General features: G+C 35.5%; 1 protein-coding gene across 1 annotated transcript; it reads right to left on the minus strand.

Moving 5' to 3' along the window:
- Positions 1 to 45,307: 45,307 nt before the first annotated feature.
- LOC139900704 (F-box protein At5g62510-like) lies at positions 45,308 to 46,435 on the minus strand. Its single transcript, XM_071883463.1, has one exon. The coding sequence runs from the start codon at positions 46,433 to 46,435 to the stop codon at positions 45,308 to 45,310; it is 1,128 nt and encodes a 375-aa protein (XP_071739564.1).
- Between the last annotated feature and the right edge of the window lie 25,654 nt (positions 46,436 to 72,089).

A 72,089-nucleotide genomic window follows, 5' to 3' on the forward strand; every position in this document is an offset into this window, starting at 1 on the left:
AGCTACTGGTCCAACACGATCAATAATCTTGAATGGTCCAATATACCTTGGATTTAATTTCCCTCGTTTACCAAATCGAACAACGCCTTTCCAAGGTGCAACCTTAAGCATGACCATCTCTCCAATTTCAAATTCTATATCTTTTCTTTTAATGTCGGCGTAGCTCTTTTGTCGACTTTGGGCGGTTTTCAACCGTTGTTGAATTTGGATGATCTTCTCGGTAGTTTCTTGTATTATCTTCGGACCCGTAATCTGTCTATCCCCCACTTCACTCCAACAAATTGGAGACCTGCACTTTCTACCATAAAGTGCTTCAAATGGCGCCATCTCAATGCTTGAACGGTAGCTGTTGTTGTAGGAAAATTCTGCTAACGGTAGATGTCGATCCCAACTGTTTCCAAAATCAATAACACATGCTTGTAGCATGTCTTCAAGCATTTGTATCGTCCTTTCGCTCTGCCCATTAGTTTGTGGATGATAGGCAGTACTCATGTCTAGACGAGTTCCTAATGCTTGCTGTAATGTCTGCCAGAATCTTGAAATAAATCTGCCATCCCTATCAGAGATAATAGAGATTGGTATTCCATGTCTGGAGATGACTTCCTTTAAATACAGTCGTGCTAACTTCTCCATCTTGTCATCTTCTCTTATTGGCAGGAAGTGTGCTGATTTGGTGAGATGATCAACTATTACCCAAATAGTATCAAAACCACTTGTTGTCCTTAGCAATTTAGTGATGAAATTCATGGTAATGTTTTTCCATTTCCATTCCGGGATTTCGGGCTGTTGAAGTAGACCTGATGGTTTCTGATGCTCCGCTTTGACCTTAGAACACGTCAAACATTCCCCTACGTATTTAGCAACATCGGCTTTCATACCTGGCCACCAAAAATGTTTCTTGAGATCCTTGTACATCTTCCCCATTCCAGGATGTATTGAGTATCTGGTTTTATGAGCTTCTCTAAGTACCATTTCTCTCATATCTCCAAATTTTGGTACCCAAATTCTTTCAGCCCTATACCGGGTTCCGTCTTCCCGAATATTAAGATGCTTCTCCGATCCTTTGGGTATTTCATCCTTTAAATTTCCCTCCTTTAAAACTCCTTGTTGCGCCTCCTTTATTTGAGTAGTAAGGTTAGTGTGAATCATTATATTCATAGATCAAATGGGTTCTCTATCTTTTCTGCTCAAGGCGTCGGCTACCACATTTGCCTTCCCCGGGTGGTAACGAATCTCAAAGTCGTAATCATTCAACAATTTAATCCACCTACGCTGCCTCATGTTTAGTTGTTTCTGATTAAATATGTGTTGAAGACTTTTGTGGTCGGTATATATAATACTTTTGACCCCATATAAATAGTGCCTCCAAGTCTTTAATGCAAAAACAACCACGCCTAATTCCAAATCATGCGTCGTATAATTCTGTTCATGAATCTTCAATTGTCTAGACGCATAAGCAATTACTTTCGTTCGTTGCATTAATACACAACCGAGATCTTGCTTTGAGGTGTCACAATATATCACAAAATTATCATTCCCTTCAGGTAATGACAATATAGGTGCCGTAGTTAACTTTTTCTTTAACAATTGAAACGCTTTCTCTTGTTCATCTTTCCATTCAAATTTCTTCCCTTTATGCGTTAATGCAGTCAAGGATTTTGCTATTCTGGAAAAGTCTTGGATGAACCTTCTGTAGTAACCAGCTAGTCCTAAAAACTGGCGTATGTATTTCGGAGTTTTCGGGGTTTCCCACTTTTCAACGGTTTCAATCTTTGCTGGATCCACCTGAATACCTTCTTTGTTCACTATGTGACCGAGGAATTGAACTTCTTCCAACCAAAATGCACACTTTGAAAACTTAGCGTATATTTTTCGTTTCTCAGCAACTCTAGCACTTTTCTCAGATGTTCTTCGTGCTCTTGATCATTCTTCGAGTAAATAAGTATGTCATCGATGAAAACAATGACAAACTTGTCAAGATATGGCCCACACACTCGGTTCATGAGGTCCATGAACACAGCTGGTGCGTTAGTCAATCCAAACGGTATAACCATAAACTCGTAATGACCGTAACGCGTCCTAAAAGCAGTCTTCGAAATGTCATCCTCTTTCACCCGCATTTGATGATATCTCGAATGTAAATTGATCTTTGAATAAACAGATGAGCCTTGTAGTTGATCAAATAAGTCGTCGATTCTTGGTAGTGGGTAGCGGTTCTTGATGGTAAGTTTGTTCAACTCTCGGTAGTCGATACACAACCTGAATGTACCATCTTTCTTCTTGACAAACAAAACAGGAGCTCCCACGGTGATGTGCTTGGTCGAATGAAACCACGCTCTAAAAGTTCTTGTAATTGGCTTTGAAGTTCCTTCATTTCGCTAGGTGCGAGTCTGTATGGAGCACGAGTTATTGGTGCAACTCCCGGTACAAGGTCTATTTGAAATTCAACGGATCGGTGTGGAGGTAGTCCCGGTAATTCTTTCGGAAATACATCGGGAAATTCTTTTGCGATGGGAATATCATTGATGTTCTTTTCTTCGGAATTGACTTTCTCGACGTGTGCTAGCACAGTATAGCAACCTTTTCTTATTAGTTTTTGTGCCTTCAGGTTACTAATAAGATTTAACTTCGCGTTGCTCTTTTCTCCGTACACCATTAAGGGTTTTCCTTTTTCTCGTATAATGCGAATTGCATTTTTGTAACAAACGATCTCAGCTTTCACTTCTTTCAACCAGTCCATACCGATTATCACATCAAAACTCCCTAACTCTACTGGTATCAAGTCAATCTTAAATGTTTCGCTAACCAGTTTAATTTCTCTATCCCGACATATATTATCTGCTGAAATTAATTTACCATTTGCTAATTCGAGTAAAAATTTACTATCCAAAGGTGCCAATGGGCAACTTAATTTAGCACAAAATTCTCTACTCATATAGCTTCTATCCGCACCAGAATCAAATAAAACATAAGCAGATTTATCGTCAATAAGAAACGTACCCGTAACAAGCTCCGGGTCTTCCTGTGCTTCTGCCGTATTAATATTGAAAACTCTTCCACGGCCCTGCCCATTAGTATTCCCCTGATTCGGGCAATTTCTAATAATGTGGCCCGGTTTTCCACATTTATAACAAACAGCGTTGGTATTACTTGCTCCGACACTATTCGTTTCGGCATTACTTGTTTCGGCATTATTTGTTCCTTTAGTTCTGTTAAACTTTGGTCCGTAGACCTCACACTTTGTCGTGCTATGACCATTTCTTTTGCACCTGTTGCAAAATGTCGTGCAAAACCCCTGATGATTTTCTTCACACCTATGACATGGCTATTTTTGGTTTTTGTTACCGTTGTTATTGAGGTTGTTGTTGGGATTATTATTGTTGTTGAAACGGTTGTTGTAGTTGTTGTTGTTGTTGTTGGGATGTTTGTTGTAGTTATTGTTAAGATTGCGGTTATTGTTGAGATTGTTATTGCGGTTGTTGGGATAGTTGTTGCGATTGTGGTTGTAATTGTTGCTGTTGTTGTACTGGTGACTCTTGTCACCGTTTTCCTCCCACTTCCTCTTGAGTTATTTCGTGTTGGCTTCTTCGGCTACCTGCTATTTAATTCTTCCCTCAATCTGATTTATGAGTTTATGAGCCATTCGACTTACCTTCTGTATAGAAGCGGGCTCGTGTGAACTCACATCTTCTTGAATCCTTACTGGTAACCCTTTTACAAACGCGTCGATCTTCTCTTCTTCATCTTCGAATGCTCCCGGACATAATATGCACAACTCTGTGAATCGTCGTTCATATGTGGTAACGTCGAACCCTTGTGTTCGTAACTCTCTAAGTTCTGCCTTGAGTTTAATGACTTCGTTTCTAGGACGGTACTGCTCGTTCATCAATTGCTTGAATGCCGACCATGGTAGTGCGTAAGCAGCATTTTGTCCTACCTGTTCAAGATAGGTGTTCCACCACGTTAACGCAGTACCTATGAATGCATGCATAGCATACTTAACTTTGTCCTCTTCAGTACACTTACTTATGGCAAACACCGATTCGACTTTCTCGGTCCACCGTTTCATTCCAATTGGTCCTTCGGTTCCATCAAATTCCAAAGGTTTGCAGGCAGTGAATTCTTTGTAGGTGCATCCTACACGATTTCTTGCGCCGTTAGCTGCATTGCTAGATTCAGCGTTATTGTTGGTATGTAGCGCAGCCTGTACTGCGGCTATGTTTGCAGCAAGAAAGGTACGAAATTCCTTTTCGTTCATATTCATGGTGTGTCAAGTAGTCGGTGCCATTTCCTTCAAAATAGACAATTGAGTCGAGTTAATCATACAGAATATTAAGAGTAGTCAATAGTATTTCGTAGCATAATATGAACTCATTTATAAAAGCTTTTTCTTCATATTAGCATTTTATAAGTTTAAATTCGGGTACAACCTACCCGTTAAGTTCATACTTAGTAGCTAATATACAATTCAACTACTACAATTCCATATGAAAAACTGATTATAATAATATATCACATATAAATATTCTTCAAACTTACAACTTCGCTATATTACATATAATATGAAATATAGTACACTTTGATACAGGACAGTTTTGAAGATAAACCTAGTTAATAAACAAGTTGTTCAACAAAGGAAATAAAGACACGTAGTTCATAAGTCCAGAAACAAGTCATGCATTCTGGTTTTACTAAGATGACTTCCCATCCTTGGTCTTGTAGAAAATAACCGTTATGACCATTGGCTAGGCAGCATGTTGTAATGTCGTCGAAAGGACGAGGGTTTCATAATGTCCAACAGCCCCGTAATAATCTAAAAACCTTGTTTCTCACCCCAACTACTGAATCCATCACTTGTGGGAAAGTTTTATTTAAAAGCTGCAATCCGATGTTCTTTTTCTCAGTTTGGTAAGAAGCGAACATCACTAACCCGTAAGCATAACATGCTTCTTTATGTTGCATGTTAGAAGCTCTTTCTAATTCACGAAATCCTATGTTGGGATATGTTGAGTCAAAATAGGTTCTTAACCCGTAGCGTAAAATTGCATTTGGGTTCCCCGCATTTAATGCTTTAAAGAAAACACGGCGTAACTTACGGTCTCCCTAATGTGATATACCCCACCTATCAAAGGAAAGCCTTTTATAAACTAAGGCATTTCTGAAAAGTCTTTCAAATGTTTGATAAGTTAATTTCGCCATAACTAAATGTGCTGATGAATTCTGACCTACTCTAGACAAGATTTCCTCAATCATATCCTCTGGTAGGTCTTCTAAAATATTCGGTCGTCTACCCTTAACGTCCATTTTGTTTTTATACTGTAAAATAGACAAGGATTAGATTCGTAAAAGATAATTAACAAACAATACAAGCAATTTTTACATAGAACATAAAAGTACAAGCACACTACAATACATATAATACACAACATGATTACAACCTTCTAATCTGAATCACTGGTTTCTTCTTCTTCGGACTTGGTTCGTTTTCCTAATTTTCTAGGAATATATGGTGTTCCTCTAATACGAGCCGTCGTTTTCCATAATGTTTTAGAAAAACCTGGTGGTTTAGAGGTTCCAGGGTCATTGTTACATTTTAGGAAATACGGATGTTGTCGATACATATAAAGTTCATCGTGGTTGGAATCGGGTTTCTCTATTTTTATACCTTTTCCCTTATTATTTTCTTTCGCTTTATTAAATTGGGTCGAGGTAATTTCTATAACATCATCGGAATCCTCATCGAGATCCGATTCATCGAAAAATTGGTAATCCTCCCAATATTTTGCTTCCTCGACGGAAACACCATTGACCATTATTAACTTTGGTCCGTTGGTTGAAGATTTTCTTTTATTTAATCGATTTACTATAGGTATCAATATTTCTTCCTTCAGAACCTCTTCTTCTTCTGGTTCCTCCTCTTCCGATTCCTCCTCTTCTAGTTCCTCTTCTTCCGGTTCCTCCTCTTCCGGTTCCTCTTCTTCCGGTTCCTCTTCGGGAATTTTTGAATCTTCCCAAAATATATTTGATTCTTCATTATTATTAGGTGAATCAATGGGATTTGTACTAGAGGTAGACATCTATCACACAATATCAAACACGTTAAGAGATTAATATATCACATAATATTTACATGTTAATAATATATAGTTTCCAACAACAAAAATGTTAAGTAATCGTTTTTGAAGAAAAATACGGTCGAAGTCCAGACTTACTAATGCATCCTAACAAACTCGGTAAGACACACTAATGCAATTTTCCGGTTCTCTAAGACCAACGCTCGGATACCAAATGAAATGTCCCGTTCATATTGATTATAAACGTTCCATATTAATTGATTTCGTCTCGAGGTTTTGACCTCTATATGAGACGTTTTTCAAAGACTGCATTCATTTTTAAAACAACCATAACCTTTATTTTATCTATAAAGGTTTAAAAAGCATTACGTAGATTATCAAATAATGATAATCTAAAATATACCGTTTACACACGACCATTACATAATGGTTTACAATAAGAATATATTACATCAAAAATAAGTTTCTTGAATGCAGTTTTTACATAATATCATACAAGCATGGACTCCAAATCTTGTCCTTATTTTAGTATGCAACATCGGAAGCTCTTAATAATCACCTGAGAATAAACATGCTTAAAACGTCAACAAAAATGTTGGTGAGTTATAGGTTTAACCTATATATTATCAAATCATAATAATAGACCACAAGATTTCATATTTCAATATACATCCCATACATAGAGATAAAAATCATTCATATGGTGAACACCTGGTAACCGACATTAACAAGATGCATATAAGAATATCCCCTATCATTCCGGAAAATCCTTCGGACATGATAAAAACGAATTCGAAGTACTAAAGCATCCGGTACTTTGGATGGGGTTCGTTAGGCCCAATAGATCTATCTTTAGGATTCGCGTCAATTAGTAGATCGGTTTACTAATTCTTAGGCTACCAAGCAAAAGGGGCATATTCGGCTTCGATCATTCACCCATATAATGTAGTTTCAATTACTTGTGTCTATTTCGTAAAACATTTATAAAACTGCATGTATTCTTATCCCAAAATATTAGATTTTAAAGTGGGACTATAACTCACTTTCACAGATTTTTACTTCGTCGGGAACTACGACTTGGCCACTGGTCGATTCACGAACCTATAACAAATATGTACATATATATCAAAGTATGTTCAAAATATATTTACAACACTTTTAATACATTTTGATGTTTTAAGTTTATTAAGTCAGCTGTCCTCGTTAGTAACCTACAACTAGTTGTCCAAATTTAGATGTACAGAAAAAAATTTATATATATTATCTTGAATCAATTCACGACCCAGTGTATACACGTCTCAGGCTAGATCACAACTCAAAGTATATATATTTTTGGAATCAACCTCAACCCTGTATAGCTAACTCCCACATTACTGCATATAGAGTGTCTATGGTTGTTCTAAATAATATATACACATGGGTCGATATGATATGTCAAAACATTTGCATACGTGTCTATGGTTTCCTAAGATTACATAATATATTAGAATACATGTATAATACAATATAAGTTAGCTAGGATATGATTAATATAGATTTGTTACCAATTTTCACGTAGCTACAACAAGAAAAAATATCCAATCTTGTTTTATCCATAACTTATTCGTTTTAAATCCGTTTTGAGTGAATCAAATTGCTATGATTTCATATTGAACTCTATTTTATGAATCTAGACAGAAAAAGTATAGGTTTATAGTCGAAAATATAAGTTACAAGTCGTTTTTGTAAAGGTAGTCATTTCAGTCGAAAGAACGACGTCTAGATGACCATTTTGGAAAACATACTTCCACTTTGAGTTTAACCATAATTTTTGGATATAGTTTCATGTTCATAAGAAAAATCATTTTCCCAGAATAACAACTTTTAAATCAAAGTTTATCATAGTATTTAATTAACTAACCCAAAACAGCCCGTTGTGTTACTACGACGGTGTATATCCGGTTTTACGGTGTTTTTCGTGTTTTCAGTGTTTAAATCATTAAGTTAGCATATCATATATATATATATATATATATATATATATATATATATATATATATATATATATATATATATATATATATATATATATATATATATATATATATATAACATGTGTTAAGTTGATTTTAAAAGTCAAGTTAGAAGGATTAACTTTTGTTTACGAACAAGTTTAGAATTAACTAAACTATGTTCTAGTGATTACATGTTCAAATCTTTGAATAAGATAGTTTTATATATATGAATCAAATGATGTTATGAACATCATTACTACCTCAAGTTTAGTAGGTAAACCTACTGGAAGTGACAAGAAATGATCTAGCTTCAAAGGATCTTGGATGGCTTGAAAGTTCTTGAAGTAGAATCATGACACGAAAACAAGTTCAAGTAAGATTTTCACTCGAAATAAGATTGTTATAGTTATAGAAATTGAATCAAAGTTTGAATATGAGTATTACCTTGTATTAGAAAGATATCTTACTGTAAATAAGAATGATTTCTTGAGGTTGGATGATCACTCTACAAGATTGGAAGTAAGCTAGCAAACTTGGAAGTATTCTTGATTTTATGAAACTAGAACTTGTAGAATTTATGAAGAACACTTAGAACTTGAAGATAGAACTTGAGAGAGATCAATTAGATGAAGAAAATTGAAGAATTAAAGTGTTTTTAGGTGTTTTTGGTCGTTGGTATATGGATTAGATATAAAGGATGTGTAATTTTGTTTATATGTAAATAAGTCATGAATGATTACTCATATTTTTGTAATTTTATGAGATATTTCATGCTAGTTGCCAAATGATGGTTCCCACATGTGTTAGGTGACTCACATGGGCTGCTAAGAGCTGATCATTGGAGTGTATATACCAATTGTACATACATCTAAAAGCTGTGTATTGTATGAGTACGAATACGGGTGTATACGAGTAGAATTGTTGATGAAACTGAATGAGGATGTAATTGTAAGCATTTTTGTTAAGTAGAAGTATTTTGATAAGTGTTTTGAAGTCTTTCAAAAGTGTATGAATACATATTAAAACACTACATGTATATACATTTTAACTGAGTCGTTAAGTCATCGTTAGTCGTTACATGTAAATGTTGATTTGAAACCTTTAAGTTAACGATCTTGTTAAATGTTGTTAACCCAATGTTTATTATATCTAATGAGATGTTAAATTTTTATATTATCATGATATTATGATATATTAATATATCTTAATATGATATATATACATTTAAATGTCGTTACAACGATAATCGTTACATATATGTCTCGTTTCGAAATCCTTAAGTTAGTGGTCTTGTTTTTACATATGTAGTTCATTGTTAATATACTTAATGATATATTTACTTATCATTTAACATAATTAACCAAGTGTATCAATATATTAATATGATTCATATGTAATTAGTAAGACGTTGATATAACGATAATCGTTATATATATCGTTTTCGAGTTTCTTAATTTAATAGTCTCATTTTTATGTATATAACTCATTGTTAAAATACCTAATGAGATACTTACTTATCATAAAATCATGTTAACTATATATATAACCATATATATGTCATCATATAGTTTTTACAAGTTTTAACGTTCGTGAATCACCGGTCAACTTGGGTGGTCAATTGTCTATATGAAACCTATTTCAATTAATCAAGTCTTAACAAGTTTGATTGCTTAACATGTTGGGAACACTTAATCATGTAAATATCAATTTCATTTAATATATATTAACATGGAAAAGTTCAGGTCAATACATTTGTAAAGAAGAAAGATGGTTCGTTAAGAATGTGTATAGATTATCGAGAATTGAATAAGAGGACGGTTAAGAACAATTATCCTTTGCCTAGAATTGATGATCTCTTTGACCAGCTTCAGGGTGCGTCGTATTTTTCGAAAATAGATCTTAGATCCGGGTATCATCAGGTTCGGGTTGCAGAATTAGATATACCGAAGACAGCGGTTAGAACGAGATATGGACATTACGAGTTCTTAGTTATGCCATTTGGGTTGACGAATGCTCCAGCAGTTTTCATGGATCTAATGAACAGGGTTTGTAAACTGTACTTGGATCAGTTTGTTATTGTGTTTATTGATGATATATTGGTATATTCAAAGACAGAGGCTGATCATGCGACACATCTTCGATTAGTGTTAGAGTTATTAAAGAAAGAGCAGTTATACGCTAAGTTCTCGAAGTGTGAGTTTTGGCTTCGAGAGGTACAGTTTCTAGGTCATGTTATCTGTGCGGCAGGTATTAAAGTGGATCCGTCGAAAATAGAAGCGGTAATGGGTTGGAATTCGCCGAAGATGCCGACAGAAGTTAAGAGTTTCTTGGGTCTTGCGGGTTATTATCGCCGATTTATAAAAGATTTTTCTAAAATAGCGAGTCCGTTAACCAAATTGACCAGAAAAGATGTAAGTTTCCGATGAGGTGATAAACAGGAATAGGCCTTTCAGACTCTGAAACAGTTATTGTGTCAGGCTCCAGAGTTAGCATTACCAGAGGGTTCAGATGATTTCGTGGTTTATTGTGATGCGTTAATTACCGGGTTGGGGTGTGTTCTAATGCAGAGAGATAAAGTTATCGCGTACGCTTCTCGTCAGCTAAAGACACACGAACGTAACTATCCGGTTCATGATTTAGAAATGGCTGCAGTGGTGTTTGCTTTGAAGTTATGGAGACACTACTTATACGGTACAAAGTGTGTAATATGTACAGATCATAAGAGTCTTCGGCATATTTTCACGCAGAAAGAACTAAATATGCAACAGAGACGGTGGAAAGAGCTTATAAAAGACTATGATTGTGAAATAAAGTATCACCCGGGCAAAGCAAATGTTGTTGCCGATGATTTAAGTCATAAAAAGACCGCGGAGGCCGTAAAATTTATGAGAACCGAAATAGTTTCTGACCTAATTGAACAAATAAAACAGGTGCAAGCCCAAGCTTTATTGGAGGAGAATTTAAAGACTGAATTGATGACCAAAATAAAGGACCAATTGATTGACGATTCTCGTGGACTTAAGACGTTTAAGAACCGAATTTGGGTGCCTATGCTTGGAGATTTAAGGAAATTAATCTTAAATGAAGCACACAAATCGAGGTTAGCTGTCCATCCGGGTAGTACTAAGATGTATAACGACTTAAAACCGATGTATTGGTGGCCAACAATGAAGAAAGATGTTGCTCAATTGGTGGAAAAGTGTCATATTTGTGCACAGGTTAAGGCAGAACATCACAAACCCTATGATTCATTACAACAGTTGAAAAATTCCAGAGTGAAAATGGGATCATATTACGATGGATTTTGTAACCAAAAAACCTAGATCTCAGAGAGGTAATGATATGATATGGGTAATTGTTGATCGACTGACGTAAAGTGCACATTTCTTAGCAACAAAAGAGACAACTTCGTTGAGTACTTTGGCATAATTGTACTTGAAAGAAATAGTTAGTCGACATGGGGTTCCGTTGTCTATCGTATTTGACAGAGATTCTAGATTTGTATCGAACTTCTGGAACAGTTTACAGAAAAGTTTGGAAAAAAGGGTAAACCAGAGTACTGCGTATTGTAGTGACCCAAACTTTTCCATGTTTATATATATTAATTGAGATTGATATTTACATGACTAAATGTTTCCAACGTGTTAAGCAATCAAACTTGTTAAGACTTGATTAAATGAAATAAGTTTCATATAGACAATTGATCACCCAAGTTGACCGGCGATTCACGAACGTTACAAAATTGTAAAAACTATATATTGTGGTATATATAGACATATATATATATGGTTGACATAAGATTATGATGAGTAAGTATCTCACTAAGTATATTAACAATGTGTGATATACATAATAAATGAGATTACTAAGTTAAGAAACTCGAAATGATATATATAACGATTATCGTTATGATAACGTCTACTAAATACATATGTATCATATTAAGATATTGATACACTATATTTAACATGATAAAATGATATTTAAATATATCATTAAGTGTGTTAAAAATGAACTACATATGTAAAAACAAGACTACTAACTCAAGAATTACGAAACGAGACTTATATGTAATGATTATCGTTGTAACGATATTTTAATGTATATATCATATTAAGAGATATTTATTCATCATAATATCATGATAATATAATAATTTAACATATCATTTTATATAATAAACATTGGGTTAACAACATTAATTGAGATCGTTAACTTAAAGGTTTCAAAACAACACTTACATGTAACGACTAACGAAGACTTAACGACTCCATTAGAATGTATATACATGTTGTGTTTTGATATGTATTCTTACACTTTTTAAAGACTTCAAGACGCATATCAAAGTACTTCTACTTAACAAAAATTCTTACAATTACATCCTCGTTCAGTTTCATCAACAATTCTACTCGTATGCACCCGTATTCGTACTCGTACAATACACAGCTTTTAGATGTATGTACTATTAGTATATACACTCCAATGATTAGCTCTTAATAGCCCATGTGAGTCACCTAACACATGTGGGAACCATCATTTGGTAACTAGCATGAAATATCTCATAAAATTACAAAAATATTAGTAATCATTCATGACTTATTTACATGAAAATAAAATTACATATCCTTTATATCTAATCCATATACCAACGACTAAAAACAGCTACAAACACTTTCATTCTTCAATTTTCTTCATCTAATTGATCTCTCTCAAGTTCCATCTTCAAGTTCTAAGTGTTCTTCATAAATTCCATAAGTATAGTTTCATAAAAATCAAGAATACTTCCAAGTTTGCAAGTCTACTTCCAAGCTTTCTAATCCATTCCAAGTAATCATCTAAGATACGGGAACCTTTGTTATTTATAGTATGTTATCTTTCTAATTCAAGGTAATATTCATATTCAAACTTTGATTCAATTTCTACAACTATAACAATCTTATTTCGAGTGAAAATCTTACTTGAACTGTTTTCGTGTCATGATTCTGTTTCAAGAACTTTCAAGCCATCCAAGGATCCTTTGAAGCTAGATTCATTTTTCTCATTTCCAGTAGTTTTATCCAGAAAACTTGAGGTAGTAATGATGTTCATAACATCATTCGATTCATACATATAAAGCTATCTTATTCGAAGGTTTAAACTTGTAATCACTAGAACATAGTTTAGTTAATTCTAAACTTGTTCGCAAACAAAAGTTAATCCTTCTAAATTGAATTTTAAAATCAACTAAACACATGTTCTATATCTATATGATATGCTAACTTAATGATTTAAAACCTGGAAACACGATGAACACCATAAAATCGGATATATGCCGTCGTAGTGAAACCGGGGGCTGTTTTGGTTTGGATAATTAAAAACTATGATAAACTTTGATTTAAAAGTTGTTCTTCTGGGAAAATGATTTTTCATATGAACATGAAACTATATCCAAAAATCTTGGTTAAACTCAAAGTGAAAGTATGTTTTTCAAAATGGTCATCAAGATGTCGTTCTTTCGACGGAAATGACCACCTCTTTAGTAATTGACATGTAACTTAAATTTCTGACTATAAACCTATACTTTTTATGTTTGGATTCTTAAAATAGAGTTCAATATGAAACCATAGCAATTTGATTCACTCAAAACGGATTTAAAATGAAGAAGTTATGGGTAAAACAAGATTGGATATTTTTGATCTTTTTAGCTACGGGAAATGTTTAACAAATCTATACAAATTATATCCTAGCTAACTTATATTGTATTATACATGTATTATAATATATTATGTAATCTTGGGATACCATAGACACGTATGCAAATGTTTTGACATATCATATCGACCCATGTATATATATTATTTGGAACAACCATAGACGCTCTATATGCAGTAATGTTGGAGTTAGCTATACAGGGTTGAGGTTGATTCCAAAAATATATATACTTTGAATTGTGATCTAGCCTGAGACGTGTATACACTGGGTCGTGGATTGATTCAAGATAATATATATCGATTTATTTCTGTACATCTAAGTGTGGACAACTAGTTGTAGGTTACTAACGAGGACAGCTAACTTAATACACTCAAATCTTTAAAACATAATAAAAATGTTTGTAATTATATTTTGATCATACTTTGATATATATGTACATATTTGTATAGCTTCGTGAATCGATCCGTGGCCAAGTCTTATTTTCGAGGAAGGAAATATCTGTGAAAGTGAGTTATAGTCTCACTTTTAAAATCTAATATTTTTGGGATGAGAATACATGCAGGTTTTATAAATGATTTACAAAATAGACACAAGTACGTCAAACTACATTCTATGGTTGAATTATCGAAATCAAATATGCCCCTTTTTATTAAGTCTGGTAATCTAAGAATTAGGGAACAGACACCCTAATTGAAGCGAATCCTAAAGATAAATCTATTGGGCCTAACAAACCCCATCCAAAGTACCGGATGCTTTAGTACTTCGAAATTTATATCATATCCGAAGGGTGTCCCGAAATGATGGGGATATTCTTATATATGCATCTTGTTAATGTCGGTTACCAGGTGTTCACCATATGAATGATTTTTATCTCTATGTATGGGATGTGTATTGAAATATGAAATCTTGTGGTCTATTGTTACGATTTGATATATATAGGTTAAACCTATAACTCACCAACATTTTTGTTGACGTTTAAAGCATGTTTATTCTCAGGTGAAAACTAAGAGCTTTCGCTGTTGCATATTAAAATAAGGACAAGATTTGGAGTCCATGTTTTTATGATATTGTGTAAAAACTGCATTCAAGAAACATATGTCGATGTAATATATTTCTATTGTAAACCATTATGTAATGGTCGTGTGTAAACAGTATATTTTAGATTATCACTATTTGATAATCTACGTAATGTTTTTAAAACCTTTATTAATAAAATAAAGGTTATGGTTGTTTTAAAAATGAATGCAGTCTTTGAAAAACGTCTCATATAGAGGTCAAAACCTCGCAACGAAATCAATTAATATGGAACGTTTATAATCAATATGAACGGGACATTTCAGTTGGTATCAGAGCGTTGGTCTTAGAGAACCAGAAAATTTGCGTTAGTGTGTCTTATCGAGTTTGTTAGGATGCATTAGTGAGTCTGGACTTCGATCGTGTTTTCTTTAAAAATGATTGCTTAACATTTTTGTTGGAAACTATATATTATTAACATGTAAATATTATGTGATATATTAATCTCTTAACATGTTTGATATTGTGTGATAGATGTCTACCTCTAGCACAAATCCCATTGACTCACCTAATAATAACGAAGAGTCGAATATATATTGGCAAGATTCACAAGTTCCCGAAGAACCGGAAGAAGAGGAAATGGAACCGGAAGAAGAGGAACCAGAAGAAGAGGAACCGGAAGAAGAAGAGGTTCCGGAGGGGGGAATAGTAGGAACCACAGAAAACCGGTCAAATAAAAGAAAATCCTCAACCAATGGACCAAAGTTAATAATGGTCAATGGTGTTTCCGCTAAGGAAGCAAAATATTGGGAAAATTACCAATTTTCCGATGAATCGGATCCTGATGAGGATTCCGATGATGATATAGAAATTACCCCGACCCAATTTAATGAGGCAAAAGAAAATAATAAGGGAAAATGCATCAAAACAGAGAAATCTGATTCCGAACCCGATGAACTTTATATGTACCATCAACACCCGTATTTTCAATATCGTGACAATAACCCGAGAACCTATAAACCACCAGGTTTTTCTAAACCAATGTGGAAAACGACGACTCGTATTAGAGAAACATCATATATCCCTAAAAGATTAGGAAAAAGAACCAAGTTCGAAGAAGAAGAAACCAGTGATTCAGATTAAAGGGGTGTGAGCATGTTGTGTAATAAATGTATTGTAGTGTGCTTGTACTTTTATGTTCTATGTAAAAATTGCTTGTATTGTTTGTTATTACGAATCTAAGCCTTGTCTATTTTACAGTATAAAAACAAAATGGACGTTAAGGGTAGACAACCTAATATTTTAGAAGACCTACCAGAGGATATGATTGAGGAAATCTTGTCTAGAGTCGGTCAGAATTCATCAGCACATTTAGTTATGGCGAAATTAACTTGTCAAACATTTGAAAGACTTTCCAGAAATGCCTTAGTTTATAAAATGCTTTCCTTTGATAGGTGGGGTATATCACATTGGGGAGACTTTAAGTTACGCCGTGTTTTCTTTAAAGCATTAAATGCGGGGAACCCAAATGCAATTTTACGCTACGGGTTAAGAACCTATTTTGACTCAACATATCCCAACATAGGATTTCGTGAATTAGAAAGAGGTTTTAACATGCAACATAAAGAAGCATGTTATGCTTACGGGTTAGTGATGTTCGCTTCTTACCAAAGTGAGAAAAAGAACATCGGATTGCAGCTTTTAAATAAAACTTTCCCACAAGTGACGGATTCAGTAGTTGGGTGAGAAACAAGGTTTTTAGATTATTACGGGGCTGTTGGACATTACAAAACCCTCGTCCTTTTGACGACATTACAACATGCTGCCTAGCTAATGGTCATAACGGTTATTTTCCACAAGACCAAGGATGGGAAGTCGTCTTAGTAAAACCAGAATGCATGACTTGTTTCTGGACTTATGAATTACGTGTCTTTATTTCCTTTGCTGAACAACTTGCATATTAACTAGATTTATCTTCAAAACTGTCCTGTATCATAGTGTACTATATTTCATGTTATATGTAATATAGCGAAGTTGTAAGTTTGAAGAATATTTGTATGTGATATATTATTATAATCAGTTTTTCATATGGAATTGTAGTAGTTGAATTGTATATTAGCTACTAAGTATGAACTTAACGGGTAGGTAGTACCCGAATTTAAAATTATAAAACGCTAATATGAAGAAAAAGCTTTTATAAATGAGTCCATATTATGCTACGAGATACTGTTGACTACTCTTAATATTCTGTATGATTAAATTGTTTCATTTGACTATTTTGAAGGAAATGTCACCGACTACTCGACACACCTTGAATATGAGCGAAGAGGAATTTCGTGCCATTCTTGATTCAAACATAACCGCAGTACAGGCCGCGCTACATACCAACAATAACTCTGAATCTAGCAATACAGCTAACGGCGCAAGAAATCGTGTAGGATGCTCCTACAAGGAATTCACTGCCTGCAAACCTTCAGAATTTGATGGGACCGAAGGACCAATCGGATTGAAACGGTGGACCGAGAAAGTTGAATCGGTGTTTGCCATAAGTAAGTGTGCTGAAGGAGACAAAGTGAAGTACGCTACGCATACCTTCACAGGTATTGCGTTAACATGGTGGAATACCTATCTAGAGCAAGTGGGACAAGATGCTGCTTACGCGCTACCGTGGTCAGCATTCAAGCACTTGATGAACGAGAAGTACCGTCCCAGAACCGAGGTCAATAAGCTCAAGTCAGAACTTAGAGGGTTACGAACACAGGGATTCGATATTACTTCATACGAAAGACGATTCACAGAATTGTGCCTATTGTGTCCGAGAGCGTTCGAAGATGAGGAAGAGAAGATCGACGCGTTTGTGAAAGGGTTACCGGAGAGAATCCAAGAAGATATAAGTTCACATGAGCCTGCCTCCATACAAAAGGCATGTAGAATGGCTCACAAACTAGTGAACCAGATTGAGGGAAGAATTAAAGAACAGGCGGCCGAAGAGGCCAACGTGAAGTTAGTCAAAAGAAAGTGGGAGGAAAACGGTGATAAGAGTCACCAAAACAACAACAACTATCCCAAAAATCGCAACATCAATCGCAACAACAACAAACGGCACAACAACAACTACAACAATCATCCCAACAACAATAACAACCACAACAACAACAACAATCAGAAGCAGCTATGTCAAAGGTGTGAAAAGTATCACTCGGGGTTCTGCACCAAATTTTGCAACAAGTGTAAAAGAAATGGTCATAGCGCGGTGAAGTGTGAGGTCTACGGACTAGGGGTTAACAGAACAAAAGGAACAAATGGTGTCGGAACGAGTAATGGCGGAGCAAGTAGTGTCGGAGCAAGTTATGCCAATGTAGTTTGTTATAAATGTGGAAAACCGGGCCACATTATTAGAAATTGCCCGAACCAGGAGAACACGAATGGACAAGGCCGCGGAAGAGTTTTTAATATTAATGCGGCAGAGGCACAGGAAGACCCGGAGCTTGTTACGGGTACGTTTCTTATTGACAATAAATCTGCTTATGTTTTATTTGATTCGGGTGCGGATAGAAGCTATATGAGTAGAGATTTTTGTGCTAAATTAAGTTGTCCATTGACGCTGTTGGATAGTAAATTTTTACTCGAATTAGCAAACGGTAAATTAATTTCAGCAGATTATATATGCCGGAATCGAGAAATTAAACTGGGTAGCGAAATATTTAAGATTGATTTGATACCAGTAGAGTTAGGGAGTTTTGATGTAATAGTTGGCATGGACTGGCTGAAGGAGATGAAAGCAGAGATCGTATGTTACAAAAATGCAATTCGCATTGTACGAGAAGAAGGAGAACCCTTAATGGTGTACGGAGAAAAGGGCAACACGAAGCTACATCTTATTAGTAATTTGAAGGCACAAAAACTAATAAGAAAAGGTTGCTATGCTGTTCTAGCACACGTCGAGAAAGTACAAACTGAAGAAAAGAGCATCAATGATGTTCCCGTCGCAAAAGAATTTATCGATGTATTTTCGAAAGAATTACCGGGACTACCTCCACATCGATCTGTTGAATTTCAAATAGATCTTGTACCAGGAGCTGCACCAATAGCTCGTGCTCCTTACAGACTCGCACCCAGCGAGATGAAAGAACTGCAAAGCCAACTGCAAGAACTATTAGAATGTGGTTTCATTCGACCAAACACATCACCATGGGGAGCTCATGTTTTGTTTGTCAAGAAGAAGGATGGTACATTTAGGTTGTGTATTGACTACAGAGAGTTGAATAAACTTACCATCAAAAACCGTTATCCACTGCCGAGAATCGATGACTTATTTGATCAACTACAAGGCTCGTCGATTTATTCGAAAATCGATTTACTTTCTAGATATCATCAAATGCGAGTAAAGGAGGATGATATTCCAAAAACCGCTTTTAGGACGCGTTATGGTCATTACGAGTTTATGGTTATGCCGTTTGGATTGACTAACGCACCAGATGTGTTCATGGACCTTATGAACCGAGTGTGTGGGCCATATCTTGACAAGTTTGTCATTGTTTTCATCGAAGACATACTTATTTACTCAAAGAATGATCAAGAGCACGAAGAACATTTGAGAAAAGTGCTAGAAGTATTGAGGAAAGAAAAACTGTACGCTAAGTTTTCAAAGTGTGCATTTTGGTTGGAAGAAGTTCAATTCCTCGATCACATAGTGAACAAAGAAGGTATCCAGGTGGACCCGGCAAAGATCGAAACCGTTGAAAAGTGGGAAACCCCAAAAACTCCGAAGCATATACGTCAATTTTTAGGATTGGCTGGTTACTACAGAAGATTCATCCAAGATTTCTCCAAAATAGCAAAACCCTTGACTGCATTAACGCATAAAGGGAAGAAATTTTAATGGAAGGATGAACAAGAGAAGGCATTTCAGTTATTGAAGAAAAAGCTAACTACGGCACCTATATTGTCATTGCCTGAAGGGAATTATGATTTTGTGATTTATTGTGACGCATCAAAGCAAGGTCTCGGTTATGTATTAATGCAACGAACGAAGGTGATTGCTTATGCGTCTAGATAATTGAAGATTCACGAGCAAAATTATACAACTCACGATTTGGAATTGGGTGCTGTTGTTTTTGCATTAAAGACTTGGAGGCATTATTTATATGGGGTCAAAAGTATTATATATACCGACCACAAAAGTCACCGACATATATTTAATCAGAAGCAACTGAATATGAGACAACGCAGGTGGATTGAACTGTTGAATGATTATGATTTTGAGATTCGATACCATCCGGGGAAGGCGAATGTGGTAGCCAACGCTTTGAGTAGAAAGGACAGAGAACCTATACGGGTAAAAGCTATGAATATAATTATTCGTACTAACCTTACTACCCAAATAAAGGAGGCGCAACAGGGGGTTGAAAAAGAAGGAAAGTTGAAGAATTAGATACCCAAAGGATCAGAGAAACATCTTAATATTCGAGAAGATGGAACCCGATATAGGGCTGATAGAATTTGGGTACCAAGGTTTGGAGATGTGAGAGAAATGGTACTTAAAGTGTAGCGACCCCGACAAATCGTCAAGTGACGGCGTCGACTACGTGGGTCCCATTACCTGATTATAAGTCTTTAAGATAACGTTTGACCAAAATATGTCGCCTTCATTTCAAAATAAGGATTGTTTCAAAGTTTACAAGAATTGTTCAACCAAAAGTTAAGTTACAACGTTATAAGTACGATTGAAATCTAGGCGACACAGTTTAAGGTAAGTCAAAAGACGCTCCATGAAATGCACGTATACTCGACATCCAATGCAAGTATCATATAGTAAGCGGAAGCATGTTTCACATATCGTGTAGTGACCTGAGAAAAACATAGAAATCTGTCAACGAAAACGTTGGTGAAATCATAGGTTTAAATAAGTAAATGAGTAATAGTAAGTTGAACCACAAGATTTGCAACATCGATAAAGCCATAGTACATTCTAAAAGTTAATATTCACGAGCACCCAATTATCAAAGCTTAACGTTCCGTCCGTTGAATACCCCATCAATTAGTGCTAGAACAACACTGTTCCCGAAAATATATTTCATTCGTAAACGGTAGCGAACCGTTTGAATGAGGGTTTGTCAAACCCATATGGCCATATAACATAAGTTCTCGCTTACACCATCTGATGTAACTAATGATAATCGGATTGAGGATTTTCGTTCTAAACTCGTATGTAGAATGTTTGTTTTCCCGTTCTTGTGTTCACTTAGTTCAAAAGAATCGTTTATGTTTTCTCATCCCAAAAGTAAGTTTAAAAGAGTAAAAGTGGGACTATGATCTCACCTTGTATGCACGAACCAAAAAGTACTTCGACAAGTAACGTGTGCAAAGAACAATGCTAGTCTTGACCTAAACAAATAGGTTGTATTAATAACGGTAAACACGATAGGTCAAAGATGTTCAATTAGTCCTATGGCTCGTTACGACTCGATTATTTAGCATGTGAAATCAAATTGTCAAGTTTCATGCAAGATACAAGTATATAAACAAGTTAGGAAGGTTGCAAAAATCATTTGGTTAAGTTTGACTAAAAGTCAAACTTGGTCAAAGTCAACGAAAAAGTCAACACGTTCGGGTCGGGTCTCGGACAAATTTTCTATGCTAGTTATTCATATATAAGCATGTTAAAACAAGTTGCATGTGAATTGGAGGTCTAGAACATGGCAAACATTTTTGATAAAATGGAAAAGTTGGACAGAATCTGGACAAGGCAAATGTCGCGCCGCGGCAAGGGGTGTCGCGCCGCGACATAACACATGGTCTGGTGTCAGGTCGTTTTCAAGGTTCAAGTCTTGGTCAAAACTTCAAACAAACGCAAAACGCAAACCGCAAACAATTAGAAGACGTATCTTATACCGTTGGAAAGCTCTTTTGACAAGGAACACAACTAAACACAAATCCTCAAACAAAAACATCATTTACAACAATCGAATTCTCGTCATGTGATCAATAAACGCTCATTTCAAAGCCTCAAGTTCATCAATATGCATTTTAAGTTCCGGGAATCCAATTTACACATATGATATGCCGTTTTGAAGGTAATGAAGCATACATTACAACTAATCACTAACAATTAACATTCCATGGCATTCAAGCATCCAAAAATTCATTTCAAGAACTAGCAAACCCTAGTCAAGCAACACCAAAATCAATAATCACGTTTTTGAAGTTTCTTTGATCAATCTATATATCAACATGAAGCTAATGATGCTAGTAACACTTTTAAAACATGAACTTTAACAATCTAACAACCTTTAATCATTCAAATCAAAGATTAAGCATACAATTTTCATTTTCAAGCTAGTTACACCAAAATCAACAAATCAAGCAAACAAATCATATATTCATGTTATACACGAGCCATAGTCACTAACTAACAACATTTCAAGTAATTAAAACGAATTTAGAGAAATTTAGTGTTTTAGAAATGTTACCCAAAATCAATGAGGTTGGTATCAAATCGAAGAGGATGAAACGAGGATTCCAAAAGTACAATTTGTTTTGATGTTTGATTCCTTGCTTGAATTTGGATGATGATTGAAGATGATGAAGAATTTAAGGTTTGAGTTTTTGGTTGAGAGAAAAGAAGAAAGAAAAGAAATTAAAAATGTGGGGAATGGTGGAGAAGTAGTTGACTTAGTCAACTACTAGTGATTAGTTTGGCCATATGGCAAAAATGGTCCCTCGAGTTTGTAGTCGGGTGCGGGAATTAACCAAACGAATATTTTGAAAACGCTCGAGTAAACGGGTGACGTTATATTTAAATAACGAGGATATTATGAACGTTAGTTAATGAAGATACAAATTTAAATCGCGAAAGATATTATTTAAAAAAAAAGACGGTGTTAAAATAAATTTAACGGAAAAACGCGGGATGTTACATTATCCACACCTCAAAAGAAATTTCGTCCCGAAATTTAGTTGGAAGTAGTATTTGTTGAATCTTCCTCCAGATCTCGTGTTGCCAATTCTACGAATAAGTGAAGGTACGTCCTTGGACATTTCAGCGAACCTGACGGTCGGGATCATATGTTGTTTTAAGGTTTGGTTTCACGATCCCTGGTTTTAACTGGTTTTCCCATGAAGAGAAGTTTGTCATCAATAGTTGGTGTATCTGGCAGGATTGCACGTTCCTGTTCCGCAGGACACGTTTCCAAATTTGTTACACGAAATGTAGGGTAAACGGAAACTTAATTGAGTCGAAAGTTCTAAGCGGTAGGAAGCGGTCCCAATACGCCCCAAGGTTTCAAAAGGTTCGATATTGCGGCTAGCCTTTCTCGATTTCCCCAAAATGGATTACACCTTTCCAAGGTGCGGTTTCTCAACATTATGCGGCTACACACTGGGATTTGTGAGGTTTTCATCTAAGTTTGGTATAACTCTTCTGGCGACCATGGGTTGTCTCGAGCCCTTCTCGGACTTGAAAGATCTCAATTGTTGTTTCTTGATGGAGTTCAGATTCGGTGATTTGCTTTGATTGAATGAACAGGGGTATGACATTAGCAGTCATATGGGGTTTCGGAAAGTGCGTGCGAACACACGAGTGGTAACTACTGTTGTAAGAGTGATCTACTAAAGGTGACAATACGAGTTCGTGACATGTCTTTTCAAGACGTAAATCGTTCGTTTGCTTGGTTCATCGGTTTGTGGGTGGTACGCGGTACTCATGTCTAAGCGGGTCTCCAAGGTTTCTTGTAAAACTAGAAGTGAAACGAGTATTTCGATACGGGATAATTGACAAGGATACACCGTGTTGGAATAGAATCTCTTAAGATATGTTTGAACAAGTCAGTTAGGGTTCGAAAAATGTTCGTTAGGACTATTCACCCTCGTGGCGAATACTAATGTAATATGAGGAGTTTCTCTATCCATGGAGAAATGTTACAAGGAGTTTCCTTAAACGGAAATGTGAGCGATAAAGATAGGAGTGAAATGAGGACTTAGAATAGGATGAGCTTACATCTCGAGGTTGCCATATCGTGCCTCTAGTTGTCAAAAGTTGAAGTCTGAAAGAGAAACGAGATCGTACACGTAGTTGTTTAGTTCGGGGTTGAATAATAGTTGGCCGATTATTAGAAACACAATGACATTAAGTCAAAGAAGAGTGAAGTATCATTGGATCGTGTGTTATCTTAAGTTCCAGTAATATCAGACGGTAACGGTGAAATAACAGAGATATGTAGCGTGGTATGTGATGACGAGAAAATTGATCGGATCCACAATTTAGTATTAGAATTTTTCGCGCAAAATAACGAATTTCAGTTACACTGATTTTGAGTCGAGAGAGCATGCCTTCCGGCGTTCATGTAGAAATATTTTCATAATTGAGTTCCATCTGGTGCTATACGATTTTAACTAGAAATGTTGGTGTGAAGTATCACGCTCAAGGTTCGGACATGGGGGGGGGGTTTAAATTTTTCCCTCAGTGAGTTAACGAGGTTAAAAGTCGTGTAACACGAGAAAAGGCAGAAATGAATCTTCGGTAATAACCGGCGAGATCTAAGATTTTACGAATACAAGTCTGAGTCGGGGGAGTTTCCTGATTACATGTGGCTTGATTTCGAGATTGATTGAAATGCCTAGACCATTCACATCATGGTTTAGAAAATTGTACTTCGTTCAACAGAAATTCTCACTCGAAGAATTTGGTATAGAGTTGCTCTTTTCTCAAAAGTTCGAGCGTAAGATGGTGATGTTGTTCGTTTTCCTTCTTTACTTGAATAACTCAAGATGTCATCTATAAATACGATAACCGATTTGTCTAGATAAGTTTGCATACGTGGTTTAGGAGGTTCATGAATACGGACAGAGTCCTAAATAAATCGAATGGTACTAAGAGAGATTTACAACTAACGTTGTGAGTTCGGAAGATGGCTTAGGAGACATCGTCTCCCCTAACCGGAACGGAGGTCGATTTAGGACGCACACGGGATTCATGCAATAATCATGAGGTCATGGATACAAGGAAGAGGGTATCGGTTTTCAACCGAAAATTACTTAGTTCACAATGATCTATACAAGACGTCGGGGAAACAATTTCTTTATAATGAATAGGTTTTGAGCTCCTTAGTTCTATAGGTGTCAAGTCAAAATTCTTAACGTATATCCTCCGATAAAATATATAGGCACACAATATTTTCCGTTGGTCACTTAAATTGCCTAAGTAGTGTCTAGGGGAAAAGGTGGAGTGCAAAGAGCACGAGTCAAAGCCTTGGTTATAAAATGTCTAGCGGTAACCGAATCGAATAAGTATGAAATATATGGTTTGTTGTGAAGAAACGTACCCGTGACTAGTCCATCGTTGTCTCGGGCATCCTAGGGGTCGATGTTGATAGTTCAACGGCGTGCGTTGGGGTTGATTTCTTCTTTGGGCACACATTCCTAAAATGACCCAGTTGGCCACATTCGAAGCAAGCACCCGTCCTGTGTGCGTTGGGCACCTTTCGAGCGACGGTAGCGGTACTCTTACAGGCATGGGCCACATGTCCACTTATGTGACACTTGATGCAAAATGGTTTGCCACACTCACCAAAATGATGTTTGCGACACTTGTTACAATAAGGTAGATTTCCGGCATACCCTTTCTTGCCGCCGGGGGTGAGAGGCTTCTTGGAGCGGTTGTTATTGTTGTGGTTGCTTGGTTGCGAGGCTTCCCATTTTCTTTTGTTGTTACTCGAGTGGTTCTCGACCATTGGTGCCGGTGCTTCCATTTCATTCGCCGTTTCTAAAGTTTGGTGGGCCTTTGTTAAAGCCTCTTGTAGGTTAGTGGGTTGGGATGCCATTACCCCGTGTTGAATGCTCTTAGGGAGGCCATCCATGTAAAGTTCGACTCTTAGGGATTCGGGAGTCATGAGATTCGGACACATTGAGACTAGTTCGGTAAACCGTTGATTATAAGCTCCGAGGTCATTCCCGACCGTTTTTAAATTCCTTAGACCCTGTTCGAGCCTTCGAGTCTCGTCGCGCAGAAAATATTCGGTGATCATTCTTTCTCTTAATTCGGTCCATGAGAGTGTGTGGGCTTCATCGATACCCACCGATTGTACGTACTTGTTCCACCACGAGAGAGCAATGCCGGTGAAAGTGAGAGTGGAAAACTTGACCTTATCTTGGTCTCGACAACCGCTTGTGTTAAAAACGGTCTCCATTTGTTCAAACCATCGGGTGAGAGTAACCGGTCCTCCGGTTCCATCGAAAGTGGGAGGGTTGTATTTCATGAAGTTCTTGTAGGAGCAACCTTCGCTTGAATTACCGGATCCATGATTGTTGTTGTTAGAAAAGCGATCGGCCACGGCCGTACCCACGGCGGTGGTTATCATTCGTTGAAGAGTTTGTTCCAGAGTTTCGAGAGGAGTATTGTGTTGACCTTGGTAAGCCATTATTCCTTCATGACACAAGAATATCGTTGGTTAGTATTTTCAACAATACTAACCGGAGTATGGAATAAGGATAGAGAGAAAAATTTTCCTTGACTCGCCTTAAATTCTTTATGTCATAATGTCGGAACGTCCATGTGAATCACCGTAATATAATCCCGGAAATTATATTACCCTGATTCTCATGTGCATTTAACATTACTTCATAAAGTCAAGGTGGCGCATCAACAAAATTTATCAACGTAAGATCAAGATCGAATACAAGTCAGATATGATAGAAGAGTTCGAGTATAAATGCACAAATAGTCAAGTAATTCCTACTTCAGTCTATATGCCGGTTGTAGTCTAGATTCACCTATGTACCCTATGACTCGGGGTTGACACAAATGAACTCTAAATCCCTACAACCAAGGCTCTGATACCACTTGTAGCGACCCCGACAAATCGTCAAGTGACGGCGTCGACTACGTGGGTCCCATTACCTGATTATAAGTCTTTAAGATAACGTTTGACCAAAATATGTCGCCTTCATTTCAAAATAAGGATTGTTTCAAAGTTTACAAGAATTGTTCAACCAAAAGTTAAGTTACAACGTTATAAGTACGATTGAAATCTAGGCGACACAGTTTAAGGTAAGTCAAAAGACGCTCCATGAAATGCACGTATACTCGACATCCAATGCAAGTATCATATAGTAAGCGGAAGCATGTTTCACATATCGTGTAGTGACCTGAGAAAAACATAGAAATCTGTCAACGAAAACGTTGGTGAAATCATAGGTTTAAATAAGTAAATGAGTAATAGTAAGTTGAACCACAAGATTTGCAACATCGATAAAGCCATAGTACATTCTAAAAGTTAATATTCACGAGCACCCAATTATCAAAGCTTAACGTTCCGTCCGTTGAATACCCCATCAATTAGTGCTAGAACAACACTGTTCCCGAAAATATATTTCATTCGTAAACGGTAGCGAACCGTTTGAATGAGGGTTTGTCAAACCCATATGGCCATATAACATAAGTTCTCGCTTACACCATCTGATGTAACTAATGATAATCGGATTGAGGATTTTCGTTCTAAACTCGTATGTAGAATGTTTGTTTTCCCGTTCTTGTGTTCACTTAGTTCAAAAGAATCGTTTATGTTTTCTCATCCCAAAAGTAAGTTTAAAAGAGTAAAAGTGGGACTATGATCTCACCTTGTATGCACGAACCAAAAAGTACTTCGACAAGTAACGTGTGCAAAGAACAATGCTAGTCTTGACCTAAACAAATAGGTTGTATTAATAACGGTAAACACGATAGGTCAAAGATGTTCAATTAGTCCTATGGCTCGTTACGACTCGATTATTTAGCATGTGAAATCAAATTGTCAAGTTTCATGCAAGATACAAGTATATAAACAAGTTAGGAAGGTTGCAAAAATCATTTGGTTAAGTTTGACTAAAAGTCAAACTTGGTCAAAGTCAACGAAAAAGTCAACACGTTCGGGTCGGGTCTCGGACAAATTTTCTATGCTAGTTATTCATATATAAGCATGTTAAAATAAGTTGCATGTGAATTGGAGGTCTAGAACATGGCAAACATTTTTGATAAAATGGAAAAGTTGGACAGAATCTGGACAAGGCAAATGTCGCGCCGCGGCAAGGGGTGTCGCGCCGCGACATAACACATGGTCTGGTGTCAGGTCGTTTTCAAGGTTCAAGTCTTGGTCAAAACTTCAAACAAACGCAAAACGCAAACCGCAAACAATTAGAAGACGTATCTTATACCGTTGGAAAGCTCTTTTGACAAGGAACACAACTAAACACAAATCCTCAAACAAAAACATCATTTACAACAATCGAATTCTCGTCATGTGATCAATAAACGCTCATTTCAAAGCCTCAAGTTCATCAATATGCATTTTAAGTTCCGGGAATCCAATTTACACATATGATATGCCGTTTTGAAGGTAATGAAGCATACATTACAACTAATCACTAACAATTAACATTCCATGGCATTCAAGCATCCAAAAATTCATTTCAAGAACTAGCAAACCCTAGTCAAGCAACACCAAAATCAATAATCACGTTTTTGAAGTTTCTTTGATCAATCTATATATCAACATGAAGCTAATGATGCTAGTAACACTTTTAAAACATGAACTTTAACAATCTAACAACCTTTAATCATTCAAATCAAAGATTAAGCATACAATTTTCATTTTCAAGCTAGTTACACCAAAATCAACAAATCAAGCAAACAAATCATATATTCATGTTATACACGAGCCATAGTCACTAACTAACAACATTTCAAGTAATTAAAACGAATTTAGAGAAATTTAGTGTTTTAGAAATGTTACCCAAAATCAATGAGGTTGGTATCAAATCGAAGAGGATGAAACGAGGATTCCAAAAGTACAATTTGTTTTGATGTTTGATTCCTTGCTTGAATTTGGATGATGATTGAAGATGATGAAGAATTTAAGGTTTGAGTTTTTGGTTGAGAGAAAAGAAGAAAGAAAAGAAATTAAAAATGTGGGGAATGGTGGAGAAGTAGTTGACTTAGTCAACTACTAGTGATTAGTTTGGCCATATGGCAAAAATGGTCCCTCGAGTTTGTAGTCGGGTGCGGGAATTAACCAAACGAATATTTTGAAAACGCTCGAGTAAACGGGTGACGTTATATTTAAATAACGAGGATATTATGAACGTTAGTTAATGAAGATACAAATTTAAATCGCGAAAGATATTATTTAAAAAAAAAGACGGTGTTAAAATAAATTTAACGGAAAAACGCGGGATGTTACATAAAGAAGCACATAAAACCAGATATTCAATACATCCTGGAGCGGGGTAGATGTATAAAGATCTCAAGAAACACTTTTGGTGGCCGCGTATGAAAGCCGATATTGCTAAATATGTAGGAGAATGTTTGACGTGTTCTAAGGTCAAAGCTGAACATCAGAAATCATCAGGTCTACTACAACAACCTGAAATCCCGGAATGGAAATGGGAAAATATTACCATGGATTTCATTACTAAATTATCAAGGACTGCAAGTGGTTATGATACTATTTGGGTAATAGTTGATCGTCTCACCAAGACAGCACACTTCCTGCCAATGAGAGAAGATGACAAAATGGAGAAGTTGGCGCGATTGTATTTGAAGGAGGTTGTCTCCAGACATGGAATACCCGTCTCTATTATCTCTGATAGGGATGGTAGATTTGTTTCAAGTTTCTGCCAGACGTTGCAACAAGCATTGGGGACTCGTCTAGACATGAGTACTGCCTATCATCCATAAACAGATGGGCAGAGCGAAAGGATGATACAAACGCTTGAAGACATGCTACGAGCATGTGTTATTGATTTCGGAAACAGTTGGGATCGACACCTACCGTTAGCAGAATTTTCCTACAACAACAGTTATCATTCTAGTATTGAGTTGGTGCCGTTAGAGGCACTTTATGGTAGAAAGTGCAGGTCTCCGATTTGTTGGAATGAAGTGGGGGATAGACAGATTACGGGTCCGGAGATAATACAAGAAACTACCGAGAAAATCATCCAAATTCAACAACGATTGAAAACCGCCCAGAGTTGACAAAAGAGCTACGCGGACAGTAAAAGAAAAGATAAAGAGTTTGAAATTAGAGAAATGGTCATGCTTAAGGTTTCACCTTGGAAAGGCGTTGTTCGATTTGGTAAACGGGGGAAACTAAATCCAAGGTACATTGGACCATTCAAGATTATAGATCGTGTCGGACCAGTAGCTTACCAACTGGAGCTACCTCAACAACTCGCGGCTGTACATAACACTTTCCACGTCTCGAATTTGAAGAAATGTTTTGCTAAAGAAGATCTCACTATTCCGTTGGACGAAATCCAAATCAATGAAAAACTTCAATTCATTGAAAAACCCGTCGAAATAATGGATCATGAGGTTAAGTGACTTAAGCAAAACAAGATACTGATTGTTAAGGTTCGATGGAATGCTCGTAGAGGACCCGAGTTCACCTGGGAGAGTGAAGATCAGACGAAGAAGAAATACCAGCATCTATTTCCAGAAGATTCGTCAACACCTTCAGCAGCTTAAAATTTCGGGACGAAATTTATTTAACGGGTAGGTACTGTAGTGACCCGAACTTTTCCTTGTTTATATATATTAAATGATATTGATATTTACATGACTAAATGTTTCCAACGTGTTAAGCAATCAAACTTGTTAAGACTTGATTAAATGAAATAAGTTTCATATAGACAATTGATCACCCAAGTTGACCGGCGATTCACGAACGTTACAAAATTGTAAAAACTACATGTTGTGGTATATATAGACATATATATATGGTTGACATAAGATTATGATGAGTAAGTATCTCACTAAGTATATTAACAATGTGTGATATACATAAGAAATGAGATTACTAAGTTAAGAAACTCGAAATGATATATATAACGATTATCGTTATGATAACGTCTACTAAATACATATGTATCATATTAAGATATTGATACACTATATTTAACATGATAAAATGATATTTAAATATATCATTAAGTGTGTTAAAAATGAACTACATATGTAAAAACAAGACTACTAACTCAAGAATTACGAAACGAGACTTATATGCAATGATTATCGTTGTAACGATATTTTAATGTATATATCATATTAAGAGATATTCATACATCATAATATCATGATAATATAATAATTTAACATCTCATTTGATATAATAAACATTGGGTTAACAACATTAATTGAGATCGTTAACTTAAAGGTTTCAAAACAACACTTACATGTAACGACTAACGAAGACTTAACGACTCCATAAGAATGTATATACATGTTGTGTTTTGATATGTATTCTTACACTTTTTAAAGACTTCAAGACACATATCAAAGTACTTCTACTTAACAAAAATGCTTACAATTACATCCTCGTTCAGTTTCATCAACAATTCTACTCGTATGCACCCGTATTCGTACTCGTACAATACACAACTTTTAGATGTATGTACTATTGGTATATACACTCCAATGATCAACTCTTAACAGCCCATGTGAGTCACCTAACACATGTGGTAACCATAATTTGGTAACTACCATGAAATATCTCATAAAATTACAAAAATATTAGTAATCATTCATGACTTATTTACATGAAAACAAAATTACATATCCTTTATATCTAATCCATATACCAATGACCAAAAATAGCTACAAACACTTTCATTCTTCAATTTTCTTCATCTAATTGATCTCTCTCAAGTTTCATCTTCAAGTTCTAAGTGTTCTTCATAAATTCCATAAGTATAGTTTCATAAAAATCAAGAATACTTCCAAGTTTGCAAGTCTACTTCCAAGCTTTCTAATCCATTCCAAGTAATCATCTAAGATCAAGGAACCTTTGTTATTTACAGTATGTTATCTTTCTAATTCAAGGTAATATTCATATTCAAACTTTGATTCAATTTCTACAACTATAACAATCTTATTTCGAGTGAAAATCTTACTTGAACTGTTTTCGTGTCATGATTCTGTTTCAAGAACTTTCAAGCCATCCAAGGATCCTTTGAAGCTAGATTCATTTTTCTCATTTCCAGTAGTTTTATCCAGAAAACTTGAGGTAGTAATGATGTTCATAACGTCATTCGATTCATACATATAAAGCTATCTTATTCGAAGGTTTAAACTTGTAATCACTAGAACATAGTTTAGTTAATTCTAAACTTGTTCGCAAACAAAAGTTAATCCTTCTAAATTGACTTTTAAAATCAACTAAACACATGTTCTATATCTATATGATATGCTAACTTAATGATTTAAAACCTGGAAACACGATGAACACCATAAAATCGGATATATGCCGTCGTAGTGAAACCGGGGGCTGTTTTGGTTTGGATAATTAAAAACTATGATAAACTTTGATTTAAAAGTTGTTCTTCTGGGAAAATTATTTTTCATATGAACATGAAACTATATCCAAAAATCTTGGTTAAACTCAAAGTGAAAGTATGTTTTTCAAAATGGTCATCAAGATGTCGTTCTTTCGACAGAAATGACCACCTCTTTAGTAATTGACATGTAACTTAAATTTCTGACTATAAACCTATACTTTTTCTGTTTTGATTCTTAAAATAGAGTTCAATATGAAACCATAGCAATTTGATTCACTCAAAACGGATTTAAAATGAAGAAGTTATGGGTAAAACAAGATTGGATATTTTTGATCTTTTTAGCTACGGGAAATGTTTAACAAATCTATACAAATTATATCCTAGCTAACTTATATTGTATTATACATGTATTCTAATATATTATGTAATCTTGGGATACCATAGACACGTATGCAAATGTTTTGACATATCATATCGACCCATGTATATATATTATTTGGAACAACCATAGACGCTCTATATGCAGTAATGTTGGAGTTAGCTATACAGGGTTGAGGTTGATTCCAAAAATATATATACTTTGAATTGTGATCTAGCCTGAGACGTGTATACACTGGGTCGTGGATTGATTCAAGATAATATATATCGATTTATTTCTGTACATCTAAGTGTGGACAACTAGTTGTAGGTTACTAACGAGGACATCTGACTTAATACACTCAAATCTTTAAAACATAATATAAATGGTTGTAATTATATTTTGATCATACTTTGATATATATGTACATATTTGTATAGCTTCGTGAATCGATCCGTGGCCAAGTCTTATTTCCGAGGAAGGAAATATCTGTGAAAGTGAGTTATAGTCTCACTTTTAAAATCTAATATTTTTGGGATGAGAATACATGCAGGTTTTATAAATGATTTACAAAATAGACACAAGTACGTCAAACTACATTCTATGGTTGAATTATTGAAATCGAATATGCCCCTTTTTATTAAGTCTGGTAATCTAAGAATTAGGGAACAGACACCCTAATTGACGCGAATCCTAAAGATAGATCTATTGGGCCTAACAAACCCCATCCAAAGTACCGGATGCTTTAGTACTTCGAAATTTATATCATATCCGAAGGGTGTCCCGGAATGATGGGGATATTCTTATATATGCATCTTGTTAATGTCGGTTACCAGGTGTTCACCATATGAATGATTTTTATCTCTATGTATGGGATGTGTATTGAAATATGAAATCTTGTGGTCTATTGTTACGATTTGATATATATAGGTTAAACCTATAACTCACCAACATTTTTGTTGACGTTTAAAGCATGTTTATTCTCAGGTGAAAACTAAGAGCTTCCGCTGTTGCATATTAAAATAAGGACAAGATTTGGAGTCCATGTTTGTATGATATTGTGTAAAAACTGCATTCAAGAAACATATGTCGATGTAATATATTTCTATTGTAAACCATTATGTAATGGTCGTGTGTAAACAGTATATTTTAGATTATCATTATTTGATAATCTACGTAATGTTTTTAAAACCTTTATTAATAAAATAAAGGTTATGGTTGTTTTAAAAATGAATGCAGTCTTTGAAAAACGTCTCATATAGAGGTCAAAACCTCGCAACGAAATCAATTAATATGGAACGTTTATAATCAATATGAACGGGACATTTCACGTATTATCCACAGACCGACGGTCAAAGTGAGCGTACTATACAGACATTAGAGGATATGCTTAGGTCCTGCGTATTAGAGTACGGTGGTCCATGGGATATACATCTACCTTTAATCGAGTTTGCCTACAACAACAGTTACCATTCGAGTATTGGTATGCCGCCTTATGAGATGTTGTATGGTAGCAAATGTAGAACGCCGACTTGTTGGTTAGAAGCCAGAGAGAAACAGTTTGCAGGTCCAGAATTAGTTCAGATAACAGCAGACAAGGTAGCGATAGCACGTGAAAAGTTGAAAGCGGCACGTGATAGACAGAAAATGTATGCCGATCCACGTAGGCGTCCGGTAAACTTTGAGGTGGGTGATCGTGTTTACTTGAAAGTTTCACCGTGGAAGGGTGTTATCAGGTTTGGTAAGAGGGGAATGTTAGCTCCGAGATACATTGGGTCGTTCAAGATTATTCAGAGAGTTAATGATCAGACGGTTGTATTAGAGCTCCCGACAGAGTTAGCAGGAATTCATAACACTTTTAATGTGTGTTACCTTAGGAAGTGTAAGGCTGATGATGAGACGCAACTGGTTCCATTAAATGATTTGAGGCTGGACATAAATCAAAAGTTAGTTGAACAACTGGTAAGAATTGTCGATAGAAAGGTGACTAAGCTGAGAAAGAAGGAGATCCATATGGTGCTTGTTGAGTGGAAGCATAGTTCAGGATCGAACCTTACGTGGGAGACCGAAGAGCTGATGAAGGCTCGTTATCCATATCTGTTTGATATTGACCAGATTCCGAGGACGGAATCTCTTTAAGGGGGTGGATTTGTAACATCCTCAGATCGGGCCTAGAAGTAAGATGACTATTGTGCCCTTAGGCATATTTGTGCGATTATTTATGCCTTTATTTTATTTATATGTGTAATATTATTTTATTAATTAGTTAAGACCAGTTTGTGACAAGGGTCACAGAACAGGTTCGTTTATTTAATTTGGACTCTGTTAGGGCAGTTAAATTAAGTACAGAAGTTATCAGATAACTGGTAAATACCCGTGTGTGATGGGGTATGGGATTTTAACACAATTAAGTGTATTGTGCAGCTCCCTTCTCTCATTATTCTCGATATCTCTAGAAAATTCCTAAAACAAACCATACCCATTTCTTCTTCACTCTCAAACCCTAGATTTCCAATTGGTGTTCTAGAGCTTGAATCTGTTGTATCATCTCGTTCTTTACAATTTACAGAGTCTATTGAGGTAAGAATCAAAGAGTTTCAAGCTCTAATCTTTGAGAAATTGAGGTTTTTGTGTCAAGTTTGTTAAAAGTGCAAATTGAGTCAAAATGGTTGATTTTGATGTTGTTAGTGTCAAAATCTTGTGGGTTTGTGTTTATTGATGTTTAGTGTAGTCGATTTGGTCAGTTTTGAGGTAAGAAACGGGCTCTAGAGCAAGAAATGGCGAATTTTGGGTTAAACCCGTAGCTGTGTTCATCTTCTTCATCAGATGAACACACTCGGCAGTGTCTCTTGACACTCGACCGACCATGTAGACGATCGACCGATTGAGTGACACACTCGACTGAGTGTGTCTGAGTTCTGACCAGATGCTTTATTTTACTCAGTCGACCGAGTGAGAGGACACTCGACCGTGTGTGTGTGGACACAGTCGACCGACTGTGTGAATCAGTCGGCCGAGTGTCTTTGTGGGCAAAATATTTTACTAAGTGTTGTTTCCTAGCTGTTATGATGTCCGCGTGACTTATGATGATCAGGATGTAAATTCTGAAAATGCATAAGTGTTAGGTGGACTTTTAGCGACGCTTTTTGTGACTGATATACTGTACTGTGCTGTTTTGTGTTAACAGACAGAAACTAACTTGATTTGCCTTATGTTCAGGTGATAAGGATAAGGAAGCCCCTCAGTGATAGATTATCTGAGCTAGTTGCTGGTATTCGGTGAGTGGGTCTATCTCCAGATAGAGTATTAAGTAGCTGACACGCTACTTGTTCAGACTCTTTATATTATGTTTATGTTCAGTATGATTACCATGCATAGTTAGATATTGCCATGCTAGTTAAGGCGATTGCATGACTGTTTATCTGTGATCTTATGTGCGCACTGTTAGTTGGACACCAACTGAGGCGGAAAGGTTGGGAACCCACCGAGGCAGCAAGGTTGGGTTGATGTGAGGTCGACCGTGGTAACCTGGTCGGGTCATGATGTTACTAATTGTTCAGTATAGCATAGAGGGACGCATGTGTTGTTTCTGGACGGTTATGCAGTGGAATCAGTAAAGCGGACTATCGGTAGACTGTAGCTTGATCAACTAAGTCATGTGCTCGTACAAGCCGCCGATCCTCATATTGTCAGTTGTTGTTGTATGCTAGTTCAAGACGTTAGCATAGTTGTGACCCCTTGCATGTTCAGTTGCTTATGCTTGGTCTGTTAGATAGTATCCATTCACTTAGCAGTTGTGAAAATTCCCCTACATTTTCACCCATTGCAGGTTTAGGTACTGTTGGTTAGAAGGGTGTTACGGACGGGATGAAGACATGTTTGACTAGACGCTGAACTCTGATGTTTTCTCTTTTGTACTGTAAATATGTAACACCGATGATTTGAGAAGTTGCAATGGATGATAACTAGATTGATTTCTTAACTATGGTTTGTAAATATTAACTAAGGTTACTTTGGTAATTAAATACACTTTCGCTGTGATATATATAAAAAAAATAAAAAATTAGGGTGTTACATTGATCATGGCATTCAGATGATCAAGACGGTTCCAGGTACTCCACAACAAAACGGAGTTGCAGAAAGGACGAATCGTACTTTAAATGAGAGAGCACGTAGCATAAGACTTAATTGTGGGCTACCAAAGACTCTATGGGCTGATGCAGTAAGCACTTCCGCTTATTTGATCAACCGTTCTCCATCAGCTCCACTTGATTTCAAAATACTCGAAGAAGAATGGAGAGGTAAAGCAATCAGTTATGAGCATCTAAAAATCTTTGGGTGCAGTGCATATGATATTAATAAAGATGGTGACAAACTCGATCCAAAAGCAAAGAAGTACGTGTTCATTGATTATGGGGGAAGTGACATGGGTTACAGGTTATGGGATAACAAGGGAAAACATGTTATCAGAAGTAAACATGCCACATTCAATGAAGCAGAATTGTACAAGGATGTTAACTCAACACCAAAAGAAAAAGAATCAGTTGAATTTGAGATTGACACAGAGACAACAAGAGAGGATGAAAGGAAAACTCCAGAGTATGAAACTGAAGTTCCAGTGGGAGTTCCTAGCAGTGAAAGCTCGAATTCTGATCACGAGCAGATTTCTGATAGTGGGAGCTCAGACTCTGATGATGAGCAGCCCCCACCACAACCTGACCAGTTCAATTGGGTCAGGAGATCTACACGAGTCACAAGACAGCCAAATAGGTTTACTCCAATAGTTAACTATCTTCTTTTTAACAGGAAATGGAGAACCAGAATGTTATTCTGAGGCAATGAAGGAGAAAGATTCGTTCCAGTGGGAGCAGGCTATGAAAAGCGAGATGGAATCTTTATTAAAGAATCAAACTTGGAAGTTAACCAAGTTACCACCAGGAAAGAGAGCCCTACAGAATAAATGGGTTTTCAGAGTCAAAGATGAAGCCAAATGGTTCCAAACGATACAAAGCAAGGTTAGTTGTCAAAGGATTTCAACAAAAGAAAGGAGTCGACTATGCTGAAATCATTTCTCCAGTAGTGAAGATGGCGACTATCAGATTAGTTCTAAGTATGGTGGCAACCGAGAAGTTACACTTAGAACAGTCGGATGTTAAAACACCCTTTCTGCATGGCAACATTGAAGAAGACATTTATATGTCTCAACCAGAGGGGTTTTGTGTCAAAGGAAAGGAGAATCTTGTGTATAATCTAAAGAGAAGCTTGTATGGTTTGAAACAAGCTTCCAGACAGTGGTACTTGAAATTTGATAATTTCATGGAGAAGACGGGATTCGTGAGAAGTTCTACAGATCATTGTTGTTATTTGAAGAAGTTAAAGAGCTCCTATATTATATTGCTTCTTTATGTCGCTGATATGTTAATTGCAGGTTCTGATATGATTGAAATACGCAATTTGAAGAAGCAATTATCTAGAGAATTTGAAATGAAGGATCTCGGGCCAGCTAAGCAGATTCTCGGTATGAGTATATGCGAAAATAAAGATGGGTCAGTTTCTTTATCTCAAGAAAAGTATATTCGCAAGGTTCTTGAAAAGTTCATAATGAATGGTGAGTCTACAAAGCCAAGAAACACACCATTGGGAAGTCATCTAAAGCTTTCTAAACATCAGTTACCTAAAACTGAAGTAGAAAAAGCAGAAATGGCTAAGGTACCTTATGCATCCGCCGTGGGTAGTCTAATGTACGCTATGGTGTGTACAAGACCTGATATAGCACATGCAGTTGGGATGGTTAGTTGCTTTATGCCAGCTCCGGGGGAAAGAACACTGGGAAGCAGTGAAGTGGATACTGCGGTATTTAAAGAGTACTTCCAAAGTTGGGTTATGTTTCAAGGGCAGGGATACTACTCTCAGGGGTTATTCTGATGCAGATCTGGGTAGATGCAATAATACCTTCAAGAGCACCACCGGGTATGTATTTACTATAGGAGGAACTGCAGTGAGTTGGATGTCTAGGCTTCAAAAGAGCGTGGCTCTATCTACTACTGAAGCAGAATATATGGCCTTGGCTAAAGCCAGTAAAGAACTAGTATGGTTGAAGACATTCATGAAAGAACTGGGTAGCAAACAGACATAATATGTCTTATATTGTGATAATGAGAGCGCAGTCAAATTAGCGAAGAATCCAGTCTATCATGCTAAGACGAAGCACATTGGCATGAAGTATCACTTTATCAGAGAACGGATAAGCAATGGAACATTTAATCTGGAGAGCATTCCAGGTTTAAAGATTCCAGCAGATATGTTCACCAAACCAGTAACGCTGGATAAGTTGAAGCTGTGCATAGCTTCAACTGGCCTTCAGGAACACTGAAGAGAAGGCGGGAACTAGAGAGAAGAGACGAGCTAAGTCTTGTATTGCAGAAGTACAAGAGTGCAGATCGATGGGAAGCCTCCAAGTGGGAGATTATTAATGTGTGTAGGCTTCTTTAATCGGCCAGCAGTTTACTTGGTGGTTAAGTTAGGGTTTGGCCAACCCTAATTTAAATGGGCCGGTTTAGGGTTTACATAGATTAAGGTTATGCTTAATCCTTGTCTATAAATACTCCCTCATATGTACTTGTAATGTATCACCTCCAAAAGTAATAATATACTCTCTAGTTTCAAAGTGGATGTAGGTTTCACATCGAAACTGAACCACCATAATTCTCGTGTCGATTGTTCTTTATTTTTTCTGTGTTTATTATCTCGGTTATTGTGTGCTTGTGATTACTCTGATCAAGTGCAGGTTATAGCATAACTCAACACGAGTTTTTGAACACTTTTCCATTTCGATTTTTCCATATAAGGTACCCGCAAGTCCATTCTACCGCTTGCCACACTTTTTTCCCTTCGATCGACAAATTTAAAGTAGAATTACCTCGAAGCGCATTTGATGAGTCAATGGAGAGACGACCCATACCACACCAATGTTGAACCTAGACGACCCATACCACACCAATGTTGAACCTTCTCCCATATTCCTATGCTTTTAGAACATTTAAAAATCGAATGTTGAACCGTTTCAATATCGTTGTCGCATATGGGGTATCGAACGGTGTGAAGGTCAATACCCCGCTTATCAAGCTTAACCAAAACCGGCAATCTATATTCTCAACGCACGCCAAACAAAAATTTCAACCTTTTTTGGAACCAAAGAATTTCGTAACGTAGCGGGTCCACCACCATTCGGTGAGAACAACTTAGATTGAATAATAGTAGTTAGAGCTTTAGTCGTGAATAACCCATTGTTTGCTAAGCTCCATTTCCATCCGTCTTCATTATTGATATCATATTTAAATTCTTGAAGAAGTCGCACCAAGTTGTCAAATTCTGCCAACGTACGTCCATGAAGAGACCTCACCCAATTCCATGAACCCATACAAATCGACCCGTTCCATCCCACCCTATCGCAAACCGCCACCTTAGGAGAAGAATTGGCCCAAAACAATCTATTAAACTTCGAGCTTAGCAGAACGTCACAAAGCCAAACATCATCCCAAAAGGAAGTGTCTTTGCCGTTTCCGACAACTTTCTTGAACGAGTTTGGAAAACCAATGCCAAGATCTTCAATATCGAGTCCTGTTTTCACAATAACACTCCAAATAGAATTGTAATTAAGGTTAGAAACCCCACCCAAATCAAGTGCCCCCGAGACCCCATAAATACTTTTAACCAATACACACAACTCTCCCATTCATTATTATTTTCTTATCAAACAACATACAATTTTAATTTGTTTATAATGGATAAAACATTCAAGATGCTCGAGTTTCTTATTGATGATTCCGATGATGAAACAATTGTTAGTTTTGTTAATAGTTTAACGGAAGAAGAAGTCGAGGGAGAGGCTAGTAGTTCGCGAGTCCCTCGAACCCAGGTTTATATTCCTAGGGATCGTGAAGATGCGGCCATAAGGTTATACAATGATTATTTTGCGGATTCACCAGTGTACCTCGAAAAAATTTTAAGAGACGTTTTCGAATGAGTCGTCAATTATTTCTTCTAATTGTCGAAGGTATATCTAACTTTACTTGTACCGATATTCCTGATTATTTTATGTATTTTATGTATGGAACTACACCGGATTTGTTTGACGAATATATAAAAATTGGTGAGAAAATGTGAAGTATTAGTTGAAGTTGGTGAAATGGAGTATTTATACAAGAACTAAAATATATCCGTTGGTCAAAACCCGTTTCTCACCCGTCACCTTCAAAATGAAAAAGTGGGCCAGTTCCATGAGACCCCATAAAGAGCATTCCAACCCCTCACCATACGACTTACTGCCACCAACATTGGTCAGGTACTCGCGGTTCTTTAAATTGTTCGAGTCTAGTTCTGGGTTGCAAGTGTAATGGAGGGCAAGTTTAAGTCCGCACCACTAACCTGTGTGGTTCCACATTTAGCACCCGTGTAATTTAGGACCACAGGTGTTGACCCATTTATGACACAAACGACGACGTATAGCCTTCATAGGGTCATATGGGTTAAAAGCTATCGAATAGAACTTTTATTAAACCTCCTAAAAAAGAATATCCAAATATTCGATTATCATCGAAATAATAATATATCTTTGGTAATCATATTTGTCTATCTGACACACTAATTATCTACATTCAACCCAACCCAATACAAGTTTGCAATGACCCATTCCTTGCCTGGGTATGTTTTATGCTATCCACGAACCGGCCAGACGACCCATTTTTCTACTTGGGTAGCTGATTTAGAGGAAGTTGACCTACCCAAATCAAGAATCAGTCCTGGATCAGAGTCCTGGATCAGATGCTGTAGTTGCATTTACCAAACCACTCCCCATTTCAAAGGCTGTTGCTGGAGAATGGTTTAAATCAAGATTAGTTTCGCACTCAGCGCATCTCTAAAACTACCGAGTGGTGAGCCTATTCCCGTTAATGACTACAATTTAGGTGGTTAAGTTAGTTGGAGCTGTTGGAGGTCTTAGGTGACAAGGACCATTTGCAATCGGGTGCACCGAGACCCTACATGTGGAGCGACTAGAAAATTCCTTTCATAATAGATAATTAATCAGGTCTTAATCTAATGTTTTGTAATCTAATGTTTTGGTATAATGAGTATCTGACTCGCTTTGTGAGCCGATTAATACCAGAACGACTACCCACTTTAGAAGAAATACGGAGTCATCGCGGGGAACCTCCGTGGCCTCCACTTTGAAAGGGTACGTCCTAACCACTCCACAACCACCCTAGTAGTTTTTAGGTCTTAATAATCTAAAATATTCAGCATACATGTTAATAAACACTAGGTAAACATATCAGTATTAATTTTGCTTTTTGTGTCTATTATTTGCTTTGTGTATCATTTCTTTATTTATTTATTTATTTATTTTTTCGACACTAGTTAGTTGGGATCAATCAGGGGACTTAACCACCTACGCAATCATCTCTCGCAGTTGCTATACCCGCCCCCAACTGCGTGCCCAGGAGGAAACCCGCACCAATCCCATACAGGGCCGTGGGAATGTGTCTATAAATAAACTTGTCAATGAAGATCTTCGGTTCACATGTCGAAAAAATATGTCGAGTACGAGTATGGGTCGAGTGATTTCGCACACACGATCCCGTGGATGACAAATATGCTAACATGTGTATGCAGATTGACACAACCGATGAAATCAAGGAGATGACATTAATCATGCGAACTAATCTCATGTCCAATCCATCAGAATATCAAACCAGCTCAAACAATATGTAAAATGAGCAGGTTGAGGCAAATATACACATCTTATCTAACAAATGTGGGATAAATGGTTATTGAGTCAATTTTTAGGATGTAATATTATATTGAGTCGATAGCAAAATTGGTTTAAGGAGTCATAATGACCCAAGTAGTTATCATAATCGGATCTGTACTGTCGAGTCGAGAAGATGTTTGAAACAACCCGTGCCCAAGCCATCTGACAGTTGTTCAAATGACACGAGTCTGATTCAAGGGTTGCAAGTGTAATGGAGGACAAGTTCAAGTCCGCACCCCTACCCTGTGTGGTTCCGCAATTAGCACCCGAGTAATTTAGGACCACAAGTGCTGACCCATTTATGTCATAGAGTAACGACATATAGTCATCATAACCTTAATAAAATTAAAAATTGGCCAAATTAGTAAAACAAAATATATATATATATATATATATATATATATATATATATATATATATATATATATATATATATATATCTTAAAAGGAAACGGGTCATATAAGTTAAAAGTGCTGAATAGAACTTTTAATAAACCTCCTAAAACCATAATATCCAAAAATACGATTATTATCGAAATAATATATATTTATTAATTATTAATTTAGTAATCATATTTGTCTATTTAACACATTAATTATCTACAAGACAAAATTGTTCAAATCGTCCCTGTATTTATGATTTTTTGCTCAAATCGTCCCCGTGTTAACAAAACTGCATAAATCATCCTTAAATGCCTAATAATGTCCCAAATTAGTCCCTGTATTAACTTTTGTTAAACTCTCCATTAGTTAAAAATACACGATTGGTCCCTGAAGTTTCTTAAAAGATTGCAACAAAGATCCTCTTTATCATCTTCAAGATGAAGCTTTAGTGAAACTTTCAATCGAATGAAACTTTAAAATTGATTGAATTGATCTGTCATAGATTCGAAGTTAGACCACCAACATAAATGGTCTCAAAATTAGTCAATTGTTTTTAGTATGATTAAAGATCAAAACCAATAAATATGTATCAGTATTTTGAATCTTGATATGAATTCAATAGATCCAGATATTGACTTATTGAATTTTTAGGTTAGTTCAATTAGGTGGGTGGGTCAATTTTCTGAGGCATTTTTTTCATGTTATTGATCAGCTTTAAGATTGTCAAATTCTTAAATACAGGTTGTTGAAGCTTTTCGTTGGCATCTATAAATAACGGATGGGCTCACCTAAAAAAGCCATATGTTATCCAGAAAAAAAACCATTGAAAGCACCTGTAAACCCTTCAAGGTATGATTCAGCGTTAAAAGAAATTGGCAGAATTCTGTTAAGACTCTAAATTGTTATCAGCAATGTATGATTCTGTATATTTTTATCGAAATCTTATAATTCTGTTATGTGATATAAACGTTCCGGACAGTACATCTCGAGCAATGCGGGTAATTTACCAGCTATCTTCAGACCCAACTATCTCAAAACCCAATAGATGACTTAATAGTTCATTAGTTTAATCCAGGTGGTAAATTAAAAATAATTTAGATATTTAGATATTTAATTATCTCCTTATGGCGGTGGTGGTGGTGGTGGTGGTGGTGGTGGTGATGCATGTGGTAATGATGGTGATGAAGATGATGAAGAGGATTGTGGCTGAAATTTTTAAAAAACTTCAGGGACCAATCGTGTATTAATGGAGAGTTTAACAGAAGTAAGGCAGGGACTAATTTGGGACGTTATTTGGCATATAAGGATGATTTATGCAGTTTTGTTAACACAAGGACGATTTGGGCAAAAACCCATAAACACAGGGATGATTTGGGTAATTTTGTCTATCTACAATCAACCCAAGCCGACGCCGCCAACACAAGATTAAAATAGCCCATTTTGCCCAGATATGTTTTATGCCATCCACGAACCAACCAGACGACCCATACCGACCCATACCCAGATCAAGAATCGGTCCTGGATCATGCCTGCTGCTAATTAAACATGGGCAAGGCTCTAATGATGTGATGCTAGCGCTTTATGGTAAGTTGATAGTAGATCAAAATCGATACCATCATCAATTGTCTGTTATCAGTTTAACAAAAAAGTAGTGTATTTATGTGCTTTTTATCAGTTATTATATAGCAATTAGGAACTAATTTTTGCAACTGCAAATCACTATATCAGGATAGCAGGGTAACATTTCATTGAAGATGCAAGAGGTCCTACACTCCTACTACAGAACAATAGAGTGACAAATGTTTTGGAAACCTTTTATTGACTAAATAATCATTAGGATCTAATCTTTTTGGGATGTATGATTGTGCGTTCAAGTTATCGGATGTAACCCTATAATAAACAGCTAATAGAAAATTAGGTTTATATTAAGGAGTCATAATGACCCAAGTAGTCTAGTCATCATATGCTTAACAAGTTCTACCAATCTTCTTCAGAGTTCGTCTACATATCAAACCCCAGTTGACTTACAAAGCACAAGTCAAGTCAGACTTCACTAAAAAGATAAAACGCCTCTACATGTATCACGTATGCCAATTCCAAGCACAGGCCATTCCAAGAATTGTTCATCCCATTTGACCCAAACCATCAAGTCATCGTGTTGGTTAAGTTATATTTATACATTCACTCCTATATCTATATATCTATATCTAGTTGAATTAAAAACAAAAGTAGTAATTGTGAGCCTCCACAAGATAATGGAGTTATAAGCAGACCTATACTGTCATGTCAAAAGTCATCTAAATGACACATCCGTTTTGATATGGAGTACAATTTTTTTTTTTTTTTTTTTTAATATCTAGGATCACCTTAACTCTGCCCGTACATGCGCATATAGCTAACTAGTGATAGCATCTAACGCTTAACAAAATCATGTTTATATGTAAGAAATAGCCAATAATAAGCCTCAAAATAAATCAGGAGTGAATATTCAGAATTTTCACCATAACATATATGATCCCTTAAAGTTAGCTTAATTCAAATACAAAATCATTAACACATCAAGATATCAAGGGTCAAACAAATTTAAACATAGATGGTTCTCAATCTGAAAATGCATCATATACAAGGGAAAAGAGCAGCAACTTGCAATTTAACTAATCAAGCAATCGTCACATTAAACTTCTTGTAATCCATGCAAAAGCATCGTTTCCATGTAAGAGGTCATAGTGGTGAATCCAGGAATTCCATTAATCGAAGTAAACTTGAAGCGTTTAGAGGAGGGTTCATAAGTCTCAATTGATGCTACATTTTCTTCCCTACAATTTTCTTGTCTTTCCAAGATTGCTTCACCGTTGTAACTAATTGCCATCATCTTCGCATATTCATCGTTTGAGTTTACGTTAAATAGCTTTTTAAACGATTTTGTATCACCACTCTCCATAATCCAAACATCACAATCATATTCATCAATGAAGTAATCCCGGGTAAGCAACACAAGAGACTCCCTGTGCTTAGACACGTCCATTTGATTGTAACGTTTAAAACTATTCGGAAGAGGTATTACTCCAAACTCTTCATTAGTCACATCAAACGAAATAAGTGCCCAAATTCCATCGTTCATATTAAAACCAACCCAGTAAATAAACCCGTCTACACATTCACTTGACGACATAACACTAAGCGATTGACAAAGTAGATTGTTTATTTTGCTATATGAACGAGTTCTCCAAAACCCTAAACTTAACGAAAAAACCTCAACTTCCCAAGTTTTCACTACCAACGAATTTCTAAAAAACGTAATCTTGACAAACTTAGGGTCACTAGTTTTAGGGCACACCCCAAAACCAGCAATACTTCCAAACTTGAGATAATCAACATTAGGGACAGTAAATTCAACTGATTTTCTAATCCAAGGATTCCAAATAACAGCACGAGAACAGCCATAAAAACACAACAGACCTTGAGCGCTACGCACACGTGTTGGACCCATCCGCTTGTTTGGTACAAACATTTGTTTAATAGAATTTGGGATAATCGCAGTCATATCACAAATCTGTTCAGGAAAGTTATCATCATCATCATCAACAATTGAAACATATTTCAGCCCATCCTCACGGTGATCTTCTTTATAAACTATAAAAAGGTGCGGTTGAGTATGAAGGAGATTGTAATCGGAAACAAAACGCGAGCTATCGATCATTGAATTCCATTGTTTACAGACACTTCTGAACCGCATCAGTGATTTCAACGGCAAACTTTTCATAATTTCATTTAGAATTTCAAATGGAATGTTGTCAGACATTTTGATGATCAATTTGACTTTGGGGATGCAATTGTTAGGGTTTTTAATTTTGGTAGAGTGATCAAATGATATGCCGAAATGGTCATATGTGCGTCGGTAAATTTTAACCTTCCTTTTTCTAATTTACATTATTAGCCCCTCTGCTTTATATACCTATTTTTTTATTACTTCATTCGTCGCATATCGGACAAAAAAAAACACAGTTTAAGAAAATATCATCAGAGTACTTTACTTTTTATTTACTTTTCAGTTTTACCCTTACCTTTTATTTCTCTTTTAATCTTATCCACATACATTAGGAGCATAATAGAACATAAGCTTCTTATTTTTTCTATTTATGAAAGTTGACTATTAATTTGGAACATCTCAAAATAATACTGGACTATTAATATGGGAAGGAGGGAGTATATTTTTTGAATGCATCGGTAACATTTAAATCGTTTGTGATATTATGATTTGTCACCCAAAAAGTTTAATATCTATATCAGAAAAGTTGAGCATAAAAATATCAGAAGCGATAGAGAAAGTAGCCTCTGTAATACCGATATATTTGTCTACTCGATATGAATTACATCTCTAATATATTTTAAATAATGCAATGAATCATATTGATCTATATGAAAGTGAAATGTGAATCCATAATTCTGAAAGTTGGCAATGAATGCAAGTTGTTATATGAGCAATGGGCTTACATTTGTTGATTATGATGATATATGTATATACACTGTATGTATGATTTGTATTGACTAAGTTTTGGTTTATTGTTAAATTATTTACCATTCTTATAGGTATTGAAAGAGCTAAAGAGATATAGAAGTATATATTTTTTTTTTTTTGAAAAGCAAATATGGATTGATTCACGAATATGAGTACAACGTTTGGGGGTTAAACCACCCTATATACAATACATACGATACACGAGCTACATTACTAGAACACGAAACACTAAATAACCGCAAGGATGCGGAGAAAGTATCAAGGCGGCTACACGACAATTAGGAGTGGGTCGGTTAACCAAAGGTGCCAATCTATCTTCAAATCCTTACTCCTTCTTGAAACCCAATCGAACGAAAGTACTTGAATCTCGTTTAGTGCAACCGGGGCATTCCACCCTTTTCCTTTGAATACCATAGTATTTCTATTTTTCCAAATGAGATATGCGCTAGTCCAAATCATCGCTTGCCAACATAGAGCGCCTTTTGTAGACTTGATTTGACCCGGGTGCTTTTGTAAGAGTTCGGCAACACTAAAGTATGAAAAAGGTCCAACTCCCCACCAATTAAAGACCCGAGACCAAATCTCTTGAGCGAGCCTACAAAAGATGAGAATATGATCCACGGATTCCACGTCTTCATCACATATTGGGCATCGAACACTATGAAGGTCGACACCCCTCTTGTCTAATTCTAATCTTACGGGAAGACGTTTTTTAAGAGTCCGCCACGCAAAGATTTCGATTTTCTTTGGAACAAGAGGGTTACGACTAGTCTCGACTCCCGCACTTAACGCATCACTGTATTTTTGTTCCTCCATTAAAGACGAGAGTTTTTTGACCGAGAACAAACCATTAGGACATAGTGTCCACGACCATGAATTGCTCGCGCTATCCGTTAGTGTTACTGATCGGATTAAATTTAGAAGTCTCTGTAGCTCATCTTGAGACCGGCCCGTTGGCTCTCTAACCCACTCCCAATTGACCGTAACCGTCCCGACACTTTCCTCGATACCTGCAGCATTTAAATAAGAATTATCAGTTCTAATAAATGAAGCAGCAGAAGCTAACGTAGCATTTGTGAACGGATTAGAAGCTGCAGAAGCAGAAACAATCGGTTGAAAAGGTTCTGATCCAGCGGCTAAGATTCTTGTACTCTCGATAGCAGCAGCAGAATTCAGGCTCGATCCGTGGAAACAAGAGTCTGGTTTCGATCTCGAATTAACAGTTCCGTTTTTCGCTGAATCTGCATAATTAACAGCATGTGGGTTGGGTCCGTGATTCGCAGCCTGGCGAGTATCTACAACAGAAACAGCCTCTCGAAAATCAGCTTCCTGGACAGCAGCTTGGTCAAAAACAACATCACTAAAATTGTCATCAGTCCCAATCTGAGCAGAACTGACAGAATTAACAGCGGCTATTCCATCAGCTCCACACAATCTTTCGCGGACAGTTACCTCTTTATTGGATTCCAACATGAACACCCTCGGGAACATGATCCTGAAACAGTTGTCTCCTATCCACTTGTCATTCCAAAAAGAAGTTGTCCTTCCATCCCCTAAGTCTTTTGAGAAAGACGTAGAGAACGGGATCTGTAAGTCATCAATAGCATAACCTGCACGAATTATATTATTCCAAACACCCAAAGTAGAAATACGGTTTGACCCGCATTCCCCCAAAAGATTCCCATGAGGACCATAAATACTTCTAATTAAAGTGGCCCATAATGAATTGGTTTCGGTTTTAAACCTCCACCACCATTTACTCAATAAGGCTAGGTTTTTGAAATTTAAATTCCCAATATTTAACCCCCCCGCCCCGAACGGTGCAATCACAATCTCCCACTTTACCCAAGAGATTTTGGAACCCGATGAGTCCCCGCCCCAAAAAAACACTCTTCTCAAGCTCTCAAGGGATTTAATTATGCACGGTGGAGCACGGTAGAGTGAGAAATAGTATAACGGTAGACTACTTAAAACCGACTTGATTAGGACTAAACGACCCCCAAATGAGGTTGTTCGCATTTTCCAATCCGAGAGACGACTCTTGAATTTTTCGACAACCGGTTCCCATGCTTGTTTTTTATTCATGTTAACTCCAATGGGTAAACCGAGGTATGTAAAAGGAAGTGACCCGGCTTGACATTTCATCAAATTCGCAAGAGAATCTATTTCCACTTGGCTACAACACACACCAAGCACGCAACTCTTTTGTAGATTTACCCTTAACCCCGAACTATCTTCAAAGCACTTTAGTAAAGTAATGAGATTTTTTGCATTCACACGATCCATATTACCAAAGAAGATGGTATCATCCGCATATTGAAGATGCGAAATTAGGATTTTATCTCTTCCTACCTCCACGCCCTTATACATACCTTTATTTATCGCCACTTTGGTAAGGATGTTAAGACCCTCCGCGGCAAGAATAAATAGGAAGGGGGAGAGAGGATCCCCTTGGCGTACCCCTTTACCGAGTGAGAATTCATGTGTAGGGGAACCGTTTACTAACACCGAAATGGAGGCGGATTTTAAACAAGAGAGAATCCACTTTCTCCATTTCTCACCAAAACCCATACAAGTCATTACCTCCATTAAAAAATCCCAATCCAAACAATCAAACGCCTTTTCAAAGTCTACTTTAAACACGAAACCCTTTTGCTTTTTCCTCTTAAGAAACTCGATCGTTTCGTTTGCAATTAGTGCTCCGTCAAGAATACATCTACCTTTCATAAAAGCCGATTGCTCCGAGCCTACTAGATGAGGGACCACCTTTCTCAGCCTATTTGACAAGATTTTTGCTATAATTTTATAATAGCTATTTATCAAGCTAATAGGTCGAAAATCACCAAATCCCATAGGATCATTCTTTTTAGGGACTAACGTGATAAATGAAGCATTACAACCTCGTGAGATCTCTCCATGTTCCCAAAACCAAGTGATAGCCGCCAACAAATCATCTTTAATAATGTCCCAAAATTTCTTAAAAAATAACATGTTAAATCCATCCGGGCCCGGAGCCTTCGAACTACCACAATCTTTGATAGCTTCAAGAATCTCTTTCTCGTCAATGAATTTTTCAAGCTCCTCAATCATTTCACCCGAGAGACTAGGGTACTCGAAATCTTCCATACTTAATCTACCCTCAACCCGCCCATCAAAAATTCTAGCAAAATGTCCATGAGCCGCCACTTTGATGCACTCCGGTTCCTCGGACCAAATCCCATTAACACTAATCCCCTTTATGTTGCTTTTACTATATCTCTTCTTTAAGATCGAATGAAAAAACTTTGAGTTCTCGTCTCCTTCAAGAATCCATTTGACACGTGCTTTTTGTTTCAACATATTGGCTTTTACTCTATCTTTCTCCAACCATTTCTTTCTCGCTTCTTTCATTAACTTTTGTTCACTATCCGAAAGAATGCCACTTTCGCCCTTAATTTCAAGGGACGTTGCGATGGTTTTGAACTTATCAATCTCACTATCAAGATCACCGAATCGAGAGCTACACTTTGATTTGAGCGTAGCTTTTAACCGCTTCAATTTATTCCTAAAAATACAATCCTTTCTCACCGAGACAACGCATTCTTCATTCCACGAATTCTTGACAATCTCCTCAATGCCATCTATCTTTAACCATTCATCAAAGACCCTAATTGGTTTCGGCCCAAAATTCTTTTCTTCATCTTTCATCAAAATAGGACAATGATCGGACATTTTTCTATCTAGGGCCACAACCGAGAGGCTTTTCCATAATTGATTGAAGTTTTCGTTTACTAGAAACCGATCTAGCTTACTATACTTCAACCCGTCCTCACTAACTCGAGTGAATTTGCGTCCACCCATTGGAAGATCAATTAACTCGTTGTCGGAAATGAATTCATTAAATCTTTTCGCACGCGAAGGTATGAATTCGCAGTTAAGTCTCTCATCTTGATCTCGCACTTCATTGAAATCTCCACAAATAACGTATGCTCCGTTTGGATTTCGTCTAATCTTTGCATTTAATTCGGCCCACATACGAACTTTATCCGGATCATTATGCGGTCCATATACGTTAATAAGCGTAAATTCAGCCCCTGAGCTTTTCCATGTGCCTCGAACTCCCATGAAAAAATCACAAACAAACGAGTCAGAAGCATCAAAAAAATTTGAGTCCCACACTAGTAACATCCCTCCTGACTTTCCCACCATCTCCTTTTGGATAAACTTGAAGTTACCCGAACCCCACACCGAAAAAATCCAATTATCATTTATATAATGCAATTTAGTTTCTTGAATAGCGACAAAATTTGGGTTAAATTCACGACACAGTTTCTTGAGATCCCCTATCTTACTATCCTTACCCGACCCGAACGTACGAATATTTAAGGTTATTATCTTCATAATTAACAGTAAAAAAAAACGAAACAATGAAGGGAAAAGATACAACCTATCTGGAAGGTTTTGCCTTCCATTTCATTCCAAGTTGAGCCCCAAAATTCTGAATTGAGGCGCTGTCATTGGAATTATTCGCTGAACTAGCCTTGCAGTTTTCCTTAACCGCATTTCTTCCATTGCCCAGGCTTCGAGGAGCCGCTGACTTGGGACCATACGCTCCTGATTTGGATGATTTAGTACATTTACTTTCACCTCCATTTGACAAGCTGTCATCGCAAGTTGAGCATATAGGTTTTAACACCGGACGATCCGGTATTCTAGCCGCCGATTTTAAGTTCATCATACGCGACGATGTCTTCCAATTGCACAATTTTGACCAGCAGCAACCATTCCTTGTCTCTTTCTTCCTTCGATTTGAGTTTGCAACATCACGATCGCCCTTCTGATTGTCCGATTTTGACGACTGCCCAGCTCCATTTAAATCCTTTTGACTCTTGCGATTGTACTTCCCAGTTTGGGGGATGTTTCTAAGTGCATTTTTTTCTTTCGCTCCTTGATTTGATTTGTTCTGCGTAATTCCTTTATCAGCTAATGGCGTGTTTTGTCCAGTGATCTTAACCTGTTTGTCGTTTACTTTGTTTCCTTCAAACTGATCTCGATCCAAGTCAGTAACTCTAATTGGGCTTTCTACCTCATTCCCCTTGGTTGGGCCTACTAGCCCATTTGGGCTTGTGGGCTCCTTTAAACTATCTTCTACTTGGGTTGACCCGTTTTTTGTTGAACATAACTCATCACCCGAATTGAAATCGTCTGGGGATACTGGAGCGTCACCAACTTTGGGACTAGGGTTAGCATGCGCAGGTGTAACATAACTGTCCTCTTTTCCCAATAAGATCTCATCATTAATCTTCTGCACCTTTTCACATTTACCAGGGCATAATGTCCCCTTGACTCCTCGATTTCCACCAGAGACGTTACATATTCCGGCGAGATTGTTGCCGGAATTTTCTGCCGGATTTGCTTCTAACTCGATCTCTTCATCATAACATTCAGAATCTGAATTCTCAAAAGTATCGTTTATGTAATCATCTTCGTCTTCATCTACCAGATTATCGCCCACTTTTGCTTTTACGTCCCACTTTTCTTCTTCATCACAATCCTTATCCACTGAGTTCGTATCCCCATCGAATGAACCGCTCTCCATTTTTATGATCCTATGTGTATCTTCCTTTACGTTAGCGTAGACAATACCATGACCTCTAATACTAAGACTAGTAGTACCTTCAAGTGGGAATAGTTCCTTGGTGAGGACAAGTATGTGTCCAGCGAGCAAATTTTGATTACCATTATCAAGTTTACAATTTTCCATTTCGATTACTTCACCCCATCTTCTCCCAATTGCCGAGAAGACCGTTTCGTTCCAGCAAGTAATCGGGACACCTTTAACATCGATCCAGACTAATCTGCCTGATTTCCAATAATGTTCATCAAGTGCAAAAATATTTGAGCACCAGTTTCTTGTAACATGATTCCCCATGTTCAGTATTACATCTGCATCTGTGCTATTTTTGCATATTAGCATGACCTCCAGCCCTCCTAAGTATTTAAGCATACATTCTCCCATTCCTTCAAGTCGGCATAATGAATCAAATTGAGGAACTAATTCATGATGCTTTAATACCATGATTAAGGCGCGCCCAAAAAGACTTCTGTTAATATCATCAGGGCTAACTATTACCACTCTTTTGCAGTCGATATCCCTTATCACTCTTTTAAAATCTTCTGGCACGAATCTCTCCATTGTATTAGCTTCAACTTCCACTTTCTGAGCAGCCTGAGGTTTTTTGTTGAGTTGTTTACGTAGATCTTCTTTCGAATTGTTTAGGTGAAAGCGTAAATCATTTGAATGTATACGCTCACCACCCCTTCCTTGATTAACTGCTCCGCTTTTACTACCCTCTGCAGGGTTGTTCTTCATCCCCTTCGACCCCCTCTTGACTGCATGGAAAACCCTAATCGGCCTGCCGTTGAAATTGATGCTCTCGAGTGCTTTCAGCAGCCGCTCCTTGCATTGTACATTTGCGAATCGAGCAAAAGCGAATCGCTGCCCGTTCCTCAACCTCTTCCCAACCATGTAGATATCACGTAGGTCACCGAAAGGTTTGAAACATTTCCACAGATCCTTCACCTCCCACTCGTCTGGATGATTGAAAAACATGAACGACGTCAAATAGGTTCCGAATAATCCTTGATAGTAGTTCCGTAGTCCACCGCTGAAACCAGTTCGATCCCTAACCGTGCTATTACCGTGCAAAAACCTCCCATTTTGCCTCACACTCTCTCTCATCTTTTTCTCTCTCACACTCTATCGATATAGAAGTATATATTTGAATTATTTGTTAGTTGATGTGCCTTCAGAATGGTTTTTAGTAGTTAGAATTGCTACTCGTAGCAATTTAATGAAACGAGGGGTGTCATTAACCTCTGCTCGGTGCTCATTCTGTGATCTACTCCCCGAAGACTCCAATCACCGATTTACTTCGTGCAGGCTTGTCACTGAGTTATGGTGTAATTATGTTACATGGTTGAATATTCCCGGTTCAACTCCGGCCGGTGTTTCAAATGGTGTAAGTATGGAGAACTATAACCTTGGCTCTGATAAAATAAAAAAAAGTTGCCCTCGCTACTAGATACAACTTGTTTTGGCTAATTTGGAAGTGGTAGAATAAACTTTTTTATGGAGACCCGTATCAAAGAAGGCGGGTTCTCAAGGAGGACATCTTTTTAAGTCTTAAACGGTTATCACGTTTATGGATATCGTGTTAAAATTATCCAGAATTTAATATGGCCTTTTCACCATTTGTCCGTTTATGTTTGCTTAAATGACATAATGTACCCTAACTAATTATGACAGTTATTTGATGTAAATAAATGTCATAACAATATATTACGTATTCTCTTTATCAATAACGTATTCTTTGATTAAGAACACCAACACAAGAGAAACTCTCCATCCGTTGGATTCTTGATATTACTACAAGAATGGACTAATCCTAAGGCATCATGGCTTCGTCATCTAATGAAACAACCCAACCCGTATTCAACCGGATAATTTTTTTTTTTTTTAGTAACGAACATTAACGTGCCATTGGAATGATATAAACCATTCCATACAACCCATTAAAACGTACAACAAGTTTAATGTTTACAAAAGTCACTAAGGCCATTAATCAAATGTAATACAAGTTTGACCCATTTGAAATGATAGTTTTAATCCAAACTACACCCGAGCATGGTTTGGGGCTAAACTACCCAAAAGCATTAGGTCATCTTCCAAAAGCTTTAACTAGCACGCATCATGAGAATCTAATGCCCATTAACCCCTTTTCCTTTCTCCGTGTTCGCACCTAAAAATATAAACAACGAGAGGGTAAGCTAAAGCTTAGTGAGTGCAATAGTTATACATATACATATATAACCTACTTACTTGCAATCACTTACACAATATCGTATACAAACTTGTAACCCAAATAGCATGTCATCATACTCGTAATACTAACAAGTTGTACAATATCACAAAACCGCATTAGCATATACTCAACACAATCTATATATAATATGCAAACAATCAACAAACCCCAATATGGTTAACCATAAACGCTATGGTGCTACCGGCTCGATGGTTCACACCATACGTATTTGAGTCATACTCTTTTATAGTGCTACCGGCTCGTGGTTCACACTTTGTTTTATAGTGCTATCGGCTCGATGGTTCACACTTGATGCTACCAGCTCGATGGTTCACATCATGATTTTATAGTGCTAATGGCTCTTTGGTTCACACTTCGGCGCTACCGGCTCGATGGTTCACGCCTTATTTTATAGTGCTACCGGCTCGATGGTTCACACTTTGACACTTGTCACATACATGTTATGGCACTACCAGCTCGATGGTTCATACCATAACATTCACAAATAAATACGTCATATACACATACGTATAATTACTCCACTCACCTTGTAGACTAGGCGATGAATTATCAACTCCGCAAGCTTCAAAGTGAAGTACCTAATATAATAAGTACAATTTCAATACACCAAACTAATTGGACTTGACACCAACATTTATCACTTAAGCATTTAATGACCCATTTGCATTAAACGACCCATTTACTCCAAAACCGCCCATTAATGGCCAAGACTCATCATCAATCACTAAAAACTAGTGATTATAGTCCAATAACAATAACTACCACCTTTTAGGGTATTTTCATACTCATCTTTGCCCAACTAGGTCAACATTATCCCTTTTGACCCATTTTAACACTTAGACTCGCAAATTGGTCAAACACGAACCCATTAGCAAGTCTTTCATAAATTTACAAGTGCATTAGTGACTACCAACACAATTTAACACTTAAAATCTTGATTTACATGACCAAACCTTAGATTATGGTTATTAGAGTTTTCTTACATCAATATAACCCAAATTCACCCATTAAATTCCCAAATGGGTCTTACAAGCCTCAATTGACCCAAACCCTAGCCATAAATTAACTAAAACTCAAAACACGGAGTTAAGACTTACCAACACTATCAAGTCGTAGCTATGAACGAGGAGAACAAATTTCCTATTTGCTCCAAAGATCGAATCACAAGTCTTCACCTTCGAATCTCACTTTTAATCTAAAAGGGTTTTGTGTTTTGGAAGAGAAATTGGAAAGAAAAGGGAAACGAAAATGAATTAAATGAGATAAGTGGCTGAGACTTAAAGTCTCAATCAGATCTACACGCGAAAAGATGAAAATACCCTTGGTTCACCCTTTTTAAAAGCTAAAACCGGAACCAGTTCACCCAGTGGGTCGCGGCGCGACCCCATATGTCGCGGCGCGGCAATTAACTGATTTTTCGAGCTGTCTTAATCCACTCCTGACTTTGATTTGATTTATTCGTCGCGGCGCGCCCAAGAACCTCGCGGCGCGGCAATGGCCTACAACTGACCATTTTGACAACTTAACACAACTATCGATTTATTCGACTTGTACACCTCGTTCACGCTTCCTATATATGTTTAAACTTCGTCTTTAAGTCTCACATGACTTAACACTATCAAAACCCATGCATATACTTATACATGCATACATTCTCAAACGTAATATATAAATATATCTCGTATACATCAAGTTAACACTTTAAATCATTTAATCACATAAACAAGCGAATTATAAACGTTCTTACGATTAAATAAGTACCTTAAGACACGTATGAAGAAAATGGGATGTTACAACTCTCCCCCACTTGAATCGGAGTGCGTCCTCGTGATCCAAGCCGCATGACAAGCCGAAAGATACACCAATACAAACTCTTCGGGTTCCCATGTAAACTCGGAACCTTTACTACGACTCCATTGAACTTTAAAAGTTCTCACCTCTTTATGTCTCAACCTCTTTACTTTTTCATCGAGTATGGCAATCGGCTTCTCAACGTACTCTAACTTGTTTTTTAGCTCAATCTCGTCTAATGGTACCCATGAAGAATCATCCGCAAGACACTTACGGAGATGGGAAACATGAAATGTATTATGGATCCCAGCAAGCTCTTCGGGTAATTCCAAACGATGCGCAACTTCACCAACACGAGCTAAAATCTTAAACGGACCAATAAACTGAGGAGCTAACTTTCCTTATTTTTGAAATCTAATAACACCCTTCCATGGCGAAACTTTAAGCATCACCATGTTGCCTTCTTGGAATTGGATCGGTCACCTTCGTTTGTCGGCATACGAATTTTGTCTATCTTGAGCCTTTTTCAAATGAGCCCGAATCATATCGATCTTGCTATTCGTCTCTAAAACCAAATCGGTACTCCCAATTTTTCTTTGACCCACTTCACCCCAACAAATCGGGGTTCGACACTTACGCCCATAAAGCATCTCATACGGTGGCATTCCAATACTAGCATGATAGCTATTATTGTACGAGAATTCCACCAAGGGTAAATGCTCATCCCAATTACCACCGAAATCAATAATACACGTTCGTAACATATCCTCCAATGTTTGATTTGTACGTTCGGTTTGACCGTCCATTTGAGGATGGTACGCCGTACTCAATTTCAATTGTGTACCCATATCTTCATGAAACTTTTTCCAAAACCGAGATGTGAAACGGGTATCTCGATCCGAAATAATAGATATAGGAACCCCATGCCTTGATATCACTTCCTTGATGAACAACTTAGCCAAAGTCTCCGATGATATCGCTTCCCGAATGGGAAGAAACAAGGCACTCTTCGTCAACCGATCAACTATCACCCAAATCGAATCAAATTGGGTTCTTGCCGTCCTTGGTAACTTTGTAATGAAATCCATGGTAATGTGCTCTCATTTCCATTTCAGGATTTCTAACGGTTGTAACATACCATACGGCTTTTGGTGTTCGGCATTAACTTGCAAACACGTGATGCATTGTTCAACATACTTAACAACATCACGTTTCATGCCCGGCCACCAATACTCCTTTCTCAAATCAAGATACATTTTTGTTGCGCCCGGGTGAATGTAATACTTTGACTTATGCACTTCATCAAGTAGCACTCGTTGATTATCACCCATTTTAGGCTCCCATACCCGTCCTTGAAAGGATAAAAAACCATGCGGGCCTAAGGTAATAGACTCCGTTTGCCCCACGATTCATTCTTCATGCTTATTATTAACATAAGCTTCAATTTGAATCTCACCGAGCTTTATAAGGAAATCGTTCGTAATAATCATGCGTAACGATCCTACTCGTATCGCCGGATGTTGACTTTTTCGACTTAACGCATCCGCGACCACATTCCCCTTGCCCGGATGATAAAGTATTTCACAATCATAGTCTTTTACCACATCCATCCATCTACGTTGACGATAATTCAAATCTCGTTGATCAAAAAGATGTTTTAGGCTCTTGTGATCCGAATAAATCGTACACTTGACACCATACAAGTAATGGCGCCAAATTTTCAACACGTGTACCACCGCCGCCAACTCAAGATCATGAGTCGGATATCTCGTTTCGTGTTCCTTTAATTGTCGAGAGGCGTAAGCGATGACTTTACCTCTTTGCATTAGAACACAACTGAGCCCATTTAATGAAGCATCACAATAGACCGTCATGTCTTCTACACCTTCCGGCAACACTAACACCGGAGCTTGACACAACTTATCTTTTAATAATTGAAAAGCAATTTCTTGCTCATTTTCCCAATTAAATCTCGCGTTCTTCCTCGTCAACTTCGTCAATGGAGAAGCGATCTTAGAAAAGTCTTTGATAAACCGACGGTAATAACCGGCCAATCCGAGAAAACTTCGAATTTCCGTAGGCATAGTCGATCGTTCCCAACTTTTCACCGTCTCAATCTTCCCCGGATCTACTTGAATACCATCTTTGTTCACAATATGGCCAAGGAATTGAACTTCCCTTAGCCAAAATTCACATTTGGAGAATTTTGCATACAACTTCTTCTTCCGCAACGTCTCTAACACACCACGCAAATGATGTTCATGTTCCTTCATACTCTTCGAATAGACAAGTATGTCGTCAATGAACACAATTATCGACTTTTCCCAACATAGGTTGGCACACTCGGTTCATAAGATCCATGAATCACGCCGGTGCATTCGTAAGACCAAAAGGCATAACTACAAACTCAAAATGCCCATAACGCTTTCGAAAGGCCGTTTTCTCAATATCTTCCTCACGGACCCACATTTGGTGATAGCTGGACCGTAGGTCGATCTTAGAGAAATAAGTTGCACCTTGGAGTTGGTCAAACAAATCGTCAATCTGAGGCAATGGATAACGATTCTTTATTGTCACTTTGTTCAACTCCCGATAATCGATGCACATCCGCATACTACCGTCCTTTTTTTTCACGAATAGAACCAGAGCGCCCCATGGCGAAGCACTCGGTCGAATAAAACCGTTCTCAAGTAACTCTTGGTTTTGATTTAATAATTCTTGCATTTCGGTCGGCGCTAAACGATAAGGAGTTTTAGCAATGGGGGTAGCACCCGGAATCAACTCAATGCGAAATTCAACTTGTCTTTTCGCCGTAACACCCGGTAATTCGTCCAGAAAAATGTCTTCGAATTCACCAACCACCGGAATTTCATGAATGGATGGTGGCTCTTCACGAGTATCAACTACATGGGTAAGAAAAGCCAAACCACCTCTATTAAGAAAACAACGTGCCCGTACAAAAGTGCATATCGGCACAATTCTTCTCCGTCTATCGCCATGAATAATTAGTTCTCCCCCACTTGGGGTCTTTACCCTAATAGACTTTTCATGGCATGCAATATCGGCTCTATAACGATCGAGCCAATTAATACCAACGACAACATCAAACTCACCCAAAGTCATCGGAATGAGATCGATTTTAAACGCTTCGAAACCGAACACAATATCACAATCATTACAAACATCAACCCCTAGCACCGTCTTACCATCTGCTATTTCAACTTCTACCGGATGACTTAACTTAGCTAGCGGCTTATTAAGTTTAGGCACAAATTTTGGAGAAACAAACGATAAATTAGCACCGCTATCAAATAGGATCCTTGCCGAATTTGAGTTAACCATGAAAGTACCTGAGACAACTTCGTTGGATTGCTTGGCCTCATCATGGGTCATCAAATAATTACGTCCTCGAGCCTTACCCGCTGCCTTCTCTAACTTCTTAACATGATCGGTGTTCAAATCGGGACACTCCGGCCTTCGGTGCCCTTCTTTACCATAATTATAACAAGTAATTTTGCTCGGCGCCTTGGTACAATCACGGGCCAAGTGCCCCCTTTGATTACAATTAAAACACGTGGGTCCATAACTCAAAGAACCACCATTCTTCACGCTATTAGCACTTTCGGAACCCTTCTTACTTTTTTTGTTCGAAAAGTTCGAATGACTCGAACCCTTAAATTTTCTCTTAGAGAAAGAGAAATCGCTTTGTTTTGGGACTTTCGGTTCGAAGCCCCGGGCTAACTCAAACAATTCCTCAAAAGACTTAGCCATTCCCCGACTAATCTTACGCTTTAACTCATCGCTTAGTGTACGATAAAAATCTAGCATTAACTTGTGATCATCGCCAACATACTCCGGGAAAAAAATGAGTCTTTGACAAAAAGGTCGACTTGAGGGGAACCAAGTCCATTGAACCTTGTCGCAAATTGTGCAACTCGTCCCGGATTTTATCAAGGTCGGAAGGAGTTCAGTATTCTTTGAAAAATTCATTTTTGAACTCTTCCCACGTCAAGCTCATGCATTGCTCTTCACCATAAAACTTAATTTTATCGTCCCACCACAACTTAGCTTCTTCACGCAACATACTAGAACCGTATTTCGTCTTCTTCTCGGGAGGACATTCGGCGGTATGGAAAGCCCCCTCGATGTCGGAGATCCAACATGTGCTTTTCAATGGATCCCTCACTCCATTAAACATAGGAGGTTGAGCATCCTTGAAATTTTGGTAATGGAAGTCTCGCCTTCCATATCCACCATTACCATCACCCCCTTCGCCCCGAGGATGAATGTTTCTAGCTTCTAATGCCTCTTCAATTGCGGCATTCATTCGCTCGTTTATTAACTCGGTTACTTGCCCATCAACCAATTCTTGGAAAACCTTTCGGACATCCTCAAGGAATTCCGCTCTTTGCTTTTTAATGATGGCCTCGACCTTGGCCGTGAATTCGGAGTCCTCGCTCGGGCCCCCATTTTCGGTATCGTGACCATTTCTCATCTTCATTCTACAAAACGAAATAGGTTAAACAACGAAACGAAGGACAAGTCATAAATATACCACACCGCTCCATCTTGCTCAACAATCATCGTACATCGCTTGCTTGACACGACTTGAACCCGTAACAATGGTAGCTAATCATTGTTACGCGAGCACGTCGCATTAACTCGCTAGTACAACGTCTATCTCGCTTGATGATTTCAAGACACAACACAAAACAATTAGGACAAGGTTAGATCACATAACCTAAGCACTAACCACACCCGGTCCGACCCGTCTCCTACAAGTCCCGCATTAAGCGCATACACAATAAAGTCTAAGTCTAGGAACCTATCTCAAGTCGCCTAAATCCCTTAGACCATGCTCTGATACCACTTGAAATAACCCAACCCGTATTCAACCGGATAATTTTTTTTTTTTAGTAACGAACATTAACGTGCCATTGGAATGATATAAACCATTCCATACAACCCATTAAAACATACAACAAGTTTATTGTTTACAAAAGGCACTAAGGCCATTAATCAAATGTAATACAAGTTCGACCCATTTGAAATGATAGTTTTAATCCAAACTACACCCGAGCATGGTTTGGGGCTAAACTACCCAAAAGCATTAGGTCATCTTCCAAAAGCTTTAATTAGCACGCATCATGGGAATCTAATGCCCAATAACCCCTTTTCCTTTCTCCGTGTTCGCACCTAAAAATGTTGAAATGTCTCGTTCATATTGATTATAAACGTTCCATATTAATTGATTTCGTTGCGAGGTTTTGACCTCTATATGAGATGTTTTTCAAAGACTGCATTCGATTTTAAAACAAACCATAACCTTTAAAATATTACGACGATTATCAAAAATGATAATCTGAAATATAGCATTTTCACACGACCATTACATAATGGTTTACAATAATATTACACATCAATATATGTCTTCGAATGCAGTTTTTAAACAATATAATACAAGCATGCTGAATCCAACTCTTGTCCATAAATTAGCATGCAACAGCGGAAGCTCTTAATAATCACCTGAGAATAAGCATGCTTTAAACATCAACAAAAATATTGGTGAGTTATAGGTTTAGCCTATACATTTATCAAATCGTAATAATAGACCACAAGATTTTCATTTCCATTTCTCAATAGCATGCAATCTGCATAAAAATCATTCATATAATGAACACCTAGTAACCGACCTTAACAGGATGCATAAAGAATATCCCCATCATTTCGGGACTCACATCGGACATGTTTAATCGAAGTACTAAAGCATCTGTAACTCGGATGAGGCTTGTTGGGCCAAATAGATCTATCTTTAGGATTCGCGTCAATTGGTGGCAATTATCATAAACACCAATTCTTAGGCTACCAAGCTAAAAAGGGGCATATTCGGTTCGATAATTCAACATAGAATGTAATTTTGATCACTTGTGTGTATTTTGTAAAACATTTATAAAACTGCATGTATTCTCATCCCAAAAATAATAGATTTTAAAAATGGGACTATACCTCACTTTCACAGATTTTTACTTCGTCGGAAATAAGACTTGGCCACGGGTCAATTCATGAACATATAACAAATATATACATATATATCAAAGTATGATCGAAATATATTCACAACATTTTTTATTATGTTTTAATAATTTAAGTTTATTAAGTTAGCGGTCCAACGTTAGTAATCTACAACTAGTTGTCCACAGTTAGATGTACAGAAATAAATCAATATATATTATCTCGAATCAATCCACGACCCAGTGTCTACAAGTCTCAGAATCCACAACTCAAAGTATATATATTATTTTGGAATCAACCTCAACCCTGTATAGCTAACTCAAACATTACTGCATATAGAGTGTCTATGGTTGTTCCAAATAATATATATAGATGGGTCGATATGATATGTCAAAACATTGTATACGTGTCTATGGTATCCCAAGATTACATAATATATGTTAGAATACATGTATAATACAATATAAGTTGGTTAAGTTATGATTTGTATAGATTTGTTACAAATTTCACGTAGCTACAACAAGCAAAATTATCCAATCTTGTTTTACCCATAATTTCTTCGTTTTAAATCCGTTTTGAGTGATTCAAGTTGCTATGGTTTCATATTGAACTTAAGTTTATGAATCTAAATAGAAAAAGTATAAGTTTATAGTCATAAATACAGGTTACAAGTCAATATTATAAGAGGTAGTCATTTCAGTCGAAAGAACGACGTCTTGATGACCATTTTGAAAAACATACTTCCACTTTGAGTTTAACCATGATTTTTGGATATAGTTTCATGTTCATAAGAAAAATCATTTTCCCATAATAACAACTATTAAATCAAAGTTTATCATAGTTTTTAATTAACTAACCCAAAACAGCCCGCGGTGTTACTACAACGGCGTATGTCCGATTTTACGGTGTTTTTCGTGTTTTCAGGTTTTAAATCATTAAGTTAGCATATCATATAGATATAGAACATGTGTTTAGTTGATTTTAAAAGTCAAGTTAGACGGATTAACTTTGTTTGTGAACAAGTTTAGAATTAACTAAACTATGTTCTAGTGATTACAAGTTCAAATCTTCGAATATGATAGTTATATATATATGAATCGAATGATGTTACGAACATCATTACTACCTTAAATATAGTAGGTAAGCCTACTGGAAGTGTCAAGAAAAGATTTAGCTTCAACGGATTCTCGGATGGCTTGAAAGTTCTTGAAGTAGAATCATGAAACGAAAACAAATTAAAGTAAGTTTATCATTCGAATTAAGATAGTTATAGTTATAGAAATTGAACCAAAGTTTGAATATGAGTATTACCTTGGATTAGAATGAGATCCTACTGTAAATAACAAAGATTTCTTGAGCTTGGATGATCACTCAAAATGGATTAGCAAGATTGAAAGTAAGCTAGTAACCTTGAAAATGTTCTTGATGAGTTCTTAAGTTGTTGTTTTGTAAGTTGTTTTATGTTTGGATTTTTGAGATAGATTGAGCTAGATATTGATAAAGATGATGAAGAACACTTAGAACAATGGAATAACACTTGAGAGAGAGTAATTTGATTTAAGAAAATTGCAAAGTGAATGTGTTTGTGGTGATCTCCATTCACGTGAATATGGTAGTCAAATATAGGCTCCATTAGTTTGATTTTTAGTGTAATCATTCATGGTAGTTGCCAAATGATGGTTCCCACATGTTTAATGACTCACATGGGCTGCTAAGGAGCTGATGATTGAGTGTATATACCAATAGTATGTGATGACCCAAGAATTTCCGACCAAATTTAAACTTAACTCTAGTTTGATTTCGACACGATAAGCAAAGCCTGTAATGTTGAATCTAAAAATTTTAAAGTGTTTTCATTTATACAATTACCCTCTGATTGTGCTCGACGATTCACGAACAACCAAATGTAAATAGATATGTAAATACTTATATAGATAAAAATATAAATATAAGTGTATATATGAAATATTGAATTAATAAAGTACATTTAATTAATTAGAATTAAAAATATAAAATAATAATTAGAATAACTAAATTACTATTAAAAGAAATATATGTATGACATTATCATGACTATATATGATTTTTAACATATGTGTAAAGTATAAATAATGAAAATTTAATAAAAAGTTATTATTACAAATATTAAATAGTCTTACCTTCATTATTATTAAAATAAATATCAATATTAATAAGATTATGATACAAATATAAAATTTGATATGTGCAAACTAGTATAGTATTACTATTAATATTATTAGCATATTATGAATATGAATATTATTACTAATACCATTTTAAAGTTATTATTATTATTATTATTATTATTATTATTATTATTATTATTATTATTATTATTATTATTATTATTATTATTTTTATTTATTAGTATCATGATTAATTAGTGTTATTATTATCAATAATTATTAGAAAATTATACATGTTATTATTATTAACATTAATAATAAAATTTTCATCATTTTTTTCATCATTATAATTTATAATTAATATAATTATTATTATTAATAATATATTTATTAATTATTAATTTATTTATTTATCAAAACAAACCGTACCATTTTGTTATAAGTAACAATCAAACTGTGTATAATTTTTTTCTTGTCCCTGATTTGATTATAAAACGGAATCCATATAGGAGTCAAATTCGTACAAAAATTATTGAAACCAGCTGTTGATTTATATTTTTTTATATATTCCTGATTGAATATAGACTCAAATTCGTTACCTGTCTTAATCATTTTACATTGCAGACAAATCCATCGTATCATCTTTATTAAACTTCAACTATACAATATTTAACATAATGTAAAACCATACTCTTCTGCAATTCAGGATTTAAAACCAAAAACACAGTAAAATATGAGTCGTATCCCCCTGTTCTTGTTTATTTTTCAAACCAATCGATTTCTTAACAAATTTCAAATTGTGTAAATGCAATTATATTAGAAAACACTCGTTTAAACTATCTGCAAATCCTCAAGTTTCAATTCTTACTATCGAGTTCTAATTTTGGAGTCAAAGTATGATTTTTAAAAGTCAACATATTTGTTTATAGAGAAATTCGAAAGTAATTTAATGTTTTGGGTTAAATTGATGAGTCAGACAGTTCATAAAGAGGATTTCCAACGTTTTTCATTTAGGGATCGATATATGAAACGCTTTCAATTTTGAGTTTGATTATCGAGTTCATCGAGCTTTAAACAGGAACTGCATCTGTTTTTTTTTTATTTTCTTTATTTTTCTTTCTTTTCTGTTAAATTAAAATCACAATTTATAAGTTGTTTCCATTTTAATTATAAGTATTAGAGCAAACGATTATGTCAATAGAGAATAATATTTTGATTACTGAACGAATTACTTGGGATGAAGAAGAAGAAACAGAAAACGATTTAAATTAAGTAAATAAAATGTAAAATAGAAAAGTGATCGGTAGAGCATTGGTTTGGTGTGGTTTCGGGTTTACGAGAGGTTGCGGGTTCGATTCCCACTCAGGGCAATTTTTTTGGAAAAAGCCATAAAAAGGGTATACACTCTTATATATATATATATATATATATATATATATATATATATATATATATATATATATATATATATATATATATATATATATATATATATATATATATATATATTTCTTCTTATTATTATTACTATTACTATTAGTTATTATTATTATGTTTATTATTATTATTATGTTTATTATTATTATTATGTTTATTATTATTATTATTGTTATTATTGTTATTATTTGTATTATTATTATTATAAGTAGTATTATGACTATTAGTAGTATTATGTAACACATATTAATATTATTATGACTAAGTAAGTAAATTACTCCTAATATTATTATTATTAACATTATTATTACAAAGTATTAATAATTAGTATTATTATTGTTATTGTTATTATTAGTATTATAATTGTTATTATTATCATAATGATAATCATTATTCGTATTATTATTATAGGTATTATTAATAATATAAGTTATAATTGTTTTCATGAATATTCGTATTAGTAACATTCTATAATTATTAGTATTATCATTACGTAGTATTATTATTATTATTATTATTATTATTATCATTTTTAATAATGTTAACAAATCATTAAAAGTATTGTTATTAATATTATCATGAGTATCGTTATTAGATAGTTATTAAAAATTTTTATCATAAACATCTCTAATAGTAAAATTAGTATTTTTACAGTTATTATTATTAATATCATTACATTTATCATTAAAAGGATTTTTTTAACATTTTTATTGTTATTAGTAATAATAAGTATTATCAATATTATCATTTTACCATTATAAATATCATTTTAGTATTAGTACAATTATTAGTTTTAACAAACAAATGATATATATATATTTTAAACATTAAACATAACAAAATTAATATTTTCACATACAAAATAAATACATGAAACACACATATATATATATTTTTGATATAAAAATGATATAACTAATAAATTTAAATATATAAATATATATATATTGTTCGATTTCGATTATGTGTATTAATAAATAAACAAATGATATAGGTTCGTGAATCCGAGGACAACCTTGCATTGTTCAATATAGTTGTATGTATTTTTACTACAAAATACATTAGGTGAGTTTCATTTGCTCCCTTTTTAAATGCTTTTGCAATATATATTTTTGGAACTGAGAATACATGCGCTGTTTTATAACAGTTTTATGAAATGAATACAAATACTAAAACTGATTTTGCGTGAGTTTCATTTGCTCCCTTTTTAAATGCTTTTGCAATATATATTTTTGGGACTGAGAATACATGCGCTATTTTTATAACTGTTTTACGAAATAGACACAAGTAATTGAAACTACATTATATGGTTGAATTATCGAAATCGAATATGCCCCTTTTTATTAAGTCTGGTAATCTAAGAATTAGGGAACAGACACCCTAATTGACGCGAATCCTAAAGATAGATCTATTGGGCCTAACAAACCCCATCCAAAGTACCGGATGCTTTAGTACTTCAAAATTTATATCATATCCGAATGGTGTCCCGGAATGATGGGGATATTCTTATATGCATCTTGTTAATGTCGGTTACCAGGTGTTCAATCCATATTAATGATATTTTTGTCTCTATGTATGGGATATATGTTTATGAGAAATGGAAATATGAAATCTTGTGGTCTATTAAAATTATGAAATGATTATTTATGTTAAACTAATGAACTCACCAACCTTTTGGTTGACACTTGAAAGCATGTTTATTCTCAGGTATGAAAGAAATCTTCCGCTGTGCATTTGCTCATTTTAAGGACATTACTTGAATTCGATCATCGCTCTGGGATCAAATGTTGATGACTTCGTCCAGATGGATTAGGACGGGGCTTCACATAGTATATACATCTAGGAGCTGTGTATTGTATGAGTACAAATACGGGTGCATACGAGTAGAATTGTTGATGAAAATGAATGAGGATGTAATTGTAAGCATTTTTGTTAAGTAGAAGTACTTTGATAAGTGTCTTGAAGTCTTTCAAAAGTGTATGTATACATATTATAACACTACATGAATATACATTTTAACGGAGTCGTTAAGTCATCGTTAGTCGTTACATGTAAGTGTTGTTTTGAAACCTTTAAGTTAATGATCTCATTTAATGTTGTTAACCCATTGTTTATTATATCTAATGAGATGTTAAATTATTATATTATCATTATATTATGACGTATGAATATATCTTAATATGATATATATACATTAATATGCCGTTACAACGATAATCGTTACATATATATATCTCGTTTCGAAATTCTTCAGTTAGTAGTCTTGTTTTACATATGTAGTTCATTGTTAACATACCTAATGATATATATTTATCATTTTATCATGTTAAATATAGTGTAACAATATCTTAATATGATACATATGTATTTAGTAAGACGTTGTTATAACGATAATCGTTATATATATCATTTCGAGTTTCTTTATTCACTAGTCTCATTTTTTGTATATAACTCCTTGTTAATATAACTAGTGAAATACTCACTTATCACAGTATCATGTTATGTGTATATATATATATATATATATATATATATATATATATATATATATATATATAGTTTTTACAAGTTTTAACGTTCGTGAATCGCCGGTCAACTAGGGTGGTCAATTGTCTACATAAAGCTCATTTCAATTAATCAAGTTTTAACAAGTTTGATTACTTAACATGTTGGAAACATTTAATCATGTAAACATTGAAAGGACCCGTTCATATACATTATAAACGATTCACAATAGTTGATTACATTGCGAGGTATTTGACCTATATATGATATATTTTACAAACATTGCATTCGTTTTTAAAAGACAATCTTTCTTTACATCAAAAATTGACAGGCATGCATACCATTTCATAATATCCACTATCCAACTATAAATTGATTTAATAATAATCTTTGATGAACTCAATGACTCGAATGCAACGTTCTTCGAAATATGCTATGAAAGACTCCAAGTAATATCTTTAAAATGAGCAAATGCACAGCGGAAGATTTCTTTAACACCTGAGAATAAACATGCTTTAAAGTGTCAACCAAAAGGTTGGTGAGTTCATTAGTTTATCATAATCATTTATTTTCATCATTTTAATAGACCACAAGAATTTCATTTCCAGTTCTCATAAATATACGTCCCATGCATAGAGACAAAAAATAATCATTCATATGGTGAACACCTGGTAACCAACATTAACTAGATACATATAAGAATATCCCCTATCATTCCGGGATCCTCCTTCGGACATGATATAATTTCGAAGTACTAAAGCATCCGGTACTTTGGACGGGGTTTGTTAGGCCCAATAGATCTATCTTTAGGATTCGCGTCAATTAGGGTGTCTGTTCCCTAATTCTTAGATTACCAGACTTAATAAAAAGGGGCATATTCGATTTCGATAATTCAACCATATAATGTAGTTTCGATTACTTGTGTCTATTTCGAAAAACATTTATAAAAATTGCGCATGTATTCTCAGCCCAAAAATATAAAGGGTAAAAAGGCAAATGAAACTCACCATACTGTATTTCGTAGTAAAAATACATATAACGTCATTGAACAAGTGCAAGGTTGGCCTCGGATTCACGAACCTAAATTAATTATATATATTTATGTGTTGGTCAATATTTGTCTAACAAATTAGGTCAAGTCATAGTGTACCACAATCCTAATGCTCGAGACTAATATGCAAAAGTCAACAAAAGTAAATTTGACTCAAAATAATTTCCAAAAATTTATACATGATTAATATATAGTTTAAATATCGTCGTTTTATATTTTTAAATATTTTTAAAAGATTTATTAGAGTAAATAATATAATTTATTTATTAATAAATAAAATTTTATATTATATTTATATAATAAAATATACTTTTATATATATTAAGTAATAAAATTTATAGGGTTCATTTAATATTATAAAGATAATATGATACGTATTATTAAAGTAAGTTATTACACGTAGTAAAATATGTTTGTATCAAATATTTATTTGATAAAATAATATCTATAATGATAATAAGTAAAAGTTGTATTATTTTGTAATAATAATTATTATTATAAAAATATCAATATTTATAATTACTAAGATGACATTATGATAAAATGATAATTCTAATTATGATAACTTTAATATTTACGATAATTTTTAATATTATCTTTAAAATAATAATTCTATTTAAAATAATAATAATAATGATATTTTATAGTAACAATGACATTTCTATTAAAATGATAATTTTTGTTAAAATGATAGTTTTAATACTAACGATAATTTTAATAATAATAGTAATGATAAAAATAATAAGAACGATAATTTTATCTAAATTAATATCTTATAATATTTTAATTTCATCATGATACTCTTACCCATTATTTCCTAATCGTTTCGTTTAATAGCTTTTAATCGTCTTTTATATCGTGTTCGTAATAATGATAATAATAGTAATCAAAATAATTAGGTGTTACAAATATTTGTTTTAATTACACCAATATTAATAATGATAGTTACTATAACATTATTAACGATAATACTAATAATTATCTTAATGATAATATAGTAATAATAATAACAATAACAATAACCATTTTTAAATAATGATATATATATTAATAATGATAATAATAATAATACCAATAATAATAATAATAATAATAATAATAATAATAATAATAATAATAATAATAATAATAATAATAATAATTGGATAATAATAATAATACTAATTATAACTTTAACGAAAATAACGATAGTAATAATAAAAAAAATAACAATTTTTAATGATAAATCCTTTTATTAATAAAGATAATAATAATAATAATAAGAAAAAAACTAGAACGACGATAATAACGACGATAATAATAATCATTTTTAATAATAATACAAAAATTCGATGGACTATAACTTCAAATCCGTTCATCGAAATCATTCGATATCTAAATGAAAAGTTCTTAATTTTTCGCTAGCTTTCCAACGACATGCATATCTTATACCTTATCTCAGTCGCATATATAACTAATTCAGGATTCAACATAACCTAACTAAAGGCAATATCAAAAGTACAAACATGCATAATCCTATATACTCGAGCACTAGTCAGGGATACACTATTAGTATGTAAAAGTTAAATTATGAGTACTCACGTATCAATATTGAGATTCAATATTGCAGGAAAGGTACGTAGACGCAACGGAGATGATAAACACTATATTGACCTCACGAGCATACCCATGAACCATACCTATCACCTCCATAGCTATAACCCATAATTTCCTTAATCCAATTCCACTCGAAAAACAATTTCGAAATCACTCGGACAGCACTCTGACGTAATATTTTATGTATACTAATAATATCTTGAAATAATACGGAGTAAATATATATATGTAAATCGATTGAGAGAGTTTAGAGAAAATATTTTCAAGTTTCTATTAAATAATGAAACCTATTGAATTCTATTTATAATAGATTTTTGAATTATTAAAGTATGAATTATTAAAGTGAATTATTAAAGTAGGAATTATTAAAGTGAATTATTAAAGTATGAATTATTAAAGTGAATTATTAAAGTATGAATTATTAAAGTGAATTATTAAAGTTAAAGTAAAGTAAAAATAAAGTAAAGGTAAAGTTTAAGTATAGTAAAAGTATAAAACTATGTACGTATAATACGCGTATAAATATATATAAT

The sequence above is a fragment of the Rutidosis leptorrhynchoides genome, chromosome 3, assembly GCF_046630445.1.
Source record: "Rutidosis leptorrhynchoides isolate AG116_Rl617_1_P2 chromosome 3, CSIRO_AGI_Rlap_v1, whole genome shotgun sequence".
Lineage (NCBI taxonomy): Eukaryota > Viridiplantae > Streptophyta > Magnoliopsida > Asterales > Asteraceae > Rutidosis > Rutidosis leptorrhynchoides.

Excerpts from the sequence above, each read along its gene's own strand:
- LOC139900704 (XM_071883463.1), bottom strand. The coding sequence starts at position 46,435 with ATGTCTGACAACATTCCATTTGAAATTCTAAATGAAATTATGAAAAGT.